General features: G+C 41.8%; 4 protein-coding genes across 10 annotated transcripts; 3 read left to right on the top strand and 1 right to left on the bottom strand.

Moving 5' to 3' along the window:
- Window positions 1–11,301: 11,301 nt before the first annotated feature.
- On the bottom strand, window positions 11,302–15,907 carry thumpd1 (THUMP domain containing 1). The gene is made up of 5 exons (XM_080462912.1): window positions 15,366–15,907; window positions 13,443–13,620; window positions 13,261–13,346; window positions 13,015–13,177; window positions 11,302–12,934 (listed from the first exon to the last, which is right to left on the bottom strand). The coding sequence occupies exons 1-5, from the start codon at window positions 15,567–15,569 to the stop codon at window positions 12,624–12,626; spliced, it is 942 nt and encodes a 313-aa protein (XP_080319038.1). The 5' UTR covers window positions 15,570–15,907; the 3' UTR covers window positions 11,302–12,623.
- A 2,038-nt stretch (window positions 15,908–17,945) lies between these two features.
- LOC308110470 (uncharacterized protein) lies at window positions 17,946–27,327 on the top strand. Of its 6 annotated transcripts, none has more exons than XM_080464771.1 (12): window positions 17,946–18,134; window positions 20,234–20,408; window positions 20,574–20,954; window positions 21,606–21,801; window positions 21,917–21,969; window positions 23,229–23,394; window positions 23,482–23,565; window positions 23,649–23,723; window positions 23,810–23,896; window positions 25,298–25,375; window positions 25,801–26,043; window positions 26,169–27,327. In XM_080464771.1, the coding sequence occupies exons 3-12, from the start codon at window positions 20,841–20,843 to the stop codon at window positions 26,951–26,953; spliced, it is 1,881 nt and encodes a 626-aa protein (XP_080320897.1). In that variant the 5' UTR covers window positions 17,946–18,134; window positions 20,234–20,408; window positions 20,574–20,840; the 3' UTR covers window positions 26,954–27,327. The 6 variants fall into 6 exon arrangements, with proteins under 6 accessions (XP_080320897.1, XP_080320894.1, XP_080320895.1 ...); XM_080464768.1 differs by having other exon boundaries at window positions 26,154–27,327; XM_080464769.1 differs by having other exon boundaries at window positions 18,097–18,244; window positions 26,154–27,327.
- Window positions 27,328–32,128: 4,801 nt separating this feature from the next.
- On the top strand, window positions 32,129–39,806 carry LOC308110518 (uncharacterized protein). 2 transcript variants are annotated; one of them, XM_080464859.1, is made up of 6 exons: window positions 32,129–32,325; window positions 34,182–34,322; window positions 35,491–36,443; window positions 36,517–36,706; window positions 36,796–36,924; window positions 37,775–39,806. In XM_080464859.1, the coding sequence occupies exons 2-6, from the start codon at window positions 34,205–34,207 to the stop codon at window positions 38,470–38,472; spliced, it is 2,088 nt and encodes a 695-aa protein (XP_080320985.1). In that variant the 5' UTR covers window positions 32,129–32,325; window positions 34,182–34,204; the 3' UTR covers window positions 38,473–39,806. The 2 variants fall into 2 exon arrangements, with proteins under 2 accessions (XP_080320985.1, XP_080320984.1); XM_080464858.1 differs by having other exon boundaries at window positions 36,793–36,924.
- Window positions 39,807–42,275: 2,469 nt separating this feature from the next.
- gaa2 (alpha glucosidase 2) lies at window positions 42,276–54,746 on the top strand. The gene is made up of 21 exons (XM_080462922.1): window positions 42,276–42,455; window positions 43,111–43,224; window positions 44,031–44,600; window positions 45,473–45,618; window positions 45,896–46,061; window positions 46,190–46,286; window positions 46,738–46,857; window positions 47,528–47,646; window positions 47,727–47,858; window positions 47,948–48,058; window positions 48,939–49,052; window positions 49,132–49,216; window positions 49,302–49,419; window positions 49,623–49,756; window positions 49,942–50,093; window positions 50,715–50,863; window positions 50,958–51,099; window positions 51,213–51,311; window positions 51,541–51,705; window positions 52,030–52,176; window positions 53,243–54,746. Exons 2-21 carry the CDS (start codon window positions 43,132–43,134, stop codon window positions 53,303–53,305), a joined length of 2,922 nt encoding a protein of 973 aa, XP_080319048.1. The 5' UTR covers window positions 42,276–42,455; window positions 43,111–43,131; the 3' UTR covers window positions 53,306–54,746.
- Window positions 54,747–69,655: the final 14,909 nt, after the last annotated feature.

The raw sequence follows: 69,655 nt of genomic DNA, 5'->3' as shown, positions 1-69,655 counted from the left end.
TATTCAAATATTGTTTCACGTATTGTCATCATCGGGGCAGAGCTGTGGCCCTGTAGCCTGTGAGCTACCGAATATTCTCAAAGAAAAAAACAGGAAAGAAAAAAACGTTGCTGCTTCCATTTCTCATCCTCACAAAAGTATCCGATTTCATCTTTAAGCGAACAAGGAATTTGGACCTGCGAGGTTTTTTGGGGGGGATGGAATCATCGACGGACGTCCGAGAGCATCTGCATCCCCCAGAGCGGGGAGAAAAAAGGACCGATGGAAGATGATGGGAAGCAAAAACCCAACTCAGGCCAAAAACAAACATGAAAGCGAGCCTTGATCTTCGATACATGGCGTTCTTCTTTTTTTCTCCTCTCTCCCTTTCTCTCTTTCACCCTCACACATACACTTGGGAGTCAAGGCAATTGATGTGCTGCCTTTGATGGCAAAGAGAGGCCTATATTAACAGCCAAAAGACCATGATGAAAGAGCTGAGACTGAGAAAGAAAATGGGAAGAAAATGTGTTATTAGAAAGAATGGCAACTCGTGTAATAAATACTTGGGATGGCGTGATGGTAACCGCACATCGCGGTGTTGAGGGTTTTGATAGTTTAACGGCAGCGGAGGAGAGGCTAAGGTAGACGGAGAGCTTACCGTGTTAGCCCGGTGGTAGTGATGGCGGAGGTTTGCTTGCTGGTTCCAGTGTGTTATGCGAGTGGTCATCCTGTTAGAGCGAGGGTGGTAAACATGCCGGCTGCCTGGCCCGGGTTCCTCTTGGCGGTCCGGAGGTCTGGACGCCAGTTGACGTCCCATTGCAGAAGCAGTCGCCATCTTTGTCCCGTTGTTGTCTTGGATATCCTCTCCTGCGTCTTCATCCCTCCCTCTCTACTTTGATCTCGCCCCCCCTCCCTTGCTCCCCGCCGTATGACATCATCACGCAGCGGTATCGACAAGCATCAAAAGACCTCTGGGCTGGACTGTGTATCTGTCGGTCGGTGCATTTGAAAGGGGCGTAAATATGGAGCATAGAGAGTGCTGTAAGCCCCACCACCACCCCACCCTGCGCTCCCCACGACCACTGCTCGCCTCTCCCTGCAGATGGAAGGTTTATTAGGCCAATACAAAACTATACGCACACGCATGCACACACCCACACCACCCATCTCTCCGACGGGTGTATCCCAGGACCCCCTGCTGAGCCCGCAGCGTTTGATGATGTGTTTAACAGCTTCATTCACTCCCAGAGCTCGCTTCCTTTTCTTCCGCGTTTGTTTCATCCGTCCTCTCAACCTCGCTGAGCTGTTGCGGCAACCGCAAATGCTTTGTTGGTCAACTTTGTGGCTAAACAACAGTTAATTCCTCGCTCAGACTGGTCAGACGATTCTCCTTCCTTGTTGGGTTCACTGCCCCTCCTTCCCCCTACTTCGACTCTCATCCCTTTACCTCTTACAGCTGGTCGGGTACCATTTCCAATCCTGTTAAAAGTTGTATGTCCTCTTTGGGGAGCCCTTCTGTCTGACTGTCATCTGCCCGAGAATCACATATACATGTTTCACTGTCGCACCCTGAATCCTCTGTGGCAGCTGGTATCCAATCCACGATGATCCCCCACCAAAAAACACACATAATTAGCAAGAGAATGAGCCGTGTTCATCCGACACCAATGAACCAGCAACCAGAACCAAGCCAATCAGCTTTGTACAGCCACAAAATGCTTTTTCACATACAGTACTATATTTACATAACAGTCACTTTGCTGCTTTGCAAGAAGCAGTAGAAAATGGAGCCACGGAGACAGTGAAGTTTGGAAAAAGCACATTAGAAGGTTTGAAGTCCAGTGAGGTGAGTTGTTGCTTTTCCTGTATACTCACATCTAAAGAGAATAACTACCCAGGAGAAAGCAGCCTGGTTTCATCGACACACTGTAATGGGACACCCACAGGATGTTTCTGAGAAAACACACAGAGAAAAATCACACATTTTAAACTTGGGAGTGATTTTCTTATCAACTTATGAATGCTTAACATAAAATGCATCATATTAAAATGCATCCCTGTCAAAAACATTCTTAATAACATATTTAAATTAGTTTTAGAAACAAAAGACAACAGTTACTACTTATGAGGGCTTTATATAAATTTCAATCATTAGGACCTGATTCTGCATTTGTAACTAAACAGTGACATGAGAAACTTACTAAAAGAGGCATAATTAATAAAAATGTGATTATGTTTGATTTATTACATTAAGTGAAACAATACTTTAATTTGAACAATTTAGGGCACGCCATGGACAAATATACCTTCACTTTACAACTTACAAGACAATATGTTTTTAGTACAACCAATTTGTTGTGATCCACATAAGACTTCATCAGGAAGATTCTTTTACAAGAAACACCATTTTCTAATCACCTAAGTTGGATCATTTATTTAAATCTACTACTAATTATTTGTGAATATTCTGAATATATGTATCCCTTGGCTCATTTTCTACTTTCGGAGTGTCTTAAGCTGATTTGTGTTTTTGATACTTAATACCATCTGTGAATATGAATATTTTTAGTTGTCCATCCATCCATGATATATTTCAATGACAGTGATTACTCTCGTCTAATCTAATAAGGGTTTCAGGTGACTATCAGTTCAATCAGTTTGCCATTGCAGATGATTGGCTGTGTTTACTCTCCCCCTTTGGATTCATTATGTTCTTTGTAATGTTGTTTTTATAAAAACTATCCACTTCTCTGGAGTGCCGTCTTTAAGTGGAGGAGTCAGGTTTAGGACTCAAAACATTTTAATTTTTAACTTGAAACACACAAATTTGTTATTGATCTCTTTAGAAGGTTAGCGAAGCGGACTTGGAATTGGGAGCACTGTAATGTGGCTGCACCTCTGCATCCTATAAATGGGATGGGTCAGTGCAGAAGAAAAAGGATGGGGATTAATAAAATATGTTTAGTTTAAAAGGGACGAGCTGTGTAGCTTGTTGTGTGTGAATGAAATTTCTACAGTCTTTCTGTGACTGACTGAAGGCTAAATCAAATAAGACTCATTAATGAAACTGGCCTGATCTATGTCTTGTTGAGCACAGATTACTAAGAGAAGTAAATGTAATCAAATCTTTTCAAGTCACACCACTAATGTCCGGCTAATGCCTCCTGTTCTTTTTTTTTTTTTTTCCCTCTCGGCTTTCTATTCACATCTTCTCTCTGCCTGCTGCCCTGCTGCCTCTCTGCCCTCACACAGCCTCCGCTGTCGAACTAATTGTCAAGGTTCTTGTTAGCATTAGGCTCAAACGCGTCCCTCCACCGCGACAGCAACCCAATGATATGGAAAGCACCCACAGCAAGGATTATGCAACTGATGAGAACTGCAAGTGTGTGTGTGTGTGTGTGTGTGTGTGTGTGTGTGTGTGTGTGTGTGTGTGTGTGTGTGTGTGTGTGTGTGTGTGTGTGTGTGTGTGTGTGTGTGTGTGTGTGTGTGTGTGTGTGTGTGTGTGTGTGTGGGGAGGAGAGTAGCTGCTCCTAAATTTGTTGTTGTTCCGTCTCTCCTGTTTCTCAGCCTTCCTTCTCTTATCCACATACCAATCCCATAAGCACTCATTTACATTCAAACAACAACTCCATACCAGGTATTAAGAAAACTAATTTCCCAACATTAATAGATTCTATGAAAGCACCCCCCCCCCCCCCTGGGCCCAATCAGCTAAATCCGCCTGCTGATTGCTGCTCTTCTGCCGGGACGAATAGAAAATAGTTGGAATCATGAGGACTCTTGGTCTACCTGTAGGATTGGTGGAGTAGCGGCTAATGGCAACGAGCTGACAGGCTGTAGAAGGTTGATAAGCATTTCTCATTATTGAAATCCATTCACACAGCCGGCATCCACACGCGTATAACACACACTGCACAAACACAATCTCTCAGGGAAATAGATGTCCTCCAAAACACACCGCAGCCAGTGTGACAATGCGCATAAATAAATAAGCGAATTATTGGAGGCATCCATTGACAATACACAAGTATGACAAAAGGCAAGGCGTCTGGAAAAGCTATAAACTGACACATACCTACAGAGGATGGGCAGAACGGCGTCTTTATTATACAATAACTGTGTGGTAAAATATCACTTTGGCTGGGCTCGTAATTGCTTTCCCTTGCAGCAGCAATGCACATTGGTTCAACCCTGTGGTCACTTTCTCAGGCCACAGCTTCCTAATCTACTCTCTCAACCACGTGCCAATCACATAAACAGTCATTTAAATTTAAACAACTTTATCCCAGGTATTAGGGAAACTAATTTCACATTAACAGGAAGTATACTGTCACCTCCTCTGCAAATTGCTTAAGGAAAACTTGGAGAAGTGCCACGAGTATCTGTCCACTGTTTGGTGTGTACAGTAGGTCTTCTTCATTATCTCTCATCACTTCAGCCTGAATACAGTCTTGTGGAAGTCATAATTAACATGCGTGAAAAAAAAAAAGACACAAAAGAGCTCCAAGAGGTCTGACAGTCACAACAAACTGCAATTGTTTGGACACACTTCATCCAATCCCAACTAACAATGTGGAATGTGACAGTGTGCCAGCCGGAAACAATATAGAATTAAACTAACTCGCTTACAATACGCCGGTTCTCCCACAGTGGTGGGCACATTCACAAGACTGTGAGCACTGGAGCCCTTCAAGGCTGTGGACTAAGCCCAAAGCTATGCACCCTGCACACCCACGACTGCACATCGATCAACAACAACAGCATCCTTGTTGAATTTGCAGGTGATACCACAGTGGTGGGGCTGATTCCCCACAATGAAGAGTCGCCTACAAAGAGGAGATCTGAACCACACTACCTGGTGCTCCCTCAACAACCTGGCACTCAACTCTTCAAAAACTAAGGAGTTGGTGTTTGTTGTTTGCTGCCATGCTTATTGTTTTTGTTTTGTTTTTATACCACAATCCTTAATTATAGTTTTCATTGGCTCATATATATTTGTAGTTTTTATCTGTGTATTTATAGATTCTATCTGTCGTCTCACTCTAGTTTTACTGTGAACGACAAGAGTTGCATTTTAATTTTGTTGTACCTATGCAATGACAATTAACTATTCTATTCAATCTATTCTAATCTATAGTCTAAGTTTCTGGTTCAGATTTGTAAGATGACATGGCCTGACATCTATAAAACCCTATTTTTCTGATTATGATCTCAGCAGTGTCGGGAATCAGGAGGTGAAGGACAATAAAAACAAAGAAAAAGTATGTTTGAAAAGAAAAAAAGATTTGGCTGGATTTGGTTGGGTCTTGCGCTGCTTTCCGTTTGCCTCCATTGTTCAGACTCTCTAACATGGAATGATGGTAGTTCCTCTTAAAAAAACATTGCAAGTCCCACAACTGCATGCATGCATCCAGTAAAGCTGTTCCTTGTGAAAGATTTTAGTATGAATTACTGAAATATTTAAATAAAAAAGGTGAATTACACTGGATGTCCTCAAGAATTATCTAACCTCATAAAACCACTTTTTGAAAAATTGTATTTTGTCTAATTTGATATTCAACTTTCTTTCTATTAATGTGTGGAGCAATGCTTAAAAGAATTTCCTTCTGGGATGAATAAAGTATTTCTATTCTATTCTATTCTAGAATGGCAAAATTGTCTGAAAAATGCTGGAAAAGAGGAATGAAACCGAAACTGAATTCAGATACAATAACAGCTAAAAATGTAAAGAAATGTTTACCATCCTAAATTGTAATTTAAACGTCATAAATGCAACATAAGATACGTTTTTTTTGTATGTGTTTCAAAACTACTTTCTATATATAACTTTAGAAGCTGTGTTAAACGTCATAAATGCAACATAAGATACGTTTTTTTTGTATGTGTTTCAAAACTACTTTCTATATATAACTTTAGAAGCTGTGTTGGCCTCATTTTAAAGGTCACACAACTTTTTGCGGCCCCAGGTAAACATGATTTGATGGAAAATCACAAAAATAGCTATTTTAGCCATAAAGGTTGCAGACCTCTCGTCAAACACCAACAGACAACCGTGAAATGCAACTATTTTCTACCAAGCATATTTCGGAACCTTCCTATTCAACTTGCAGGTACATATCAAGTATTTTCATTGAAATGTCATTGATTTGTTCCTTTTTGTGTTCTTTCCTTTATGGACACTAACAAAATGTTTTAGTCTAAATATTGTGGAAGTGACGTCCTTATAGACGTTTGTATTGATTCTTCGATCGTTAATGTTCAATTTCAGTAAATGTGTGAATTTTTTTATACTCTTAATATAGTATTTGAAGATTAACAAATAAACACCCAATTTAAAAACTAGTCTGTTGTCTGTTATCATCAATAAAAAGCATCAGCCTTCAAAATTAGTGGCATTATGATCTATATTATAGGTGACCGAGATTGGAGTCAAATTTCCAGTCAAAATATTTGTCCAATTCTCTACCTGACTGAGGTTATTTGGTGACTCTAAAGCACAATTTTCTCAACATTTTCCACTGTAAGCAGACAACTTGTTGTGTTTTAGTTGTTTTGTTCACACAACACTGGCACCGGGAGTCACTAAAAACATTTTGAAAAATGTTTCTGAAACGAGCAGTCCTGCACATGCGTGATCAACAATAATAAGAATAAAGGATACCAGAGTACAGTTTGTGCTACTCACTGCTGTGAATTGAACATTTCTCCTCCAGCAAAGGGTACATTTACCACTCCATCATTCGGATCACATGAAAAGACAAATCTTTTACATACAATTGTTTTCAAAAACGTCTGAACGTGAAATTGTGAGATTATAGGACCGTTTCTCTATGTTTTCTCTATTTTTGCCCTGTGATGATCTGTTGACCTGTTCAGAGTGTGTATACTGCCTTTACATACGGTCAGCTGGGATCACTTTCAGCTCCCAAAACACAATGGAAGCTGCTTGGAAGAACAACCCTCGGACTGCTGAATCGATTTCTGTTGATTACGACATTGCATCTGGTAAAATGCCATGTTTAAGTATTAACACTTACATTTTGGAGCCTTTGCTTTCTTTTTGATGAAATTAAACCTGGAATGCTCAACACTTCAACCCTCACGCGTCTTCGCTCTGCAGTGAAAGCGAAAGAAAGCCGCAGTGGTGAGAGGGGGCTGAGGCCATTGTTCAGGTAAAGTGAGACAAATGAGACCCCGGAGAGCACTACTTAGGAACTCATAAAGGTCAGATATGGAGCCACAGCAATGGATGCTAATCCTGACCCGGGGGACTGTGTGCACATGCGCCTGTGGATGTGATTGTTTCACAGGCCCGTGACATTTAAACCTGAGTGAGTGCACAGTCCTGAGCGTGCTCTGTATGTCGTTGGCTGGAAACCGGTAGGATTTGGAGCCCACAGAGGGTTTAATTAAACATGACCTTGGGGGCAATTATAACATCAGAGGGGTTTTTTGTTTTTTTTTCCAATAGTGACAACATCACTTAATTCGGACTGTAAATGTTCTCTTGATTTAGATTTTTCTGTTCCTCACTCCGCACTCATTTTAATAACGTTTTTGTGCCACAACAAAAAAATCATGTTGCAATAAAAAAAAATCTGTATTTCTGCTGCAAAGGAGAATTTCCCCTGACGAGCCGTTATGCAGCCTGTTTGCACAGCCTAATTGGTATTGTACTAATAAAATACATACACACTGAAGACCTCCAGTCCTCCTCCTCCTCCTCCTCCTCCTCCTCCTCCTCCTCCTCCTCCTCCTCCTTCTCCTCTTCCTCCTCCTCCTCTTCTTCCTCCTCATCTCCCCCCTGGAGCTACAAGCCTGTCAGCAGGTCTCACCGACTGGGGCATCTGGGAGCCTGTGGCAACACAATTTGTGAGTTTTAGCAGAATGCGGCGGAGATAACGACCGATGGGTCACTGCAGCAGTTCAGCTCAAGTGTAATGAGCAGAGACAGAAATCACTTAATGCATATGTGTGTGTGTGTGTGTGTGTGTGTGTGTGTGTGTGTGTGTGTGTGTGTGTGTGTGTGTGTACGTGACAGAGATGGAGAACATGAACTGCAGCTCCTTATTATGATTAATTACCATCACTGCACTGTATCCAAACTCCTTGTTATACTGCAGCAGCTACAGCTCTGTTGTGTCTACCCACAAATCTATAAACAAGGCCAGATTCTCCCGGTAGTAACTTTGAAAGACACGCCATGAAACCATTCCTGAGCTTTAGAGGAAGACTTGAGAACAGACTTATGACTTATGTTCTCTTTTCACTACAGGAGTGGAGCCTTCTGGTGTCTTCTGAGATGAGACTGATGGCAGAATGTCAAAGCATGCACACCAGATTGATGCATTTACCTTGAAAATATATCCTGTAAATATGATATAATGAATATTATAAATAAAAGAAAATATGATAGAAGTAAAAGTGCATGTGAGTAAAACAAAGTATACATAAAACTAAAACAAGTTTTCAAGCTTATGCTTTATGGTTTTAAAAAGTCCTACTTTATTCATAGAATTCTTTATGTAGTATGAAGACAGCAGTACTCAATCGAGCATGGCTGAGCTTTTACATAACATTTAGGCAAATTAGAGAGGTTTCAAATGGAAAATTAACGCTGCGAAATATTGCACCAATTTATTGTTATGGCATCATCAACATGCACAATAGCAACATGCTTAATATTAACATTAGATATTGTGAAAGACTCAGGCAATTGCAATAAATACTTATGCACTGCAAAATCTGCAATTTTACATATGAAATGATATACAGTATAATTAATTGCAATTAATTGCCACAGATTGAGCGATTAACTAATTAAAATGTTTTAATCGATTGATAGCGGTCAAGAAAAAATTGTCATAAATACAAATTACTGCAAAAAAAAAACTCAACAAGGGGCTCTGCTGTGAAATGTGATGGGAACTGTGTAAGTTGGATGCAAGAGAAACAGCACTGTTATTTGGAGGACCAAATATCAACGCACTTATCATCTGTGTGAATGTTTGTTTTTATTGTAAATCACATTACTTTCACAATACTCAACATTACTGTTGCAGACCCACCTCACATCGTACAACTCTACTAGAACTGGTGAACGTTTGATTTTGAATCTGTCACGTTCAATCAACATATTTCATCATGTGTAAAATACACACTTTGTAGTATGTAAATGCTTTACTCCAGAAATCACAGTAGGAGGGGAAAAAACATTCAATACCTTTTCTACATGCGCTTCATTAATCAAATTTTAATGACTGCAAAAGATAAACAAGAAATGATATAGAAGTCAATAATTACAAACGTTCCAGAACTACAGAGGAATTGTTTCTAAACTTTTTTCCTGGAGACCCTCACATTACCTTTAAGAAAAGCTGCACACCTCTTCTATAAACTCTGATTAAACATTATAGCGTCAAACCAAACTGACACTCACGTATTAAAGATCATCGGACGTGCTGGTGCAAAGAAATGACGTGAGGTATTTCCTATTAATAGAAATATGCACCACATTAACCAATCAAGAATTATACAGCAATCCGTGGCTACGCTGGGTTGGGCAGAGGGGAAAGTTGTGTGACCACTGCCACCTGGTGGACAACATGAGGAATGACAAACCTGTCGCCTTCTCCCAAGAGATGCCAGTGGGGAAATCCAAGATGACGGTGATACGGTGTAGGTACCAGATCTGTCCGGGCTAAATAATAATAATAACTATATATATATATATATATCACCTGGCCAGTGACACAAGCTACTTCATCCCACAAACCTTGGTCCTCTGTTCTCCTTCCTTCTGACTCTTCAGCCTCGTCACTCAGGCCTCCAGCATGGACCCAGACTCCGCTCAGCCTTGATGGCTTTGAGTTTGAACTAACAACATATAACACATGAACCAGATGAGCATCTCATCAATCAAGTTTGAGAGTTTCTACGTAACATAAGCTTGATTTGTTTACTTTTATTTCTCTGTATTGCAGCAGACCTTCGAGACACTGAAAGAGATGGAGGAAGTCACAGGAATCAAGAAGGAGGACCTCAGACTCATCCATTACGTTTTGATGTTTTGCTCCCAGAAGTAAGATGATCAATCAAATGGAGGACAACATAGAAACAGAGTGGTCAATATTGTGTGTCTATGTCTATGGTGGCGGCGATCACAAGGGAGCAGCCATATTGTTGGCCATCTTGGATTCCCCACTGGCAGCCTCTCCCTTCTCTACGAAATCAAATACTCCTCATACAAAAGGATTTTTTTTTTAAAGAATGATCTCATATTCCTTGAGTCAAGAGTGAACTGCACCTCTGTTTAGAAAGATTAAACATTTGCCAATTTCATCTATTGATCCTCTGCAAATATGCATTTTTATGTATGGATTCATTAATAATGAACAAGACCTTCCAGACACATTTCACAACTTTTTCCTCTAATCCTCAGACATTCATTCCGAATCAACGAAGAACCTAAAAGACTTTCAGTTCTCACTTTGTTGAACCGCCAAGCATAAATGTTTTATCACATTTCTCCCAAACTCTGAATCTCTATGTACAAATTGTTTAAACTGCTTTGCTCCTTGGTCGTTTTCAAGGCAAATATTATTTAATTCTCACCTGTAAAAACAGTATTCCACAGATTCTGACTTGATGACCTTTTCAAAAGCAGCAAAAGAAGTAAGATGACTGGAGAGAAAAGTATTCATTTGTTTGTTAGTTAACCGAAAGGCTTCACTTAGACAATATAAGAAATTTAAAAAAAAACACCTGCGCCTACTGTTTGTAGTTTTGTGTCATTATAATACATAATTTGAAGTAATAGAAAACCTGTTGAGGAATAAGTATTTTTCTGTTCAACTGGAAAACTTAAGATGGCAGTGTAACCATGAGAGTAATTAAAGTCACACCAGCTGAAAATAACAACTTTATCCAAAGTGTCATAAATGTTAAGCAAATAAACAAGTTAATTGTCATCAGAGGCCATAATGCTCATATTATCAATGTAAAGTGACCAGTAATTACACATGCATATAATTTAAATAATTCCATCAACACCTTTCAGTTAAACAATTAGATGTTATCATTGGAATGGTTGAGCCAAAATGTCACTCTAACAGCACCACACCATGTTGTGCATTTATTTATCATAGATTTTCTGTTAATACATCTCCATCTTGTGGAGTTTAAAAAGAATTGCCAAATAAGCGACCACATTGGCTTGCGCTCGAGTTAACTCCGCTTGTTTAAGTAAACATGACAAGTCTTTTAACCTCTCCACTTGTGCCAATCATAACATTTTTTAAAACACAATCAAAGGAAGTTCTAACTGAATGAAACCAGTCAAACACAGGAGTTTTATTTTCTGACCGAGTTCAGGAAAGTGTTACAAAAATGAGAAACATACCCCAATATGACAAACCTGTTCACCTGAGCAAAACTGCACTGACTCTTTTAGGAAAAACATCAGTAAAATGAAAGGTGATTAAAATTCTAATTCCTCTAAAGAAATAAAAAAAACTCCACAATGCTGAAATGTAGTTCTTTTAAATCACAGCGAAAGGATATGGACGTAACAGTGTATGCACGGCACTGGTTTCAAAACAAATGATTAAACAGAATGCAATGATACATAAAGCTCAGCAACCCGAGAGTTTATTCCCAACATCATAGATGTTGAAAATGAGACATTTCACCATTTGCTGCAAAAGAACCTCATTTTGAATATTATGACCGCAGCCACTTGTTTTTTTTTTTTTTATACTGGAATGAAGAGCAGCATCAGATTAGGTGGGTAACTGGGTATCAAAGAAGTCTTTCAGAGGCACATCCTCTCAGATGTAAAGATGGGGAGAAGTTTACGAACATATTGTATTTAAATATCAGGTAACAAAATGAAACTCGGCATGAAAGTGTTGAGACTCTGAAGCTCCTTTGTGTACCAGGTCACATCATCAGGAATCTGTGTGCAGGACCAAAACTCAACTTTTCTCAAAAAGGAATTGAATGAGGAGAACTGGACTCGATCACGTGTCCAGGGGACCTCAAAGGGCTTTGGGATGCCTCCCACCTTGACAAAGACACTGTGTGCTTGTGATCTCCGGGCCCTCGGGCAGCACCGCATTAAAAACAGGCTCGGAACCATGCAGCAGAGGAGCCCCTGTGCTCAGCTGACCTGCCTGCATCCACGTCCTCGATCATTTGGAGGATTGTGAAACAAGAATGCCAGACAATGAACTCCAAAAAAAAGCTGTCTTCACCTCCTACATGATTACAGGATGGTGGATGCAACACAGGGAAAAATACTGAAAAATGCTTTTGAGACGTGTTGCCGTCATCAAACTCAAAATAAGTACCTGACATAATAAAATGCCTCAGTATCAAAATCAAACATGTTGTTCATGTTCCATTTGTGATAGAATATGGGTTTATGAGGTTTTGTATTCCATTGTTGATCAATGTAAAATGGCGTCTAAACTCGCTGGGTATTGTTGTTGGGTGTGTTTTTGAATACATATTTAAAAAAATAACTAGCTTACTGAATTCTAACAATTAAGTTATCAATTAATTTACAACAAAATCACCACAATAAAAAGCAACTTAAAATGACGTCTCACAAGCATTGTTTTTTTTTTAAACTTGTGCCCTTACTCCCCTCCACCCTCCCTCTGCTCCGCCTCCTTCTCCTCATGTGGGGCACCGTTGTCCTCGCCGCCGTCGTCCTTCCTCTTTTCATCGTTTCCAGCGTTGTCTTTTTGCTGCTGCTTTGTCGTGTCTGTGTCAGTCTTTGTTTGGGGGACGTCTTCCTTCACCACCTCCTGAACGTTGTACTTTCGGTACAGCGTATAGTCCTTCACCACGCTGAGGCAGCACACTGCCTTGATGACCTCCACAATGATCGTCAGCTCCGGGTTCGTCAAGTCCACCTTGTTTTTGGGATTCAGCTTCCCCACGAGCCCTGAAATCAGAAGGACGCGTCAGTTTCCTTCAGTGACGAGTTCAGACGTCACAGCATCCGGAAATGTTGCACAGATCTACCTGCGACGGATTTGATGATTTCGTCTCTCTTGTTGTGGCTGCTGTTGCGCGCCTTGAAGGCGATCTGGTAGGTAGCACAGTTTGGCACTTTGAACCAAGGCTCCAGGAACGTGGTCAGGTACTTCACAATGTCTTCCTGGAAGGCTTTACATGTTCCCGTTACCTAAATGAAGATGCACAATGTCAGCGTTGGCACCAAGAGATTTAAATAGGCACAAGTCGTGTTTTTCTGGGGGGGTTCCTCACGGGCAGCATTCGAAGGATCACACGGGACTTCTTCTTCTTGGTGGCATGGAGATCAGACAGGATGTGATGAACCAGTTTGTCCGATTCTAAGAAACAAAAAGGAAAAGAGTCTTTACCAACAACAACAAAGAGGACGACACACTAAAGCACAAATAACCAGGACTGCGGTGAAAAATCCTGACCCAGGTTCAGAGTTCTGATGAAGATGACGTTGTTGGCGCCGCTGTCCAGAGCCTGGAAGCGCCGCTCCTGTTTGGCTCCCGACGCTTGCAGCTGCGCCACCTCCTTCTTCAACGCAACATCAACGTCTTCTTCTTCAGCGTCCTCTTCTTCGCTGCTGCTCCCGGCATTATCCTGCAGCTGTGAGTTACACACGGTTACTACTAACCTGGACCGACAATAGACGGGTTGCACGAGGAAGGTCCAAACTCCGCTTGTTGAAAAGACTGAGGTTGTTCGGTGTCTGCAGAAATCCGCGAGAGACATTCTGAGACACGGTGGTGGCATCAGCAATCTTCTACGCACTGGTCTTCTCGGGGGACAAACAGGGATGAACAGACTGGTTAAAAAGGTCCTGGAGTTCCACCTGGAGTCCATCGAGGAGGTGGGCCAGAAGAGGATCTGAGCCAGGCTGAGCTCCATCATGGAAAACCACAACACGGGCGCTGTGACCACCTCCTTCATTGGCCGACTGTGCAGCCTCCACGCACGAGGAAACACAGGTCAATCATATCTGCTGCTAGAAACTTATACCAGCACCGGATCAGCAGTGATGCACTATTTCTACTAGAATTACTTTAAATTGTGTAAATCCGCTATATAACATTGAGTACTTTTTGTTTTAAATAAGAAGTTTTAAAAAAGTACTTTTACCCTCGTCTGTGTGTCCGTAGTTGGTTCCACTCTCCAGAGGAGCAGAGAAGAAGTTTTGATTGAATTAATGCAGTATAGCTACAAGGCATGAACATGTGGATACAATCACAAAGCAAAGTTGCTCCTCTGCGCTGCATTGTGTTCCGTGTTAATGCTGTATAGCAATACCAAAAGAAATATATCAAGATACCTATCCTGCAGAAACCTTTTCTTCTTTTGGCACTTTCCCGTGGTTGCCACTGTGGATCATCGTCTTCCAACACCTACTGTGTCCTCTTTCCTCAACGAAACTCTTCGCCGTCTTACCTCTTTTCTTGACTGGCAGTGCCATCCTGAGCATCCTTTTCTCTACATTGCTAGAATATCTCCTTCATAAATGACCAAACCATCTCATCTCTCTCACTTGGCCACCAATTACCTGTCCCACTAATGACAACTTCAGTAATTTAGACTTCTTGAGAAATCCAAACTTCAAGAACTTGTTAAGTTCAAACTCGGGAAGGCAAGTATGTGCATGAGCAACTTTGTCATTGGGAAACGGCTCAAATTCCAAATGATCGCGATACAATATTTGACCGTGACATTTTGCCATCCACTACTGCGTCACAGTACAATTTCATATAATGGTGTTTCAATTGCACTGTCCAAATTGTATTGATGAAATATTGCTGTACCATATAGGCACACGAGTGTCTTGTGATGCCATAGGTTACGATATGCATTTCATACATGTGCAGAATTGACGTTCAGAGGTTTGAATCCTACAGGGGCCAGTTCACGAGTGTGGGTTCCTGGGCATGACCCTTGACCCCATCAGCTCCCCAGAACACCATAGAAATAGGATGGGTAAATGTGGAAAAAGGATTTTCCCCAAGGGGATTAATAAAGTATGATTAGTTTAGTTTACGGAATACTTTGTACATTGTACTGTGTAAGAGCTAATACAGTAATACAGACTGATTCGATCATGTTTTTGCCAATATTTTAAACCATCGAAATATGAAAGTTCGGCGGAAATAATTCATTTTAAGGCTGCATAAGTTATGCGCCACAGTAACACTCACCATATCCAATTGAAATGAAAGAAAATAATCAAACTTGCACCTTCCCCTGGTGTGAACAAAAGCAGAGCAGTCTGCCCTTCAGTCATTTGCTTTGTGTCGTGCAGACACATCAGAATAGCTGCTGGGCTCTGACTGATTGAAACCATCAGGTACTGTGACTGTGCTCACCTTCTCGGGCCCGTATAACCCGTCTGCGTACTCATTGAGCAGATTGAAGGCCTCCGCGGTGCATTTCCTCTCGTTCATGTTGCACGTGATGAGGATTCCCTCCATGCCGACCTCCAGCTCCCGGGAGCCCTTCCACCGCTTGTGCTGGCCGGCCCCGAAGCGCTTCTTGCCCCGTTTCCTGGACTCGTTCTTCGCAGCTGACATGTTCTTGGCAGTCTTTGCAGCAGATGATGCAGCGGACCCGGGGGCTGAAGCTTCGCGGCGGCCGCCTGCTTGTTTTGGTCTCCTCCCACCTGCTCTCTGCGTGCTAGCCGTTAGCTAAACAGTCGCGGCTAACACGTGCTGCGGCTTTAAAGCTGCTGCAAACACTCCGCCGCAAAATTAACGAGCTCCACAGACTGAAGCACCCTCCCGCAACAACACGGGTCTGACGCTGTGCAGTCAGGGAGGAAAGGAGAACTTTAGAAGACACAACACAGCCGCTTAGAGATACTTTAAGTTGTCCGTGCGTGCGTTCTCGCGAGTTTGTGAAACGTCATCACGTACACATCTGGGCGCGTTCGCTCTGGAAACCTGGAAGTGAACACGCCCATTAATTTAGGTAACGCAAATACGACCAATTGCATAGAAATGCTTTCACCGTATGCAGAAACATGTTTTGTACGATTAAATATATTATTTCTCCAGCTTATTGCTCTGATGAATAGCTGTCACAGAGCGTGGGATAAACTAATGTGCAATACACTTTCACTCTTCACCGAACACACTGCACATATTTGCACAAATTTTCTGAACTCCAACAATCATTTGTATCATTTCTTTAGATGACTTTATTTTTTTTGTACATTGAGTGGTAAAGTGGAACCAGTGTCAAAACCCTTGCTTTTGTAAACAAACTGCAAATAAATCTGATTCTGATCATGATGGAAATAAACTAATCAACTTCAGTAACAGTCCGGATGTAGTGGTAATGATTACACATACCAATAGGTAACCCTAACCCTAAAGGTAAGTTCTAATATATATATGTGTGTGTGTGTGTGTGTGTGTGTGTGTGTGTGTGTGTGTGTGTGTGTGTGTGTGTGTGTGTGTGTGTGTGTGTGTGTGTGTGTGTGTGTGTGTGTGCATACGTACATAGTATGCAAAAGTATTCATACCCTTTAAACTTTTTCATATTTTGTCACTGTACAACCACAAATGTAAATGTATTTTATGGGGATATCATGTGAAGGACTAACACAACGTGCGACATATTTGTGAAGCAGAAGGAAAATGAGACATGTTTTCCAGGGCTTTTTTGCAATAAAAAAATGGGATGTTTTAAAGTTCAAGGAGCATGAATCCTTTTGCAAGCCAGTCTATGTTTTAGTGAACTTTGGCAGATACAATTCTCAAAGCATAATATCCACAGTTATGAAAACTATAAATATAGACCATCTTCAGTTCCAAATCATTATTTCTTGCACACATCATAAATAGTCTTTCCTCTTGTTACTCTTGTGGGAAATGTTTCTGGCTGTTCGGTATGAATGTGAGTGTGTGATTGTCGGTCCCTCTGTGTTTGAACTGTGATGGACTTGTGACCTGTCAAGGATGTACTCTGCCCAATTGTTTGGCTTTATCTGCATACAAGCAGTACAAGATGGATGGATGAGGGAAGGAAGAGGAAATTATGATCTAACATGTAATAAAAACTGTGTCCCCACCACTGGATACCCGAAACACAATATTAACACACAAAAATATTTTGAATTTTAATCAGGTCACCGTAACAATTTCCCTACATTTCAGGTTTCTCAGGTGCACATGAATCTGTTCTTCACTGGAGTCTATGGTTTTGCTATATAACTAAATAATTACCGTCTCTGATTGCTGTTCTTTCACCGATTATGTTCCAGACAGTGCTTCATTGCTACTACTTAAGTCCTTGTATGTTTCTGACACAACTACAGTACAAATCTGACAACAAATCTAACATTGGTGAACCACACCAACCCTCAACTGAAATACACCACATGAATAAAAACTATTTTTTATGTACCAAAGGACATATCAAAATTAATTATGGATCTTTAAGACCCTCTTCTTCTCACAGCAAGAAGGCCACTGGTCCCTTCTATGTGGAATTTGCATTCTCTCCCTGTGCATAGCTGGGTTTCTTCTGGGTTCTCTGGTTTCCTCCCACAGTCCAAAAACATGCAAGTGAGGTTAATTGGTGATGCAAAATTGCCTCGAAGTGTGTGTGTGTGTGTGCGTGTGTGTGTGTGTGTGTGTGTGTGTGTGTGTGTGTGTGTGTGTGTGTGCCCTGTGATGGGATCGATTTTACCACCCCTGCACAAGATAAAGATGGATGGATGGATGGATGGATGGATGGATGGATGGATGGATGGATGGATGGATGGATGGATGGATGGATGGATGGATGGGATCTTTGAGTAACCTTCAAATGTAATTTAGGTATCTCCAGGTTGAGTTATTTGTCCTCTTTGTTGGAAACCAAAATACAGTCACCCTAACATATTGCACTACATGCGAACCCCCCCCTCCCGTTGAGGATCTTGCCCATTGCCCCTCCTCTACTCTTGTACCGGGGTCTGTATACTAGATTGCTGCTCTGCTTCACCCTCCTGAACAGAGGTGAGCAGTAATGTACCAACATGCTGGGAAATAAAGAGGAGGAAGAAGATGAAGGAGGCGTAGCAGCTGAAGAGGAAATTAAAAAAAGAAAAACACAGCAGAAGAAGAAGTGGCGCAGCCACAGCCTGTGGGGTGAGTGGACGGCAGCTGCTGCTCACGTCCTGGCTTAGACTGCAGTTTATCATCGTTACTTGCAGTAATGTCTCCTCCACAGCGGGCGCACGCCTCGTATTACGTTCGAGGTAACGTAGTCCGAGCTGTCGCGCGCCGTCCGCCCGCTGCTTGATCCAGCTGCACGGCTCCGGTTAATTAGCACGGTAGATGCGGCTCGTTAGGTTGGTAAGCACACACAGTCCACTGCCTCAGTCGACGATCAGGACACTAGTTTCCACACAAGATAACACGCATAACCTTCTTCATGTTTGTGCATTTAGCCGCTGTTGTCATGTCTGTTTGCAGGCTAGCGCGCTAGCAGATGACGGCCGTCTGCACACTCGCGCACATTAGCTTGTTTATTTATTATTTCTGTCAGCGTCGCAGTCTGACGGGGAACTAAAGCAACTTATTATCTGGCGAACAGTTGTTTGTGGGCAAAATATCCCACTGACAGCACGTAAATTAATTGTAATATTAACAGAGGTGACGAGGCATGCTTAGTTATTTAGACAGGTTGTGACGTTACGGCTGCTGGTTGCGGGTTCGAGTCCGCTGTATCGGATAATTTAGTTTCCGTGTTAACTGGTGACCGACCTACTTTAGTGTCTATTGTTGCTGATAACAGCAGGTGTTAAAATCCGACAAAAACCCGTAGCTGTCCTGGCGAACGCCGTTTAACCGCACTCACAATAAAGTTTCAAGGTGGTGGACCTTCTGTGAATCTCTTATCACGTTACCAGTTACACCAGTTAGCAAGGGAACCACCTAATCCGAAACACCGGGCCCGTCCCTCCTGTGTGGAGTTTGCTTCTTTCCCTACGTGTATCATTTCTCATGTTAAAATATTGTACTATTTTTTGTGGGGGATCAACTCGAGATGTTTCTCACTTCGATTTAAAAGTATTTTGCCATTTATATGCGTTTAGCTGCTGGTGGGAATGATTACTTCTTGTACGTGATGTATGTGAATAGTGATGCTCATCCTTCCAGAGGCTCCGATGTGTTCAGATGATGTCTGACCGCTTTCATCACAGCCATGGAAGAAAAAGAAAGAATATAGTTTGGTTTCTTTTTTCCATCTTTTTAATCCATCTTTATCTATCACACATACATAGCGAGAACGTCTGCCTGTGTGTGGGTGTCCCTGTTTCTGGTTGTCTGGCTTGCCGTCCCAAAACATACAGTGAACAACAGTATATAACATTTTTGTTTTTGCTCCCATTTTTCATGAGCTGGACTCAAAGATGTAAGACTTTGTCTATGTTCACAAAAAGCCTATTCGTCTCAAATATTGTTGACAAGTTTGTGTAAATCTGTGTTAGTGAGCACTTCTCCTTTGCTGGGGTAATCCATTCATTCATCTTTCTATTTACTGTTGTTTTTAAAACAAAATTTTTGCTCTATAACAACTATAAGTTTCCCTCTGGGTTGCTTTTTAACAGAAGCAGCATCAGTACATTAAGACATTACAGCTCATTACATTACAGTACATTACACTCTATTACAGTCCTGCTCATCTCTTTATTTTTGTTAATAGTGTCCTTTTAAAAACGAAATAAAAACTGTACGTATTGCCCCTTCATGATTCAAACAAAAGCTTTTCAAGCAGTGCAACAACAATTCTTGTTACTGCGAATGTATAACACCTATGATAAATGCTTGTTTAATGCAATAACTTTTCACTTCTAATTTTTGACTTACTAAACAGCTTGTATGTGAGTGTCACTGTCAATTGGTCTTAGCAAAAAGAAATGTGCAATCCAATGGCAAATGGCACATTGCCATGTATTTGAGGTCTACAGATAAGCTTAGAAAAATTAATTTGCAATTCCCAAATATAGTATTTGCATTTATGGTGAATCAAACTCAAATCACACTGTCCTAGTCAAAGTAAAACAATGTTTTAGTCAGTGTGTTCTTTGTATTTTAGGATACAGTAATATTTGACTTAGCCAAAAACCATGTCACTAGATGAGTCATAAACAGAGTGGAGACTCCCATCTTGAAGAGTTCTACTGATATTCTGTATACCAGCCACCTAATTTGGCTCCTACATTCTGTTTCTGTCTTCGTAGAAACCTGAACTTCACAATCCGTTGTCACTGAGTCTTTGTGAGAATTGTGATGAGAAGACTTTGCCACATCTGGAGCCAAGAAAAGCACCAACGGCCCTGAAATACAACAGTGAGGCTCCAGACCTCTGGGTGACCATTAAAGAAGAAGACGAAGGCTGGACTGTGAGGGAAACTTGTGAGTGGAAAAATCTTCAATATCGGCCTCACTTCAAAAGGGCAATGTGTGTACTTGGTCTGATCTGTCCCGTTTTTGTATTACCCTGCAATGTTGAACACTGATGAGAGCTTCACCTCAGAGGGAGAAAAACAGGATCCTTATGCAGATGTTTGTCTTTCCCAGGCCAAAGCATGCAGGAAGCAGAACTCTGCTCCATAGTCAGTGAGGAGACATCAGGGACGGTGTTTTGAAGACTGTGGCGGCTCGCTTCCTTGTGGCCTTGACTCCACGACAAGACAGGAGCATCACAGACACACGCCAGGCACCTCTGATGAGAAACCTAAGATTTCCTGTATTTGTGGAAATGTGACTGTGCGGCTGTGCAATAACCCGGGAGAGAAAACCTCCTCCTGCCTGGAACATGACGCAAGCACCGAGTACAAAAGCAACATGAAATCCCACCAGAGCACTCCAGGAGAGGAGCGACACGCACAAGACCAGAGCACACCTTTACACCCAGAAGCAGATCTGTGTCACATTAAAAGAGCAGCACTTTGCCAAACAGTAGGTTCCACATTTCTAGAAATTTGCACGAACACTGAAGTGACATTAGAATGGGCCTCATGCATAAACTACTGGTACTGTGTTCATCATGTTGACTTCTGTTAGACATCTCTCTTCTGTTTTACACTCAAAGATGGGACAAAGAGTTTTAGGGAATTTGAAAGCTGATATAAATTTCAAATGCTATAAACTAAATGCTTTGTCAGGCTTTATCCTTTTCCTAAACACTGGGGAAAACATTTCTGCACCCAGTACTGTAATTAGTGCCATATTTGTGACTGGATTGTTTGTTTTGAGGGTTTATTTGTCTTTAAAAACAAAGCAAAAATGGCAAATGTTAGTTCACCACTGTTACATCTACTTTGATTGAATTGACCCTGCTTGAGAATCAAGAGGCAGTTTTTGGTTCCCTTATTGCTTCTCTGAACTATTATCAAAACAGAATCAGTAAAAAAATGAGTGCAGTAAGAAGTCATGAAACTCGTGAAGATGTCAAATCAGAATTCATTGTTGGTTTTTTTCATGAGCCCCATTGACTGTTGTATCATGATACCTGTGTCACCAAGTTCCTTCTTCACCTCCTCTTGTCAGGTTTGCTTTGTGAGTTAGGACACTCCAAAGACACCTCTCAGCTCTGTCTTATGTGTTTAGGACGCCACCGAACGGAAACGCCTGAGGTCACACAGACCCAAGGTGGCTTCTCCAAACTTAGACGATCAAACGCTCCATTTGACTGTCAGGCTGCAGGCAGGGGAGGAAGGAGAGGAGGAGGAGCAGGAGAATCAAGATGAAGAAGAAATTGGAGGTTTAATCAACTCAGATGGAGAAGTGGTTGAGTGGGATGCCAGTAAGTAATTGAGAAAACATTTTTCCTTTAACATTGCCATCTAATCTTTTTAAAAACTATGTTTTCAATATGTCATGCATCAAATATTTGTCTTATTGTCTGATTGTTTTAACAGGAAACAGTCCACATGGAAGCGTGGATTGCACAGAAGGTCCTCAGCTCTGTAAGGTAATATATCCTTAAATAAAGATAAATTGTCAACGATCCAGCATTAACTTTGTTCCATTTAGCTCAGCATTCTGCAAGCTGTATTGCAGAATAAACATCACAGCAACTTTATGTTTGTTAAAAATTCCACTGTGAGAGAGGAGCAAACCAGACAAAACTTTTTTTTCCCCTCAACTTTGTATGACTATAGATTTAATGGCTGTTATCAAAGCTGCAGGTTGTAGACTATATTTAACATAAGCGCTAAATAAAACACATAAAACAGCATGTTAGTTCACACATAAAACTTTTTCAACACAACTCAGAAACCACAAAGTTGACAAACTCAGAACCAAATGCAAAATTAAATACAATTGAAATACTTTGCTGCCATAATCAACTGGAGCCAAAGTCGTTTACTTTTTCTCTCCTGTTTCTCTTTATTGTGTCTGCATGTTTTTTTTTGTTTGTATTTTGCAAATCACTTGTCAATGTAAGATTTCCACTTTTACATGACATGGCAATATGAACATCCATCCGTCCGTACTGCTTATATCCAGTGCAGCATCGCAGAGCACCGGAGTCTATTCCAGCTCACTCCGGGCGAAAGATGGAATGTGAATATACAAAATTCTAAATAGAAATCAGTGTATTTCAAACCAAGAATAGGAGTCATTTACATTGTCCAGACAGGAGAGCTTCAATCTCAAGGTCAAGGTGACTTTATTGTTCCCGTAGGAAGATTTTTTTCTGCAGTAGCAGGAGACGGCATCCGACAATTCATTCAAACATTTAAAAACGAAAAAAATACAGGACAGTAAAAACAGCACAGACATGGATTGGTACTGGCAGGTTTGCTGACAGGATTAAAAGCAGCTGGAAAAAACAACAAATAAAAATGCCAATACATTAGAAAAATATAACTGTTAAACCAAATGTTATTGTCAAAACTGCCCAAATGCAACTGAGTTGGTTCTGGTGCAGAAAACCCACACATTTATCCAATCAAGAAAACACCGCTTTGCAAGTTACATGGTTATGTCATAACATCAGTATTTTATTTACAGCCTTTGTGAATATTCTCTTAATAGTTTTTAACTTTTGTCCAGTCAAAATGGCAACTCTACAACTGCGATTGCTTTCTAAAACTCTTTTGTCACAATGTTGTAAGTCGTCATTCTTGCTTTGCGGAGTGACAGAGCTTTTTGAGCAAAACCTCTACATCACTGGGACTCAGTGACGGGTGTGTTTGTGATGGTCATGTATGATTCCCGTCGCAGGCTGCCGTCCTGTCTGAGTCTCAGCTGCAAGGCCAAAGCCAGAGAGATGGTAGCAGCCCAACGCTCATCATGGAGGTGGTGCCGGTGGGGGAGGATGAAGAAAGAAAGGAGGGGGAGGAAAAAGAGGGAGATGGAAAGATTCCAGCTGTCTCATCTTTATACCGTGGTAAACATAATCGAAGAGGAAAAAATAAATGTAATCATTATGTGATAATAGCAGTCCAGTACTGAGGTTGTGTTTCTGTGTGAGCAGGAAAGAGACAGAGAAGAAAGAGAACAGTTCCAGTGGGTTCTTCAGTCAGCTCAGATGCAGAGAAAGACATTCCTGCAAATGCTGGTGAGTAAGTGGAAAGTCTAGATGTAAGAAGGAGTCATGCTGTTGCTTTCAAGATGATATTTTCTCTTTCTTTAATTCAAAAGCAAAAAAAAGAGGCCGGAGAAAGATATGTGAAGCCGCGCCGTTGTCAGACGAAGACTTGGATGCAGAACCGGGAAGTGAGTGTTTCTTTTATTATTTATTAAGATGTAGTGCATGGTTATTCACATAAACCTCGGGTAAAGCTTTATTCTGCATTTTGAAGTATCAAGGCGCACTCGAAGAAAGAGAACTTTACGGACCTTAGTCGAACCCGAGGAATTCACCTCCAAACCGGTGCGCCGTGCCGCTGGTAAGTTGATTTGTGCTCATTAGTTCTATTTCTTTACTTTTCATTTAAACAATAAAAGAAAGATGAAGTGAATAAATCCCTGGATGGTGAGTGTGTTCACTGTCCACGTAAACTGAGGCAACATTAGTTTTAGCTCTGATTTTGCTACGGATTTCACAAATAATGTACATCCACAAATTTCAGATTGTAATGAGAGACATAGAAACGTAGGAAAGCATTTTGTATTTACATTAGAAAAAAATGGGTATTTTAAATTTTTTTAACTACAGGGATTGACACAAAACAATAATTGAATGGTTTAGAAAACAAACTTACATTAATCTGACACTCTTGGTAGAATGTGTCTGGGTAATCTGTACTTAATTACCAATACATAGCATACATTCATAATAACATGTCACAATATAAGTTTAAGGTTTGAGTCTGTGTTGCAAAGGTCTCCGTCAGACATGAGCAACTTGCCACCCCGTCCCAATTCTTGGCGGCCAGTTTTTCAAAGATCAATACAATAGTTATCAAATTAATTGTAAGAAGAGGTAAGTCAGTTGATGACTTTAGTATCATGTTTCAAAACACTTTCAAAAAGAAATTTAGATATCATAAAAGTTGAAGCCATAACTTTTACATATCTCTGTATTGGAAATGTCGGGTCACATGTTTTTTTAAATGAGAGAATATGATAGAATGGAATTGAATATACTCTAAATCCTACAGGAAAATGCTTTGCAATGTTGCTCAACACAGAACAGAATAGAATAAATACAATAGAATGTTAAAATATCAAATAAGACAGAATAAATATTGAATATGAATATGTACAAGGTTTAACTGTGACTAATATAAGCATGTAAGCATATAAGTTTTAATTGTGAGAATTAAGTTTTAATGGCCCAAACTTGTAAAAATTGTAAAATTCATATAAAGATATTGTATTAAAAGAAAGTATTGTTTTAATCCTCCAGAAAAGAAGTAGAAGCAACAAATGACATAATAGGAAGTTTGGTTGAAATTCCCCTTATCTATATATTTAAATTATATTTTAGTATTAGATGGACAATGATTGCACAATGCAGTGTATCGTTGATGAGAGGATCAGGACGATCACAGCACCTTAGAAAAACATGTCAGCTTCCTTCATACACACATCAGCTTCTTGTTTGGACAGTTGTGTCCTCTGTAAGATTTGGATCAGTGTCAGACAATCACAATAATAATAATACTTCACCATGACTGAAATGAATCCAAAGACATCATCAGTCAAATTTGTAAGTATCCTCTTAACTTTTCTTCTTTAAAGTCAATAATCATTCGTAAAAGTGCTTTAGAATTAATTTAAAATGTCTCACCAACAGTCGTAGGACAGCTTGATCTTTCAATCAGTTTTATAACTTTGTTTAACAGCACAGCGACTCTCTAAAAGAAGAAAAGACACCACAGCATCTGCTGAAGGAAAAGGAGAAAACACAGGTCGTTCAGCTGGTGAGAGCAAAGAAGGCGTGTCTCTTGTTTACATGTTGTGTTCTAAAGATTTGTGTTTGGTGCCAATTGTAGGTTCCACACTTTTATATATTGAGGGCATCACACAGCATAAGCCACAGTGTTCATTTCAATCGGATCATTCTCTTATTTACACTAACTTTTCTGAGATTTGATAATGGAACATCTAACACATCTCTTCATCAAAGACCTATTACTTTACAAGTGCATGGACTGTTTCTGATGTTGGTGCTTCAGTATCTGTCATCTATCTGATGACCTGGAAAGATCAGAGTATGTGTAAACTCATTAGTAGAGTATTTGCACATAATCTCGTTGATTTACTGTTAGATTGTAAGTAGCTGGACCTACTCCTCACTGAACTGACCAAGCTAAATCTGAATTCACCTTCTTTTCTCTCACCTCAGGAAAGAAGCGTCCTGGCAGGAAGATGGTCTGTGTCCCGGTGGAAATACCTCCTGAGCTCCTGAAGAAGCCCAAAGAGAAGTTAGAATACCACTGTTCAGTGTGCGGCAAAGAATTCCCTCACGCCTACAAGCTGGAGAGACACGAGCTGATCCACACTGGAGAGAAACCGTACTGCTGCTCCATCTGTGGCCGCGGTTTCAACCAGAAGGGAAATCTCAAAACACACTACAAAGTTCACTTAGGTGAGTGCTGAGATTAGAGAATTAACCAGATGAATACCACGAAACTGAGGTTTCTGAATAAATTCTTACTTGGTTCTAGTTTCTAGTATTTACTCCTTAATATGTGAAAGATCATGCCTGTGCAGGTCGTAAAGGAGCTGTGGACTTTGACGATGAAGTGAATCCCATGGCGTCAGAACTCTCCGAATACTTGAAGTCGTTGCCTGGGGAGTCCAGGATTCGCTCGTCCCTCCGCTGCCTGGATTGTGGAAAGGAATGCGAGAGCCAGTCGGCGCTACAAGCACACCACCTTATGGCTCACCCTCAGTCGGCCGGAGACTCAGACGTGGCCGAGCACAGCGTGTCGGAGATTCTCTTCTGCCGCCGCTGCGGGGTCCAGTTCACCGAAAAAGACAAGCTGGAGGAACACATGAAAACCCACATCAAGGACAAGCCATATTCCTGTCCTGACTGCGGGAAGAGGTTCATCAACGAGAGCTACATCCAAATCCATCAGCGCATCCACACCGGGGAGAAGCCATTCCTCTGCTCGCAGTGCGGCAGAAGTTTCCACACGGCGTCCTCCCTCAAGCTGCACGAGATGCAGCACTCTGGCGAGAGGCCGTTCGCATGCACCATCTGTGGGAAGACGTTCCGCATCAACTCCTACCTAACGGCACATTACCAGACACACATCAAAGACAGACCCTTCGTCTGCAGTGTCTGTGGTAAAGGCTACTCCCGGGCCGAGGAGCTGAAGGTCCACCACAGGCTTCACACCGGTGAGAGGCCCTACGAGTGTGGAGAGTGTGGCAAGAGTTTCATCTACCGCCAGGGTCTGCGGCAGCATCAGCGCACACATGCCGGAAGACGCATCGGGCCTACCAGACAGCTCGGCCGACCCAAACAGCACATCAGGCTGGACATCTGACATCCGGAGTGACAGTCTACTGATGCATTCTCCTTGTTGCCCCTTGGACAAAGTACTCGCAGTAAATTGCGCTTCTTCCTTGTACTTCTTCCTCCCGTTTGACCCACACACAGCAGAGAACATTACTGTGTCTGAAAATATATTCTACAGATTCAGTGTGGGTAGCCAAGAGTAACAGACAAGCTTACTGTGTGGTCTTTCTTGCAATCTTGTTTTGTACTCATGTTTTCATGTTTACTCTTCTCTAGTAGCCCATCTGTACAATTTCAGTGCCTTTGTATCCTGCATGCCAAATACTGATACTAATTGTTAAAAGTATATGCACTATACCATTGTTATTTTAAATCCTTGTGGATGGAATACAGACATTTTTTAAAAAAAAACATTGGCTGTTGTTTTTAGATTTCTAAGGTTCTCCAAGATGATAGACAACAGTTTGGGTCAAAACTGTTCAAAAACGTCTTCTTTGTTTTTTCAATCCCCGTCCTTTTCAACAGCTAAGGTGTACGACATTATAGGATTAAGACCCTATTAGTGTTGGAACAGTTCAACAGAAAGAGATTGGAATTCTCCTCCTGTTGCTGCCTTAATTGGAGACTGACATGGCTGCCGGTGTAGGCCACGTCTGAGGGTGGAGGCATAGACATTATGAAGATCTTTATAATGTCTATGCCTACACCGGACACAACTGGGGTGGGAACACTCAGAGAGGGAGAATAAGAGAGAGAAACACAAGTACAATTCATAAAGCAACCAGGACAGATACATAAGTCGATAAGTTTTAGATTTTGGTGAATCGGAGCAAAGAACAGACAACAGCAGCAACACATGTCATTCTTGAAGCATGGATAAGCGTGTGTGTGCATGTGAGGTTTGGAATTTAGCGTGAAGAGGGCAACAGCAATGCCCCAGAGCGCCCAGCACTGAACCCGAGGAGTCCCCAGAGAATCAGCCCGGAAGAAAACAGTGAATGGACAACTCGTCTACAAAACTGCAAACCCGAACAACTCGTCCACTCTATTCTGGACAACTCGTCCACGACAATTTTTTTCAGCATTATTGATTTGAAGGCTTGGATTTCAAAGTATATTTGACACATTTGGAAGGATTATTAAGCTTATTTGACACAAAAACATAAGATATTAAGTATATTTGACACAAAAACATAAACATTGGCAGCTGCACAGAGCCCAAACTCAACAGGCACCGGCTCAGATGCGGTCTTCAGAAATACGGTTTTCAAAAATGTATTTCTGAAAACAAATAAGCCGTAAAGTTAAAAGGCCACCTCATAGATGACGGCTTTGAGTGATGTGTTCAGGTGCTCGTTAACATGTCGGAAGCCCACCTTCCAACATGTTAAGGAGCTGCGGGGCTCATACTGTAGCGACTACATGCTTTTTCTGCATTATTGATTGGATTGGATTTCAAAGTATCTTTATAACAGCGTAAAGACATTGTCGTGCCCCGATGTCGGAACGGGATAACGCTGCTTCATAGCTGACCGCTTTGAGTGATGCGTTCAGGTGCATCACGTAAGTGCGCCCTCCAACATGTTAACAAGCTGCGGGGCTCATACAGTAGCGACGTTACTTGATAAATATGATTAAAATATGACTGATATAGTCATTAGCATCATGATGTGTCATGTGCGCATAGAAGACCATTCTTTGCGAGAAACAAAGCCATATGATCCTATACTAAATATATATGGACATATACTAAATATATGAAATATACAGTGCAGACCAAAAGTTTGGACACACCAAAGAGTTTTCTTTATTTTCATGACTATGAAAATTGTAGATTCACACTGAAGGCATCAAAACTATGAACTAACACATGTGGAATTATATACTTAACAAAAAAGTGTGAAACAATTGAAAAAACGCCTTATATTCTAGGTTCTTCAAAGTAGCCACCTTTTGCTTTGATTACTGCTTCGCACACTCTTGGCATTCTCTTGATGAGCTTCAAGAGGTAGTCACCTGAAATGGTCTTCCAACAGTCTTGAAGGAGTTCCCAGAGATGCTTAGCACTTGTTGGCCCTTTTGCCTTCACTCTGCGGTCCAGCTCACCCCAAACCATCTTGATTGGGTTCAGGTCCGGTGACTGTGGAGGCCAGGTCATCTGGCGCAGCACCCCATCACTCTCCTTCTTGGTCAAATAGCCCTTACACAGCCTGGAGGTGTGTTTGGGGTCATTGTCCTGTTGAAAAATAAATGATGGTCCAACTAAACGCAAACCGGATGGAATAGCATGCCGCTGCAAGATGCTGTGGTAGCCATGCTGGTTCAGTATGCCTTCAATTTTGAATAAATTCCCAACAGTGTCACCAGCAAAGCACCATCACACCTCCTCCTCCATGCTTCACGGTGGGAACCAGGCATGTAGAGTCCATCCGTTCACTTTTTCTGCGTCGCACAAAGACACAGTGGTTGGAACCAAAGATCTCAAATTTGGACTCATCAGACCAAAGCACAGATTTCCACTGGTCTAATGTCCATTCCTTGTGTTCTTTAGCCCAAACAAGTCTCTTCTGCTTGTTGCCTGTCCTTAGCAGTGGTTTCCTAGCAGCTATTCTACCATGAAGGCCTGATTCACACAGTCTCCTCTTAACAGTTGTTCTGCTGCTAGAACTCTGTGTGGCATTGACCTGGTCTCTAATCTGAGCTGCTGTTAACCTGCGATTTCTGAGGCTGGTGACTCGGATGAACTTATCCTCCGCAGCAGAGGTGACTCTTGGTCTTCCTTTCCTGGGGCGGTCCTCATGTGAGCCAGTTTCTTTGTAGCGCTTGATGGTTTTTGCGACTGCACTTGGGGACACTTTCAAAGTTTTCCCAATTTTTCGGACTGACTGACCTTCATTTCTTAAAGTAATGATGGCCACTCGTTTTTCTTTACTTAGCTGCTTTTTTCTTGCCATAATACCAATTCTAACAGTCAATTCAGTAGGACTATCAGCTGTGTATCCACCTGACTTCTGCACAACACAACTGATGGTCCCAACCCCATTTATAAGGCAAGAAATCCCACTTATTAAACCTGACAGGGCACACCTGTGAAGTGAAAACCCTTTCAGGTGACTACCTCTTGAAGCTCATCAAGAGAATGCAGTGTGTCCATAGCAGTAATCAGAGCAAAAGGTGGCTACTTTGAAGAACCTAGAATATAAGGCGTGTTTACACGACACCGATGTGTGGATCCACTGCATCTGCAAAGTTTTTATAGCAGTTTCCAAGGTTGAACGATTCTTTCATGGCCATGATTCCCCCCTACAGAGACTGCCGGAGCTCTTACTCCGCATGCGCATCTCTCCCCGCCTCCCTCCTGTCGAAAATAGTCCCTTCTGCTCATGCGCCTTTAAAACATGGCGAACCCATAGTGGTATGACTCGCAGTCTATATTCTGGTTTTAGAGTTCATATTAGTACTTTTATAGTTTGGGTGTATTGTTCACTGCACATGTCTGTGTGTGGTTTCATTTTAAAAACCAGCAACAGCGCTCTCCCGTGGCCCGGCATACTAACTACATCGTTGTCAGTGTGTCCCCTGCTGCAGTGTAAACGCACCATTCTTTTTTCTTTTTTTTTGGATGGGTTAGATGTTGTCACGTGAAACATTGTCATGGAAATGGGGCCTGTGATCGGACAGGGCCCAGAGCTCTGGGGCCGAGCTACCCAAAGCCCCATTCACCCGGACGGGTGCGGTCCACACCTCCATGTCCTAGGAACAATCACACTGAGTTAGATTGAAAGACCGGAGTGTCATCTGCTGTTACAGTCAAACTTCATGCAGTTTTTACAGAAAATATATTTTTCTATGACATCAGTAGTTTATTCAGTAATGTGAAAATTTGTTTTTACTCAAAACTATTTGATAGAGCTAAAAAGGACATTTATCAACTATATTACACAGGTGTAAACATAACATTTTTAAATAGTATTTTCAAGATGATATAATTCATCTTAACAGATTGACAGAGTTTTAAAGTTGTGTCTGCTTAGATTGCTGATTTGTTTTATCGAATTAGCAATCTAAGCAGAACACAAAACACCAGATGTGAAAACAAAACACCAGATGTGGTGTTTTGTTTTGGAAGCTTAAACTTAGAAGATTTTCATATCTCCAGAACCGATTTTTTTCTCAATTAAAGCAAGAAGTGAAACATCTAAGTAACTTTCTGATGTTATCGGAGATATTGGAGGCTCTGATGAAGAAGCTTGTATCATGTTTATCCTTCTCCATGAGCAGAGGGAAATGCCCTCCTCCCACCTGAAGCACACTAGGCAGCCTGATCCTCACACAAAATATTTTTTTTACCCTCTGTTTGTCTCTGAATGTGTGTGTGTGTGTGTGTGTGTGTGTGTGTGTGTGTGTGTGTGTGTGTGTGTGTGTGTGTGTGTGTGTGTGTGTGTGTGTGTGTGTGTGTGTGTGTGTGTGTGTGTGTGTGTGTGTGTGAGTGAGTGTGTGTGTGTGTGTGTGTGTGTGTGTGTGTGTGTGAGAGAGAGAGGGTTTTTTGTTTTTTTATAAAATAATGGGGATATAGTTTTTTAAGACCCTTGTTTTTTCTTGTTGGGAATATATAGAGAAAACAGTTAAACATATAATATTGTCTCATTGGATGGGAAATTTACCAGAAATAAAAACTGCATTTATAGCTCGGAAAAGTAAAATTTTCATGTAAAAGTTTCACATTGTGTTTGTAGGGACGATGAAAAGATTTTATTTGAAACATTGTTTAATTTTAATGTGATCATTCAGTAAATTTTTGGTCGTATTTTTTACATGAACCTCCGAATGTTTACTTTTTATTTGCACATTGTTTCATTTATTTCTGTGTTTTGATTAAATCATCAGGGAACTCTACAAATAGGGTTTATTCTGGTGAAAGCTGATTAGTGTTTCGGATTGACTGGTTTTACTGTTCACTGGTGACTTCCTCTAGCGTCCGCCGTTATTGCTGGTTACAACACATCTTAAAAACCGCACAGAAATCCGTAGCTGTCCCGGCGGACCCCTGTTTAACCTATATTTACATTAGAATTTTCAAAGTGTCGTACCTTTTGTGAGTCTCATTTGGAGTCTCTAGCAGCAATGACAGCGGCTAAAGGAAGTCAGCCACCAGTTAACAGGGAAACTAGTTAATCCGTAACACCGGAAGTCCTCGCAGCCTAGTGCAATAATAGAAAGCTTGTCACCAGATCCAAACGCTTCTTTAACTTTGTTAGACGATATGACACTGGTGTGATACTTTGCCTTTAACGCACAGAGCAATGAGAGAGACGTAGAAGCCTCGTTTGGTGGTTTTTCTTTTATTAAACTTCAGCGGAGCGGCTACTTTGTTAACCTGAGGGGGGAATCTATGCTGAGGTTGGTTCAAATGTCTTTTGTCTGTTGTGTTAGCTTAGCCGAGTTAGCCTCTGTTACTATGACACTGACGGCTCGGTGGTCGTCATTAATCGGGGTTAAAACAGCAGCGAGACGGTGCTGCGGTTTGCAGCTGGAGGAGCGTGGCTGTAGCTCCTGCTGCTTAAGCTTCAGCGGGTAGTTAGCGCAGGCCAGCTGGCTAAGCGGGGTCCCGGTGGAGGAAGGTGGAGGTGGCCGCTGACCACAGCGCTGGTCACCGCCGCAGCGTCCCCACCGAGCCGAGCTGAGCCGAGCCGAGCCGCATCCTCCTCCAGAGGTCAAACTGTCCGAGCTGCAGCCTGCTGCTGCTCCCGGGCGCGGGGCTCATCGCAGGCTGCACCAACAGGTTCGTTAGTGCGCTCCCTGGATTAAAGGACGGTGTGTGTGTGGCTGAAGTGGATGGAGCTAAATGACTCCCACCCCCTCGAGCTAGTGCTACCAGGCGCTAGCCGGGCCACTCAGTGCAGACACTCCACCATTTTCCCCCTGAAGGCTTCTAAACTAAAGGCCCATAAATATGCACACAAGGTGATTTCGACTCTGTTGTGTGGCTTCATAAGTTTCGCCGTGTTCAGTTTGAATGAGAGCTGTCCTTCAGCTTTAAAAGGCCCAGTCAGGTCCACCGCCCCCTCACAACAAAGCATCCGCCTGCTGAAGTGTCCTTGAGCAGGACAGCGTTTGTCCTCCACACACACACACCAGCACTGGAGGCTAAACCTCCATCGAAAACTCTACCTGCATCCCTGGGGATTATCCGTGGAAGTGGGAAAAAGGAAATCGCGCATGTTGTCAGGTTCTTTATACACAAACAGCCTGAAACTGTTGTTTAGTCTACCACTAAAATATCATGACTCAAATACAGTAATTTGACTGTTTGCATTTATGTAAGTTCAAATTAATTCTTAATTTGAAACCAAAAGCCTGATCAGTTCCATCGTGCTTATGAAAAATAAAAGATTTATTATTAATAAAGAGCCACAAATGTTTTGATATTTTCATTGCTGACTGATTTGTGTGGTAATTAATCTCAAGACTGTCAGCTATTGTTTATAGACTATCACACTGTGTTCTTTAGAAAATGAATAATAAAACTGTATTATATATGTAGATTAACAACTAACTGATTAAAATGCAGAGTACATACATACACATACAGAGTTTTCACTATGATTTGCTTATTTTCCTCACTGTGCAAATCTAAAATGAACATTTTAAGAGAATAAGGAGAAACTTATTCTTATATGTTGTTTTAAGGCTGTGACACAAAAATGTATTAGGTCTTCAAAATAATATCCTGGATAAATACAGAGCCCGAACAGATGGCATTCATGCCTTTCAGTGTAATATTATCAATTATTCACAGTCAAATACGTCTGCCAGAATAGAAACTGGTTCCCTAGAAACTAGGGACAGTTGTGAAGCTGAACATAGACAGATTCATCTTCGAGAAATGACAATGAGACGAAAACGTTTTTCATGATTTAATGAATTGAAACTCAAAATTTTAGATATATTATGCGGAACTTGAAATGTTGCAAACCTGCTTGGTTTTGATCTTTAAAATTTTTGATCACAAGTCTTGGAATTTTTAAATAGATTATCTCAAAATACCAGAAAATCTCCTCAAATCTGTTGTTTTTAACCTGAGGAGAAAACCATCATAATAAAAAGCTTAAAAATGTCTGAATTTTGGGCGATTTATTTGTTGCAATAGTAAAAATAATGGGCAAAACTATTACCTTGTCTATAATTTTGCCCCTCGATAGTTGCTGATGATCTGAATGTCTGTTCAGTCACGCTCGTCTTCTCACATCTGCAAGGTTCCATATTTCATATTTGAGCGATGGGCTCTGAAAACCCAGAAGACTTTGGACCGGCTGTGATCGTCGTGGAAGAAGATCAGCAAGAAATCGGAGGTCTGATCAACTCTGACGGGGAGGAGGTTGACCTCTCTGATCTTAGTAAGTGAACATTATTCTTAGACTCATTCAAAGTTTAACAGTGACTCGTTCCTTCAGATCATGCACCTTAGAACAGCGAAGCGTCTCAAGGATCATGTCCTGATTTTTGTGTGACTGCATCACTGAATATTCAGGTTTACATGCAGTTTTAATTCCTGCAATAATTTCCAGGGCTGTATCGGAAGATCAAGTAAAATTGGCATTTTTCTTTTCTTTTTTTTTTTTAAAGCTGGAAAGTAATAACTTATCGTGTTATAACTCTGTTACTGCCTGTGGCAACAACCGTGGCTTCTCCATGTAGTTGTGGTTGTCATTTTACGTAGAAAGTTCAGTTTGCACACACAAAAAAGTTCAGGTGTTGGAAGTACAAACCTACGAAAACCTGACCTTTCTACATCAGTGCTTCACTTCTATGATATACTGAAAAAAAAGAAAAGAGGTTTTTTTGAAATACCTATGTGTCTTCTATGTGAGACATTTATGAATTCGTTTTCAGTCAACAAAGTGCAGGTGAATGTAAAAAAAAAAAAAAAAAGGTTTTAGAGTGCAACTTCATGATATCAAGCCTACAAACATGAAATTCCTCTAGTGGATCAGCCTCTTTAAAAAACGATTACGATATATCCTAGGCGCCCATTAAATAGAATTTTTTTGGTTTTGTTTGCTGGAGTTTTGGCATGTGACGACTCCTGCATCGTTTTGAGCACTCAGAAACCACGTGAAAATGTGCAGAATATTCGGGAATAGTGCGCAATGACATTTGTTAATGACTCGGCAAACCGTTTCTGCAAAAAGTCGCCAACAATTGGCCAGTCAGAGAGGATGGAATTTTGGTTAAAAAAAATAATGAAAATGGAGGGGATATTAGCTGGCAGCGAGCGGCAGGCACACACAAAATTTCATCTTAAATTTTCTAGTTACGAAATATCATAGATTATAGCCCTCATCTCTATTGCAGAAAAAGCTTTGAATAGCTGTTGGTAATGATTGTTAATCTGCATCAAGTGTCTTGTGATTCTGTAGATCTTTGAATGCATGTACTTTTTATATATTTTGAATGGCCACGTTTGTTGTTTTTATGGATTTACCATGTCATTTCCATCCATGTTGCTGAGGTGTTTGAAAGGACTCAGACTGACCCCCAGCCGTCTTGTGTTTGTTCCGACAGAAGTGGGCGCTATCCCCGGCCTGGTGCCTGCAGAAGCCCCCACAAAGACATTTGGTCACAGTGAAAACGACAAGCCGCCGTCCCTCCACAGCTGCTCCGTGTGTGGCAAAGACTTCCCCTACGCCTCCAAGCTCCAGCGCCACCTTCGCACTCACTCAGGAGAGAGGCCTTTCCCCTGCTCCATGTGTGAGAAGAGGTTTCCAGAGAAGGGGCTGCTCATGATCCACGAGAGGGTCCACACCGGGGAGAAACCCTTCCCTTGCACTTTCTGCGAGAAGAGGTTCGCCAGTCAGGGCGAGCTGCGGCTGCACCGGCGCACGCACACCGGCGAGAGGCCGTACCACTGCTCCATCTGCCTCAAGAGCTTTTCCCGCCACTGGCACCTGAAAACGCACTTGGAGGCGATGCACTGCGAGGTGGTGGCGGGCTTCACCAGGAAGAAGTTCCCCTGTTCAGATTGCGAGAAGAGCTGTAACTCGGCGGCCGAGTTGCGGGACCACCAGAGGACTCACACCGGGGAGAGACCCTTTCAGTGCTCCTTCTGCGACAAACGCTTCGCCCTCTCCGGCACGCTGGTCCGACACGAGCGTCTCCACACGGGCATCACTCCGTACCACTGCTCCGACTGCGGCAAGACGTTCGCCCAGCAGTGGACCCTGACCACGCACATGCGCACGCACACGGGGGAGAAACCGTACAGCTGCACACAGTGCAGCAAGTCCTTCGTGGCTCCCGGAGAGCTGCGGCGGCACACCAGGATCCACACAGGCGAGAAGCCGTACACCTGCGGCGACTGCGGGAGGCACTTCTCACTCGCAGGGACGCTCAGAAACCACAAGCGATCGTGCACACAGACCAAGTCTGAGCCGGTCTCAGACCCCGTCTCAGACCTCGTCCCAGAAGCAGATAGCGGATCATCCGAGCAGGAAGTGCTCACCGGCGTCGTGCCTGAGGTAGTACCCAAACTTCCCGGCGTGTTTTTATCTGCTTTAGCCGCTTCCCGTTCTGATGGACGTGTGTTTACAGGAGTCCGACAACCAGAGTCTGCCCAACGAAGCCGAGCCTCGGCCCTCCGAGAGCCTCAACTGTGTCAAAGCAGCTCCTGTGGAAATGGAAAACGCCCCAGAAGAAGCAGCCGAGCAGCCGGAGGACTCAGCGTGCAGTCCACATGTGAATGTGATCGTGAAGGAGGAGGAAGTGGAGGAGCCTCTGTTTGGTACAAAAAACAAGAATCTTATCATTTAGGGTTTTTTAATTTTAAACGAGGAGTGTAATTATTTCTGATGATGAGGTTTTTTTCAGCAGAAGAACCCTCACACCAAGTGTCTAGTGGTGATGATTACTCCACGCCACAGAAACCTGAAGAGCGGCTTCAGGAGAGCGCCACAGAGATCCGGATCACAGTGAAGGAGGAAGAAGAAGAGCCTGTCAAAAGTAAGAAAGGAAATCACACATTTCTTTTTTCTTTTTTCCTCCATCTTCAATTTGAGACACTTCGTTTCTGCATAGACATTTTATTTTTTTTAAATTACAATAACTAGAAATTAGATACAAATTGTCGTCAACTCTATATAAATGTTTAATTCTCCTTGTTTGGGAAATCCTGCTTAGCAACTTGCCTTCTGCTTCATCTCGGTGGTTACTGTTCTCCTTTATAGTCAAGTTACAGATGTGATGCTACTTTTTTTTTTTACCAATTAAACTAAACCTCAGCATTTGTTTTGTGTGTTATTTGTTTGTTTTTTCGTCAAACTGAAATTCCCAGAAAACTCCTGTTTATCTAATGGAGCCTCTTGAAACAATCAAACCTTTGAGAAAAGTTATGTTTAAGCTTCTCTCTACAAAATCCCACAAGTAAGGATCAATATTTTTACCCAAAACTATTTGTTGTTTGTATGTAACGTAATAATTTGTTTTATATAATTGGCACAATTTATATTGTAGAATAGAAAAGAAATAATTAATTCTTAACAGCGCTGCTCCAGTAGTAATTTATACTAAATGGAATAAATAAGCGAATGCAGTATATACATGTTAAGGCCTGACAGGAAGTAATTACAACCTATCTTATCTCCATCTTTGAACTTTTTTTGTTTTCTCATCATATGTTTTTGTTGTTATATATTTTTGATATAGGTTTTATGACAGGTTTGTTATCCAACATCCTAACTGGGGTCGTCTTTATTCTCGGCACTCTTGTTACTTTGACTAGTTTTTCCTGCTCTGACTTTAGGTAAACCTCTTTCTTAACCAATTGCTGTTGTTTTCTTTCATCTTTCTTCAGTCTCTGCAGAACATTCGGATCCCATGGAAGACGGTGAGAAGTGCAGCCCAGCGTCGCCCCCTGAGCCGGAGTCCGTCAAGAATAAAGTGAAAAAGCACTCTTACTGCTGTGGACTCTGCGGGAGAGACTGCCACAAGATGTCGGCTCTCCAGATCCACATGCGGATTCACTCGGGAGAGAAGCCGTACAAGTGCACGGTGTGCGGGAAGCAGTTCACCCAGAAAGGTCAGCTCAAAGGTCACCTCAAAGTCCACACGGGCGAGAAGCCCTTCTCCTGCCCCGACTGCGGGAAGAGCTTCGCCCACTCGGGAGCCATGAACAGACACCGGCTCACGCACACCGGAGAGCGGCCGTACCACTGCTCCGTGTGCGACCGCAGCTTCAACCAGTCCGGCCGGCTCAGAGAACACGAAAAAATCCACTTCGGGGAGAAGTTTGACTGTCCCGAGTGCGACAAGAGTTTCACTCGAGCGTCGAGCCTGAAGAACCACTTCAGGCTCCACACGGGGGAGCGGCCGTACGGCTGCAACATCTGCGGACGAGGCTTCAGCCGCTCACAGAGCCTGAGGCTCCACAAACGCAAACACGAGCAGGCTCAGACTGATGGCGAGTCGGCGTTCGACGCCAAGAACGACGACTTCTTCCAGAGCGACGACGACTCCCCCATCAACATGTGCATAGCAGACAAAAATGACTGATGTATTTATATATCTATTACTGTTCCAGTTGCAATGTTTCAACATTTTAGAGATTAAGACATGAAGTTAATAAAGGGGAAAGACAGAGACTACTCCTGTGGCTCCACCACCTTTTCTTCTCACTGAAACCTTCAACTTTCACATTAAGTATGAAACTCCCACAACAGTGCAGACAGGCGAGGAACAGACACACGTCAGGTTACGCTCGGCAGCTCAAGACCACACTAAATTATCGGACCAATATTTAACTAAACCTTTGTAAAAACTGCTAAATCGTGAATTTTAGAAGTCCCACTCTGATTTGTCACTGTTTGTTGGACGCATTGGAGTACCACACCCACATTTAGAGTATTAGGCTACAGTAGAACAAATGACTCTTTTCTCCATTTGTCATCAAGCTAATTGTGTATGTGGAAACTGGACTTGAAGATTAATTGTGATGCTCGTCGATCAGTTTATGAAATCAAGTGTAGCTGGAGTTTCTCATCTGATTAATGAATACAAAGTTTGCTAAACTCATCAAACCACAGGACGCGTGTCCACATAGCAGCTTTTTCCAAGCATCACAACCGATTTTTGAATTTTTCTCAATGTGACTTTTTTTTGGGGGGGGGGGAAGCTTGAGTTTTTGTGCATTACAGGTGCCTTTTTACATCCAACCAATGGCTTTAAACTAGAGTGAATAGGAATATAAGACTAACTGTTACTGTTGTGTCTGTCTGGAGAAGATTGAATGATTGTCGGTAGACATTGTTGTTTGCTTGTATCACATGAGGTATTGTTAGCTCACCACCTAGTAAAACATATATTGCTGTTGTTGGGCTTACTTGCGTAGCCTTGCCAGAGAAAAAAAACAACAACCCTGCTATGTGGACATGGACAGTGGTTGATACCTTTTAACACTGCTCGTCGGAGAAAGTGGATCCAATATGCTGCACAATTTATTCTGAAGCCCTTGTTCACAATATCCACAGCTACAAAACGTTCTATTTGTCTTTTCCTCGGCTCCCATGCAGCCTCCCCTGTGCTCGAGTTTGCACTTCTCAGTAATCACATGCAGGAAGTACTACTTCTGATTTAACACCAGTGTCCTTGAGTGCAGCAGTATAAGATTTCATTTAATTTCTCCAGCTGAAAATCCAGTGAAGCATTTTGGATCTACTTTTAAGAACCGCATCATGAGTTGGGTTCACTCCTGAAAGTCAAGTATGTTACAGAAGGCAATAAATTGACGCAAAGTAGATGGTAGTGTTTTCTTTCCCCAGTGCTGCTTCTGTCTAGTTGTATGGGACATGTTATATACTGAACAATAAAAGTGAAAGTGCTGAAGACTCATTTATTTGGAGTTTCATCAATATTATTGGGGTGTTCGTATCTGGCGAGTGATTTAATATAATTGATCTGCTGTGCTGCTGACTTCAACACAAAGTTAAACTTTATCTTCACAGAAGTCTCAGCTCAGTCACTGTTCTCTTCTTATTTGCCTTCAAACTTCTTTAATGTTATGAATGAGATAAAATTGAACAAAAAAAAAAAGCAGACACCGAAGTGTCGCAAATTTCTGCCCTGTAAGAAACAAAAGGGACAAATGTAATTGTAACGAGACTCTGGTTCCTGGGATCTACTTGCTCACAGATCCCAGAGACAGCTTTGATTTTAAGGTTCTTTATTTTAACCACACCACAGGTATGTTGCCTCTTCAGGCTCCAGCCGGAGCTTCTCCCCCTTTTGAAGCCTTCCCAGCCACTACTGTCAAAGAGGAGGGACACAATTAGACATTGATGGGTATCAGGTGTGTTGGCTCCCCCCTCAGCGCCTCCCTCAAGCTGCCTCCCACTCTCTCCGCTGCATCCCCGCTCGACCACAAGCTACCACGGTGATGTACAACACATAGACTCTTAATATTGACATTTTCTTTGACTAGATTAACACCGGTCTTTTGTAAATGTATCTGCTGGTGTAAATAGTTTAGAATAAATGTCTAATGCAAATCAGAATGTTTGGGTTTTGGGACTGTAGTTTAGTTTATTGAGGTTTATAAGGGTTTGTATTTGCATCCAGATGGCAAAGAGTTCATTTAACATACAGTTCATACATACCTTTTTTATTCTCACTCTGTAAATATCTCAAAGGGAGGTCAGTGGTTTATTTATACACCCTGCCACTCTCACCACCAGCTGCAGGTCCTAATGGCTAGAGATCCACACAATGCAGCAATAAATCCGGAGGCTCTTTGTCTATCAACAAAGAAGCTAAATCCAAGCATAAAATTCAGTTTGTGTCTAACACAATCACATTCCCAAAAGCAGCATCAATAAAAGGAAACGAGCTCCTGAACTTTTTACGAACCAGTTTATTTTGACTGACCTTAATGATCAATCATGTTTTCTTATAGGGTGAACACAAGTTGAAATTCTTTGAATCAGACTCTTTCAACTGTTGTTTTTTCCAAAGGTTTCAGTGAAATCTCCGGAGCTCCGGAGTGGCCATCTCTCTGTGGCCACACCAGGGCTCCGTACATTCCTTTATGGTAAGCTTGAATTAATAACTTGAGGAAACGGATTACTATCTCATGGCCACGGATTAGATTATCTCTTTCCCTTGCATTATTAACTTGAGGGAATGACTTATTATCTCTTTGTCACGCATTATTATTACTTTTTTTCTTTATGGACACTCATGGGCTCTGTATCAAGATGACTTTTGCATGTCTGTAATTTACATGGTTTAAATAGAAAACACCAATATCTAATGTGGTCAGCATCATTTGATTTCAAAGCGTCCATAAGAGCAAATATGACGGGGATGGCGGTGACATTGGTGAAAAAGAATAATGCGAGGGAATGAAATAATAAGTTAATAACTTGAGGGAACGAATTACTATCTAGTGGCCACGGATTAAATTATCTCGTTCCCTCGCATTATTAACTTGAGGGAACGAATTATCAACTAGGTCCCACACATTTTTTTTTTCTCTCCGGCAACTCCTGGGCTCTGTAAGTAAGACTTAACATGAGTGGGATTATTTAGTTGCTTTATTTAAATTTGTATGCAGAAAAAATAATCTATTTCATTGAGGAACCACATGGTGAGGCAATGGTTCGTGAGTTAGTGTTTTTGTGAGAAGGTCTGAGTTTAAAAACCAGCCAGGGATTTGGAGTTTGCATGTTCTCCCTGTGTGTGTGTTTCCTCTGGGTACTCTGGTTTCCTTCCACAGTCCAAAAATATGTACAGTATGTGAGGTTAATTGGTCACCACAAATTACTCCTAGGTGTGAATGTGAGTGTGTGTGGTTGCCGATCTCTGTTTGTCCTGTGATGAACTGGTGAGCTGTCCAGAGTGAATCCTGCCCTCGCTCACAGCTTGGATTGGCTCGAGGGACAAATCTCAGTTTGGACACACAGATTGAGATACAGACAGACAACTCCCCATTATCGACATTGACAAATAGTTTTGGTGCAATAATGCTCCCATAACTGGCTCCTGCACAGGAGTAAGTATAGTCGATGGATAGTAGAAGGTGGATTATTTCAGTCAAGTGTTTTTGCTATTTTTGCATCATTTATTATTGAAGAGGGCTTATTTGAGGCATGATAAAGCATGTTGAGTAACATCTGAGAAACCTAATTTAATTTGTATCTTTGGTAATAGATATTACTTTATGATACCATCCATACAGAGTGGGCATACTCCGAATACGTTGAAATTGGGTAAAGCTCCAGTATCATCATTATATGTACTGAGTATATTTTGTATTGGAAATTAACAAGTTCACATTCACACGTGACACGCAAAGCGCGAATGAGACGTCAGGCGGCAGTTGTATAAGTTCCGAGGCGTCATGAACGCAGCGCGGAGGTAAACAGAGACTGTTTGAGGTCGCCTCCGTCGTGCAACACGCAGCTCTCTGGACTTTGCTTCAGGGTTTCACTTTACTCCCGTGCTGTGTAGCGTGTGTGTATGAAGCTAGTAGGATACGGAAGGTAAGTGCTGCAGACCCTCGCACTGCTTTCTGTTGATGTTGGCTCATATTAGCTGAAGGTGCGCTGGTGCTAAAGTTAGCCTATTTCACAGCGCATTTCCCCCCGTTTAATTTCCACTTCAATGCTCCGTATCGGCTATTTACTGTGTTTATATTTCTATTTTGTAAACACTGTGTGAAAGGCCAGTTATTTAAACCCAGAATTGATCCAGGCACTAAACGTGTCCTTTTGTTGAACTTTGACATTTACGTTTTTTTTCTACGCTGGGCTAAATAAAGTTAGCGTCAACAGCTCGTGTTGACTTGAAGTAACGTCTCAGTAAGACATTGAATCATCCAGATTTTTAAGGGGAAGGGAGGACATGTGTGCTCATGTGAACTTTGTATGAAGGCTAGAGTTATAGCCAGCTACAGCAGCTCCACAGAGGATCGTGAACTGTGCACAGCTGTTTCTCATCTCACTGTGTCCTCATGTTACTCCTCTTTAATGCACGAGCTTCAGTTTAGCTTAATCTGCTGACAATTTGAAGGAAGCTTGAATTTTCTTTCTAATTTCTTCCACCAGCTGCAGGAAATGATTCCGTGTTAAACGTTGAACTCTCTTTGTGTGTGTGTGTGTCCCTCTTTGTCTGTCTATTTCTCTCTCTCACTGACAGACTCACTCCAATATAGTCACCATGGTGTCGTACAAGCGCCTGAACCCAGAAGACGTCCATTTTTCCACCTCAGTTTTGTCCGAGGAGCTTTGTCCAGCTCAGGAGGAACTTCCTGTGAGTCTATGTCTGCTCACACGGCTTCACTGCTGCTGATCTTCAGCGATAAAGATCACGCTCCCCCTCATTGGATGATCCACAATCTGATTGTTCTTTCCCCAGGATAATGCTCCTGTATCTAGGAAATCAGAGTACTTGTATAGAAAAGACAATCAAATAACACAAAATGGCCACATTTACAAAGACACTGATACAGCTGTAATGTTCTAATCCAGTCAGTGTAATGACACTGAATATGACCTGACAGAACATTGAATAATAAAACTTGCAATAAAGCAATTTAGTGCCAAGTTATGAAACTGCAGTGACGTGAATTAAAAGCACAGAACAGCTCAATAGTTGCTTGAACCTGGTGCTGTAAACACTAAATATTACAATTAAAGCAGTGTAAGTGGGTATGCTCCACTAAACTGGATTGTAACAGCATTTTTCACTTCGGTATTTGAGTGCAGTTCGCAAAAGTGAGAAGGAGGCAAGTCTTAAACTTTAGATGGTGCATAGGACGATGTCCTGGCAGAACTGCATCAAGGATATTTTTAGCTTTCCTTTCATCTGCACAGAAGATATTTATATAACAGGGCTTGTAGTTGTTGTGAGGACATTGTCGTAGATGGAAATTTAAATTGAGGGGGGTCTCTGAATTCCAGCCACAAGTACAAGACATTCATGTCTGGGTACTGATTGACTCTAATTTCACTTGTGATCTTTTGAAGTAACATGCATACTAATGTTATTTTCCTGACTGACGGGGGTGTAAAAATGTTGCTGGATGCTCATTATTTTTGATCTCCTGTTGTTTTCAGGTGCTAGAGCCAGAGGCCGCCGCGCTGCTGCCACCCCGGCCGCCATGCTCCATCACCACAGGCCTGCTGGTGATCGGCTGCCTGTTGCTGCTCCTGTGTGGGGGTTGGCTGCTGGGCACCATGTTCTGGCTGCATGGGCCCTCAAGCCAGAAGCCGCACAAGCCTCCGCCGCTGGCCCCCGGACAAACGGTGGACCCCAAAGTGCAAGAGTCTGTAAATGACTCTGCCGCTGCTTCCCGCCGGGAGGCCTGCAGCTTGACCCCCGAGGCGTGGAGGTTCGACTGCTACCCTGAACGCACGGTGGTCGTGACTCAAGAACTCTGTGAGGCGAGGAACTGCTGCTTCATCCCAGCAGCCACACCTCCTGCCCCCAAAAAACGCCACCAGAATGGGATCCCTTGGTGTTTCTATCCTGCGGACTTTCCCTCGTACTCACTGGTGTCTCTGGATGAAACGCTGCTGGGGCAGAAAGGAACTCTTGTAAAGGGAGTGAAGACCTATTACCCTGGAGACATCCTCACTGTGGAGGTGGAGACTCGTCATGAGACGGACTCACGGCTGCGTGTCAGGGTGAGTCGCATTCTCGCATCACGACTGAATTCCAAACATCAGCCATAACATGATGATGTGTAGATCCCACTTTAGCTTCTGAAACAGCCCCAACGCCTCAAAATATACACTTCACCACAACTCTGCAGGAATGTTGTACAGTTCGCCACCCTTTCTGGAGCCACTTTTCATTGATACTGACCACTGGGCACCAGGAATACCCTTTTGCCGGATAATATATCCAATCAGTAATATGTCTGAACTTCTGTCTGACGTATAATCTGTCTGACCTTTAGGACATTGCAAGAAAGATGTTTTTGGTTGTTTTTCAGGTCCTTATCTTATGTTATCTCAGAGTTTTTCGTGTCATAACAACCAGCTGACTTTACGTCTCTGTAACTCTTGTGACCAGACCTGTTACAAGATTTTTTTATACATAAAAGGGAGAAGATTTCAACACTTGATGACCCATTTTTAACAATTGAGGCACGACTGTTTTTATAATTATGTCACAACAGTGGAAAAAAAATTCAATTGTTTCTCCCAGCATTAGGATGATATGCCGTTCCTGGTAGTATTGAAGATGATCATAATAATGAAGCGAAGGGCTCAGGCTACAGGCGGCTGTGAAAAGCACACAATTCTTTGCTTGTTTCATACAAGCATGTTCTCCAGGCACGGCAAAGTAATGAGGCTGGTGTCAAATTGCAAGCATGTGATGTTTCACATCAGCTGTGCTGCGGAGTCTTAATGAATCTTAGTGACTTTTGAGGACGCTAATGTTGATACTGTGTAGTTTCTGTGCAGACAAACACTATTTACATCCGTTCTCTAAACCTTTTAGTGAAATTTCATTGCTCTGTAATTTAACTACATGCTGCTTTATGTTCTAGATAACCGACCCATCGTTTTCACGCTTTGAGGTTCCGATCCCGGTCCCCACCGCCACCAAGAAAGCTGAAAATCCCGACTATGTGGTGGAGTTCTCCAAGCAGCCGTTTGGCCTCATCGTGACTAGACGCTCCACAGGAACAGTGATGTGAGGCCAACTTGAATTGGACACAGTCTTGAGATCATGTTAAGAAATGGGGGAGGAAAACTTAAATCTTGGGGCTAATATAGGGGCAAAATATGTATTTTTCTATTCGATAAAAGCAACTGCTTATTTCCTTCTTGCATTTTTATCTTGCTACTCGAACTATTGAAGCAGCTCAATTTGTGATTTAAAAAAAAAAAGTCACAACTAGTCCAGCAACGTGTACCGAAAAGCCTCTATCGTCTACTTAAACTGATCATTGCTGGTCTCTCCTGTTAAGTTTGAACACCACCGTGGCTCCTCTCTTCTACGCCGACCAGTTCCTCCAGTTCTCCACCTCCCTGCCCTCTCGGTTCATTTACGGCCTGGGCGAGCACCGCTCCACCTTTCTCCACGACGTCCAGTGGAACACGCTCACCATGTGGGCTAGAGATGTGCCCCCCATGGTAATCACGCTCCTTAATTATATATAATATACTTCCTTTTTGTTCATGGTTTTACTCGCTGCCGTCTCTCCTCTGCACATAAAGACTAACTTAACTTTAATATCTGTGTCTTGCTTGTTAAAATGCAGGAACAGACAAACCTGTACGGGGCTCATCCGTTCTACCTGACTATGGAAGAAGGAGGAAGTGCACATGGCTTTTTCCTGCTCAACAGCAATGCAATGGGTCGGTCCACCACACATCCTCATGAAGTTTTGATATGTGTATTAATGACATGGGATCACAATAAAGAGCTGACGCTCACATTTTAGAAGATCTCATGAGTTCACATGACCTATAGCTGACATTTTAAAAGCAGAAGTCTAAAGTGGAATTCTTTTGTTTCAATCGCAACTACAGATTAACTTCCTGTTGTTTTAAAGAGTGAGATCAGTCATCATGTACATCCTAGTCATCACATGAAGCATTGCTGACCTAAACAGAAAATTTGTTCGAATTTGAAGCCTTTCTTGGTTTAATTCCGTCAGTGGTTGTAATCAGGGGTTTTTAATGTTCTTCCTCCTTCTGGCTGTGTGTATTGATCTCTCCACCAGTTTAAAGGAACATGAACAAAGTTGATAAGCCTCAAATATGAATATCTGATTTCTATACTAGTTCTGTCATTGCTTTCTTTCAGATGTGGCTCTCCAGCCCGCCCCGGCTCTCACCTGGCGCACCATCGGTGGGATTCTGGACTTTTACGTCTTCCTCGGTCCTGATCCTGGTTCAGTGATTGAACAGTACCTGCAGGTTATTGGTTAGTAGACAAGTACTATGTGATGTGCTATAAACCGGTGGGGTTGGATTCATTTTAATTCTGGGTGCACAAGCAGCCCAATGTGACCTCACCAGAGAACCAATAACATAAATACACACAACTACAAAACAAATGGCACTTTTTACAAAACCTATTGGGTACAACCTGAAGTTTTCCTTAAAGTCTTTCTTGCTGCCCACTTGTTTCTCTTTAGATTAATGTGGGTAAAAGCCTCAGCACTGTCTGTTTCTGCAGCCTTTAGTATCCATCTTTTCACAAACTCTCCTTCGCTTGATGCCAACAGTAGCTTGTTGAGAGGCCATTGGTTTCAGTGCTGCATCACTGATCTCTGGTGTGTTGAGCATCGCTGCCTTCTGCCTGGTTGTTTCTAAGTTTTTGTGAGTTTGACTTTTTCTGAAACAGTGCAACATCTGTATAAATCAGGAGTTACTTCAACAGCAGCTGATAAAAGAAAATGATTATAGACCTTTTTGGAAAAAGCTAAATAAACCAAATGAAAATTTAAGCCTCATATTCACCAGTGTCATTTAACAAATTGCCTTGAAGGTTCTTCATTTGCCTGCATTTTTATTTATTTATTTTTTTTCTGATGACACCTGCTGCATTCAGTCGCACTTCTCACGTCATTTCATCATTGTTGTTGCCACAGGACATCCAGCCATGCCCATCTACTGGGCTCTTGGCTACCACCTCTGTCGCTGGGGCTACAACACCAGTAACTCTACCTGGGAGGTTGTGAAGAGCTTGAGGAATTCTGGGATACCTCAGGTAGTGTTTGTGAGATTGTTTAGTGACCGACCCTCCAGCTGCTGCTCGCTCTGACTGTGTGTGTGTCTGTCTGTCGGCAGGATGCTCAGTGGAATGACATCGACTACATGGAGCATTTTATGGACTTTACATTTGATTCCACAAAGTTTGGCACGCTGCCCGACATGGTCCGGGACCTGCACGCTCATGACCAGCGCTACGTTATGATCCTGGTACGCACACTTAAGGAGAAGATGCCCTTAGGTTTGTCATGGAGTGTGTGAGCGTGTGTGTGCGTGTTTAACTATTGTGTATTTTACAGGATCCAGGCATCAGCAGCACACAGCCTGAAGGATCATATTGGCCGTTCGATGAAGGACTGAAACGAGGAGTTTTTATGAAAGACGCTGAGGGAAAAACACTTATTGGAAAGGTGGGACATGAGTCAAAGTAACCAAAAAAAATAAGAAAATCGTTTTACACCAAGTTTTGGATTGAATGGAGGTTTGTTTATGAACGGGGGTCATGAAATACACGGGTGATTAAAAATGAACGAAAACTCAAATATATCACAGTGCGTAGTACAATGACCACCCATCTTTCAAATCTGATTTGTACTGAGAGGCATATGTGATTACTGTTTTTCGTTTTTTTAATCCCCCCAGTGCACTTTATTTTGGCCCATTAGGGAGATTACAAATCTTATTGTTGCAGTTTAAGGCGGTTTCATGTTGTCTCATAGATATTAACCATGTCCATCCACATATTGTTCTGTTGCAAACTGTGTCTAACTGAAGGAGCTTCATCATGTTGTCATTGATGTGGACCAATGTCAGCTCTCGCCTGGGTCTCTCCAAACAGACCCACAATCCCCTCCATACATGAAGTGAAAGTCTAGAAGCAGATCACAGTCAACTGAATAGCTGAAAAAAACCAGACCGGTCTATTAATAACATGCAAACAATTAAACTAAAAGGGCCTCGTATGAAGTCAAACAGAACATTTTCTGTGTACTGAATATTGCACCACTGTAACACCGCCACAGTTAATCCAGGGACGGACTGGACAGTGGCCTCAAACAAGCGTCCTCCATGCATAAACCTGTCCAATGGCGTTACAGCCAAATCAGAAATCCTATAATTCACTGTACTGTCTGCTTATTTTGTCCATTTCCCTTTTCTTCATCACTGTGAGATCACAATGAACATCTGAGAAAATGAATGACCTTGCACTATTAACACACCAAACATCACTGGTACTTTAATTATGTTTATGTTTCTGTAACACAAGAAATTCTCTTCATCTTCCTCCAGGTGTGGCCCGGTCTGACGGCGTACCCGGATTTCTCTGATGAGGTGACGCATGAATGGTGGTACGACAACCTGCAGCGCTTCCACGACAAGGTTCCGTTCGATGGGTTGTGGATTGTAAGTGTGATAATGAAAAGAAAAAAATTATTTTGTAATTCTTGATTAAAATCTGTTTACTGAAGCTTTTTGGTTTCAGGACATGAATGAGCCGTCCAACTTCCTCGACGGGTCCACTAATGGCTGTCCATTAAACGACATTGAACATCCTCCTTATACTCCAGGTGAGGGACTTTTATTCAAAACCACACAGTGAGTGTAGTTTTAAAAGTCTCTGGTTGTTTAGATGTGTCCGCTTTTTCTTTTCAGGCGTTCTGGGAGATTTGCTGCGAGCCAAAACTGTTTGTGCCACTGCACAGCAGAAACTGTCCGTTCATTATAATCTGCATAGTCTCTACGGACTCATGGAAGCTCAAGCTTCTGCAAGGTTTGGATCTGTATTACACACACACACACACACACACACACACACACACACACACACACACACACACACACACACACACACACACACACACACACACACACACACACACACACATGAGAAAACCCTGGATATCTGCTAAGAAGTTTGACCATTTATTTATTTATTCATTCATTCATTCCCTCCTCCTCTGTCTTCTTGTGCAGTGCTCTGAAGCGGATTGTGGCCAAAAGACCTTTTGTGATCTCTCGCTCCACCTTTCCCAGTCAGGGGTTGTACTCTGGTCACTGGCTGGGAGATAACAGGAGCCAGTGGAAGGACCTTTACACCTCCATAGCAGGTTCAAAGTGCTGCACTGCAACAATATTGTGACGCACCGAGAGAAAAAAATTCTGTCTGGGAAAAAAAAGCAAATTAGACAAAATTCCAGTTTTTGAGATGTTTAGGCTTAAATTTGTGTTAAAAACCATTAATTTGATTGCTGGATGTCAGTTTTATCATTTCCAGTTGTCTCCTTGCGTCCAGGTATCCTGACCTTTAACCTTCTGGGCATACCGTTGGTGGGAGCCGATATCTGTGGCTTCAGCGAGGAGCCGCAGGAGGAAATGTGTGTCCGCTGGACCCAGCTGGGGGCTTTTTATCCCTTCACACGGAACCACAATGCCATCGACATGCAGGTAAGGCTGCAAATCAATCGTTGTATACGATACAGGAGACCTGCCACATATAGCCCACATGTCCTGTCCTGTCCTGTCCTGTCCTACACTTGAATATTACAAATGAACCACAGTCTGAGTGAATCTGAATCAGACCATCATGTGCCTGCTGATTTGATGGTTTACATTTTCCCCCCAGAAAATCCTTCTTTTGATTTAGAAAAAAAACAAACTAAAACCTATTTGTTTGAACTCTTTGGGATTTTATGTGTTTTTTTTAAGTAAAGTTTCACAAAGCCATTTGCCCCTACTGTTCAGAACAGACTTGATACACCATCTGGAATCCATCAGTGGTATGGCCAGATGAGATGATGTGGAGCGAACAAACGGTTCCCTTTCATAGCTCTTATGTTTTAGTTTTAGTTCAGTTTTTAAGCTTGACTTTGCAGCATATGAAATTTCCGATTATAAAATTAACTTTAGGTTAAATGAAATTCATCAATATTTCTAAAAGATGCAACAGAACATTTTTAATATACCATCACTGATTGATTAATAGTTGTAAGTGATTAGGTAATGTTTGAATTTAATAATATTACAGTCTGGAGTTTGGAACTGTTTGTTTTTAAAATGTTTGTCCAGCCTCAAGACCCGATGGCCTTCAGCCCGGTGGCTCAGACAGCCATGAAACAGGCTCTGCTGCTGCGCTATTCCCTCTTCCCCGTCCTCTACACGCTCTTTCATCACGCACACGTACACGGACACACTGTAGCACGGCCGCTAATGTTTGAGTAAGTAACGCTCTGAAACCACAAGCGTTTACTCTGCTTTTATTATTTTCTGTTGAGCATCAACGTCACTGTGTGTGATCTTTCTGTTTAAAAGGTTCCCCAAGGATGTCCAAACCTATGCAATCGACAAGCAGTTCCTCTGGGGGAAGAGTTTGCTGGTGACACCGGTTATGGATCCTGGAGTGGATCATGTGGTCGGTTACTTCCCAGAGGGTCTGTGGTATGACTACTACACGGTAAGACCTGCTCCTCCTGTACATCTCTGTTAATGTAGCGCCTTGAATTACCAAGCAGCTCTGTGAGTAAACGCTGAATGGTGGAAAGTATAACGTGTTCTTGTACGTCTCAGGGCGATTCAGTGAAGAGTAAAGGAGAGGAACTCCGACTTGACGCACCTCTGGATAAGATCAACCTGCATTTACGTGAGGGTTCAGTTATACCAACGCAGGTAAATTAAAATTGTTAGTTTATTCGTTTCTTTTTTGTGGCAAATGCTTTTTTTTCTCCCCTCCTACTTTTAAATGAGTGTTCTTTAGGTCAACACAGATCAGACGCCAATTTTTTGTAAAAAGTCGCATTTATTGATGTCAGTTTCTGATTTCTTAAATGTGAAGTCGGGATCCAGCTCCTCGAGATTCATTAACGGTGTAACTTTCCCTCCATGTGCGACTGAACAGGCCCCCAATCTGACTCTGTGGGTGAGCAGCGGTCAGCCCCTCCACCTCGTCTCGGCTCTGTCTGACGACGGCTCGGCCAGCGGAGACCTGTTCTGTGACGACGGAGAGAGCATCGACACGTACGAGACCGAGCAGTACGCCTACATCGTCTTCAACGTGGCTCAGGTGCTCGCACGCAGACGTTTTGACAGATGCATACAATTAACTACACAAGCTGTGGATCCCGTCAAATAAGGGAAAGTTTGGATTCTGTTTGAAAGCGGCTGAAGTCCCATCACAGTTTATAGTGAACGGTCAGCATTCGTGTTAATATGTTAAGTTGCATTATTTATCTTTTTACGTAAATTCTGTTCACGGTGAGTCACAAAACACGGCATATAACCATATAACATCGGCTCTTTTAACCCGTTGTTTCAGGTTCTTAAATTCCCCCCCGACACGTAAACTGGAGCTTAATGTCGATGTAACCAGATGATTCTGTCTCTGCAGAACGTGATGAGCTCTCAGGTGCTCCACAGCAACGTGGAGGCCACCTACATCACGGTGGAGTCCGCTTCCTTTTACGGTGTGAAGGAGAAGCCGAGCCAGGTGCTGGTGAACTCCCAGGATGCAACATTCGCCTACACGGAGAACCGGGTGAGTTCAGGAGGAAAGGAAGAACGGAGCAGAGTTGGTTCAGTCGTCTCTCAATGTCTAACAAAATACTTCATCTTGTCAGTCTATTGGTTCTAAACTTTTCAGACATGAAAATAAAAGCCTTGATTCTGTAATAACTATCAGATTTAAGCAGTTAAGTTGTATATTAAAGCTGCTCACTTACATTAACATTTTTTAAATATTTTCCATTTATGTTACAGCAACTCTTTGGTTGTTTTCATTTCCAGCAAAATTTTCCCCTCTAATCAACCCACTCTGACTTCATGATGTAGGTTTGGAAAGCATGAATAAAGGACGGCTCACATGGTGTCAACCAAATGTATATTTAGATTTAAATTCTACATTTTATGATGTTATCGGACTAAATCGTCTCAGCTGTCATTGTTGTATATAATTGGAAACTGTGCAATGATGATTAAAAATTGATTCTATTCTACACAAGTAAAAATATGTAGTATTGGCAGCAAAAAAATAAGCATTCATGTCCAACCCAGCAGCAATGAACCAGGGGAGAGCACTAACCACTGCACGAACATAAATCATCATATCAATAAAAGTAGCAAAACTAGAATAAATATTGAAGTCTTTAAGTAAAAAAAAAAAAATGTAAAATTGGTCATTGCGAAGGACAGTCCAGTGGTTTGTTTTACAAAAGGCAGATCTGAAAGGATGCATGTAACCTGACATACTTAATGAAATATCAAAGCGGAGCGCTTGAGTTGTGAAATAAATAGTTTGAGTTTCCTTTTAAAATGTATTGCAGTATCCAGTTTTTTAGAACAGAATTGGTCATTACCTTCTTTATGGTTTTCACTCAAGCTTATTTGTTGTTTGTTTTATCTCTATTACACTAACAACTGCTGCAGACTAAATACCAAGACTTAACAAGTATTTAGTTTTTATTGCTTTTCAGTCCTACAATTTGTAGAAAACATGAGGAGATTCGGTGAGAAGTGGAACAAAGTTGCGTGAGGTGCAGTGTGATTGGAGCTTTGTGAGAAGGATCGAGTAGATCCACTGATCATCTTTGTCCCTTTTTCTGCAGGTTTTGACTGTCGCAGATCTCGGTTTGAACCTCAGTCGGAACTTCACCATCAGCTGGAGCTAAAAAAAACAACCAAAACAAAAAACAAACAAACTCTCCATCTCGAGTTTTATTTCCTCATGAGGAGACAGCTGAGTGCAGGCTGTAAGTATCAGGATAGACATGGTTCTCATTGTTTGGACTCTCTGTTCCACAACGTGGGACGTCAGCGAGGAGGCTGAAGTGTCTTGTTTGACTTCCCGGAGGACTCCTGTCCGTCTCCACGCGGAGAGGAGGAGTTAAAACACTGAAGGGTCAGACATTTGGGATGCATGCTCGTATTTAAATTTCATACCTGCTGTGGAGATCAGAGCCAACACACACTTTGTGACAGATCAGTGTGTGAGCGCATGTAGGCCACACACACACCTTTTTTTTCATCCTCTGTTCAATCCATCCAGAAAGATGAGGTGCAATAAATAAATGTAATGTAGAATTGTTTAAAATGTGATGAGAATCTGGAGAAAGTTCATGTTTGTTTGTTTTTTTCGATGCTTGAAAGTTGTTTACAGCATATTTTGCACTTTTTCATCCTGCAGTTTGGTGGATGTAGACTGAGGTGCCTTACGATTTCTTTCTTGTGTGTTTGTGAGCAGATTTGACTTTTTTATTTTATTTTTTTCTCCCCCATTCTGATTCAGCTTTAAATCAAACATGCTTCCATTAATGGAGACCGCAGTACTGACTTGCATGAGGAGTGCTTAAACTGCAAAGCTAAATGTTGTGCAGTCCTTTTAATTGTGGCGTTTTTAAGTTTGAGCTGAAAGTAAAAGTTTAAAAAATCTTTGTGTTAGAATTTAACACAGATGCTGTAAAATGCTGGTCTGAATTTTTAAAGCCTTTTTTTCTTTTCTTTTTTTTGTTGTAACGGAATACAAGCTGAGACAAATCTGCACCTTAACCATGTTTGGAAAGTAGCTTGCTGTGAAGTAACGCCATAAAACAGATCCTAGGAAGTAAACCGTGAAACCAAAAATAGGCAGTATTTTATGACGCCTCATGTTTTAATTTTTTGTAAATTCTGAAATATACTAAAATCGAACTACTGGAAGTCTGTTCTTTCTTTCTTTCATCAAACTAAACATGTATTTTGTGAGGCACAAACATCAATGTGTTTTGGGTTTGTTTGAGAATGTACTGAAGTCCAATGACCACTAGAGGTCAGACTTTCTCAATCCTGTGATCATTCACAAACCTCATGTGTTGATTGAGAAATGAAACTTTTTTTTTTTTGTTTAAGAACATGATAGTGTGGTTCAGATTCAGGGAGGAAAATAACATTCTGTCCCTACATCTCCAATCAAAGCTTCTTCCAACATAACTTTTTTTCTTCAGGAAAGTCTGTACATGGGATATTTTGAAGACATTGTCATGCTTTCCACAAATACATTGAATTTGACTATTGTAGCTTGATGATTTAATAAGATTGACTTTTAATTTCCAAATAGATTGATTTAAGAAGAGTAAAGGTTTGAGTCTCCCATTGCATTTTTCCCAGCATGCTGCTGTGCACCTGTTTTCCTCAAGGAGAAATACTATCTATTTCAATGGCTGACCTATCAAATCTGTTAAATTGGTCTTTTACAAGTTGTCTGGTGGGCTATGCCACTGTAAATCACTTTTTTAAATTTATTTTATAGCTCTTTCCGAATTGAGTAGCAGTAGCAGCCACACACCACTGAAATGCTGCAGGTCACCCCAAATCCGAGCAGAGCTTCATGTGGCCCTTTCGCCCTGCTCCACCGGCCATCAGGGTGTCGCTGGAAAATCAAATGACAATTACTGTTATTGGCTTTTTTACATTTATGGTGACATTGTTCAGGTTATTGGTCATTATTGCATTACTGGTTGTCCTTGGCCATCACAGCTAGACAATGAAAAAAATAGTCTTTATTCACTCAATTTGAAATTTGGAAAAATACGAGTATGATGTATTGACAGATTGGCTAAAATGCTGAGCAACAGTAGCTCATAAGAATCCCATTAGAAACAATAATTGTTATTGAGCTCAACTTAGTCTCTGCGCCTCAACCATAGTGCTAAACGTGGCTCTTTGGGAAAACTCATTGTTCGTGCCTGAAAAATGGCCCGGGTCCTCCTAGCACCCTCAAACTTGCATGTGAACGCTTATCGGACAGAAATCTGCCCCCCACCGGGGCTCGGGTCTGGACCCATTAGTCCAGCTCATGCAGACGCCAAGTCCCGAACACCAAAACCCCTCCAGAAGAAACACTGCAGAGCAAAAGGGCCGCCACCCTCATGTTTTCCCCTCCGCAGCACATTATCACACAAAACTTTCTGTCCACCTCCTTCATCGCTCTTCACAATATTTTTTGTTACTCAAAGCAGCTCCACAATCTCCACCCAAACCCCGTAGTTAATGTAGATAGAGGAGGACTCTCAGGATGTCTGTCATTAAGATACGGCCCCGTCATCTGAGGGCTCTGATAAACGAGTTTTTAACTTTTAAAAAAACTGACAAGCTTTCCGAGCCGACCATGAAAGAAGCAGTGAGGCAGAACCCGATCTCATGAGTCACGACACCAAACATGTATTTCCCCGTCCTTCAGCACTGAAAGCGAAAGCCAACGAGCTGCCTACCCCTCTGATAGCAGGGTTACGTTTGATAAAGCAGACTTGCACTGGGCCTGTTTTCATTGGCCCCCGCGCAAATGTTCACAGGCTAACTGTTTCCAGATGGGCGTTTGACGAGGGCGCATATATCATCCAGCAGAAGGGGAGGAGAGAGAGCCAGAGAAAGAGAGCAGCAGGGGTCTGTCAAAAGCATTCTGCTCTACTGACGAGGGCATTTCCTGTCTGGATTTGGGAGGATTAAGTATTTGTGTATGTGTGTGTGGGGGGGGGGGGGGGGTTGTATGGTTGGCATGTGGAGAGAGGGACACAGTGCAAGACATTTTGAGAAGGGGGGTGTTTGATGTGTACCACCATGCTTGTAATGGTTTAGGGAGCAGATTTTCACAAGCACAAAGTGATTTAGTGTCGCGGTTTATCTCCATTTCTGAAGGAAAACTTTGTGTTTCCAGATTCTGTTTCAGTTCAAGCTCTCTGCGTTTTTTCAGATCTGCTCACACAGAACATTTCTACAGTGTGCTCCGTAAAACAAACACAAACGACTGATTGCAGATTATATCGTCAAATGAAGCTTGGTTTTAAAATAAACTCTCGTTTAATCATGTTTGACTGGTGGCGGTTGTGGAGGAGGGTCCTGGGAGTTGTGAAAAGGCTAAAAGCTGCTTCATTGTTCACGTCCTTCTTTCTTTTTCTGCTTGGAGGTCTTTTTTTTTTTGGAAGGGGGGGGGGGTGTTGGATGTTAACAACAAAAAGCTCTTTTTTTCCCAGCTCTTTTGTGTGTGTGTCCTTCATGCCACTCGTTTCTTTTCAGTCAGTTCTTTTGAGACCGTCCTGCCAGCTCTCACGTTCAGCATCATTTAGCTGGGTGTGATAAGGACTGTGTGGAAAATGAGCCTCAGTGCTGTTTAACAATTCGGAAATGTGGTTTTCGATTTAAAAAAAAAAAAAAAAAAAAAAAAAGTGAAAACCTTCAAGTCGAGCCTTTAATTGCATGTTAGAATTGTATGTTTCTGCAGACTATACAGAATTGGTTAATGTGCATGTCTGTCCATCTTCTGTATCGCTTTATACAATACAATCCCAGCAGATAATGAGTGAAGGCAGGTTGACAACAACACGCACTCAGCGCCATTTACACTACAATGTTTCAGGTGAAAACACAATGTTCCCATGGAGCAAAGCCCGAGCAATTTCAAAAAGTTCCACCATGGAGTCTCCAAAGGTTGTGTTTTCGGTGGCTCTGAGCACCGTTGTCATGTAAACAGACACCCAAAATGCAGCACCAAAGTTTTTTGTTTCCACTTAAACGGCTTAGGGTCACCATTCAACCTCATACGCATGTTTTTGGACTTTTTGGTTAAGTCCATTTTATTTATTCAACCTCCCTAAATAGATTAATGTCACTCTTTATATTCTGTTTTCCCTCATTGTTCCAGTCATAATTACTCTGGCCACTAGGGGGCGTCTTGTGCTGGGATAACGTTATATGAAGTGGTGATCTGCCCATGCTCTACCCTGGTTTTCATGCAGAGTGCTGCTCCAGCCTCCCACGACTCTATGCTGAATAAAGTGGAGCAGATGATTGGGTGGTAATAGCCATTAATTGTGGTTTTCCACAACATACCGTTCCAACATTTCTGTTATGCTGACTGGGTGGCCATCCAGTTGTGAGCTTGGTGACGATATGAGCCAAATATACTGTAAGTCAATATACTCACCAGCAAAGGTCGTCATCTATTTCTGCATCTCTTCTCTGTATTTTTGACATTGCAAACACAAAACAGTTGGATTTTCATGTGGGAAATGTCGAGGTTTGTAAAAGAAAAAACGGATTAAAACTGTTAGGAGTCATGAATTTGGCTCTACGAGGGGCTGTAGTGTTATTGCTCACGTCTCACTGCAAAAAAGGTCCCTGGTTCGAGTCCGGCCTCGGGAACTTTCTGTGGGGCATTAACAGAAACAACAGACTAACGATCAGCATCTTGGCGTTTAATGGAGAGGATATGAGCGACAAGCCCTCGCAGGCACAGTCAGGAATCAAATACCAAAAACTTGTCCGAGGCACTCGTCTTCAGTGTTTCGGGGGCCCAATAACTCATGACAGTGAGCCAACAGGCGCATTAATTGGGACCTCCCGTCAGTGGAATGCAGGAATTATTAGAACTTATTATGGGAACTTATTAAGGAAAAAGTAAACATCACAGATTATTCACTTCATTCTGGAGGAGAGTTGATTCAGTCAGAATCCTTCAATACTACAAACATGAACAGACTTCATACAGAACCTGTTAAAGTAAATCGCTCATCAAATGCTTTTCCCACGTGTTTGTATGATTTGTATAGAAAAATCTTTAATTCTCCAATCCCTAACTGCAAGTTATTACGACTGACTTCCTCGCCGTATCAATGGGTGATCATATATAAAAAAGGTTTAACCACTAACTTCAACAGGAAACAGTTCAGTCAACACTTGTGGAGGAACTACTGACTAAAGATTCCCACAGTGCTTCGCTGTTAATTTCCTTACAGATTGTTCAAGGAAGAAGTATTCATCAACCCTTCATTCAAATAGAGGAATTCCCCAAAGACAACTCAAACACAAGTTTCTGATTCATTGTCAGGTTATTATTAGAAAACCTTGGCCAATTGTCTTTAACTGTATGATGACTCAGCTTGTCATCACGACAAAAATAAGACTGTGAAACAATTTTTTTCCGATGTAACTTTGGACAGTTGTGGAGTGTTTTTGTTGTCTATCTTCTTTCCTCTCTCCTTATCGACAGGAAACAAACCAAATGAGAGATTTAGTCTGACTTACTAAGACGCCAAATTCCATGCTCATGCCAACACATTGCACTTTCAGTTTGCACACATTATGCAGCGGAGTTACTCAGACAAAAACCAGATACTCTCACTGTGAGAGGAGAGTTCGAACCACTACAGCCCGGCTCCAAGGTGCTGAGCCTCAAGCAACATGAAATTTAAAAACGAAATCCTGAAAAACAAAAATGTTCAACATGACAGATTATGTTTGAGGAGCATTTAATACATGGCCACGTGGTAAAGCTATTAACCTTACACTTCATTTAAACCCTTGCAGATTAGCCTGAAAAGAACCAATTGAAAGAAACTGTAAATAAAGGTTATAATGCAGTCAAGAAGCTGAAATGAAGATTTTAGCCTGTTCAAAGCATGAAAAGGAGATCTTGTCCTCTGCTGCTTTCATAAACTGTGCAGGTATTTCAGGTGTCAGGTAACTTTAGTGAACATAAACCACCCGCCTTCTCCAACACACCCTGCCAGAGAAGAGACAGGACGGGACAGGCTGACTAACACCAGGAACAACCATGCCTGGTGAACTGGTTTTGTACTTTATCTCTGTGTGACTTCAATGGCTGTGTTTTAGTCATAATCATTAGACACACATTATGCATATGGATGAGGTATACCTGAGCTTATGTAACAGTGTTTTGAGTTCTAGAAAACCTCTAATGACTGTTTGTTTGCGGACTTATATTTCATGTTTAGACACTTGTATACACGATGTGGGTCTCACAGGGGGCTAATTGTAGTTTTCTGGAGCAGCATGTCACAACAAACAAGCTCCCGCGGGCCAGATTCTGGTTCAGTTTTAAGAGCGTGGGCAGGAGAAGCCTGCACACGTCCACCATGAAGCGAGGAAACTCACATGCTGCTCTGTTAAGTTCTCCATCTGAGGTCAGTTCTTTGGCTCCAGGCTGAATGTTGAGTTGACTCTAGTTACAGAACTCGGGCCTGCACTTTATCAGTTGCGTCTATTTTAATAGTTTGTTCCAATTGTCTCTCGACAAGTTGCTCACAATATTGCAGAATCATCAAACAATATGGCCGCCTCCAGGAGCGCTATTCCTGCCTTTAATAAAAACAAATTCTTCCTCTCTTATCGTAGAGCCACAACCACAGGCAACACTGTGGCAGAGCTGTATGAGTCAGTGAAATGTCAAAAAAGCATTATAAAACACAACAGTGGATCACTAACCGAGATTAAACAACAACTTTCATGTTGCTTTCCACTTGAATCAGGGTTCAGGATCCCTAACAGTGATTCTCGGAAACGCTGGGATGTTTCTGTTTCGATACAGATGTTACGAATACGGACGTGTCCAGTCAAGTGATTATTGCGTTCGCTCTGAGAACAAATCAAAACTTTACGCCACATGTCATTTACAAGAACAGCAAAGCTTCATTCTTCACAAAAAAACACAGTGGCAGAGGCGTTGAAAGCCTGAAGAACTTCGACTTGCTGTAAAAACAACATTATAAAACAGTTTCTTGTCATATTGCAGAAATCGTGTTGAAACCTGAACCTGGGTTCTTTGAAGATGCTTCTACTTTACCTCCTGGATATCACCCTAAAGGAGGCCAATCCTTTATCATTTCCATGCCACATCAGAGAAGACAGCTTAAAAGTTAAGAGGTTTGACCAGAAACCAGCCCAAGCTCTATGAACATCTTCCACACCGCTTTATCTTTGACTATAGGGGCGAAGGCAGGTTACATCCCGGACAGGTCAGTGGTTTATCACAGAGCAAACAGAGAAACACACAGTTACACAACCACACCTACGGACCATTTATAGCTTTTCAGTACAATCGAATTGGGTGGGCTCTGCTGGTAAAATAGTGTCATAATTATAATGTGTTAAATTTAAAATGTAAAGTTTTCATTTGATTTTACTTCAAATATACCTTTAGAAAACTCTATATTTTCACAAAATCAAACTAGTCCCGAATATTACTACAGTCTCAACATAAATTACATTTTTGATGCAACCCTCTGGTGCAAAATACAGTGAAATGTTCAGAAAACTTAAAGCTGTTGCTTTATGGGTGTTTTTACATACCCTCCCCGAGGAGGTAGGTCGCTTTCATTGCAGCATCACTGATATCTCAGCTCAGGTCTCAATGTGTCCTGTACTCTAAAGAAATGTGTTTGTATGTCAATACTTTCTATTTGCTTGGTGGTTTCATCTGCAGATTGGAGCCTCTCTCAGTCTGGTTTTTGCCGACAAGCCTTACGTTTGAAACACCTGATTTAGAGTCGCCAACTCACCTCAAATGTTTTGCCTGTAGGACGTCAACGAGATGAAACCCATGCAGGTACAGGGAGAATAGACTCCAGGGCAAAGGAAGTAGAGGATGTAAACAATAGAGCGAATTCTGACCACAGTGGACTCCAAAATAAATAAACATTTTCACTAAATGTTGCTAAAACAGCAGCATACACATGTGTAAGTATATACATTTATCAGATATGAAACCATAACCTCATTCATTTGATTCATCAGATCGTCCAACAGAAGTTGTGAGCAGCACCTGAAATGCTGAATCACTCAATGAAACTGATTCAGTACAAGGAATATGAGCCTATACTGACACACAGATGATGAAGTAATTGTTATTTAACACATTTGTATTAGATAAAAAACATTTGTATTCATAAAACATAATCATTGTATAAGTGTACTCACGCGCGTAAGGATGTAAATGTATAAATATCAAGTACAGCAAAGAAAAAAGAAAGAAAATCATGATTAGTCGTCCTGGTTATCTAAGACGTTTAGGCCCTTGGTATAAGTGATAGAACTAAACACAACTTAGTATTAAAACGGGACAGTGAAGGGGCTTGTCTGATGTGTCGCTATTCAAATGTCTTGAAACGTTTGCTGCTTGTCCTTCAGTGTGTAGGAGGTTCTTTCCAGTGGACAGTCTCATAAAGTTTGTCTCAGCCACTGAAAATATTATGTAAAATATAACTTTTTAATCAAAACATGTGTCTGTTTATAACTTTTGGCAAACGCAGACTTGAATATTGTGAACTTTTAATGGACTTATTGCAATATAGTTTACCTCTCAGGACTCGCACTCTTTCACTGGCTTTTTCTAGATTAATTCATGACTGGACGCTGGGGATCTAAAAAAAAAAGCAAAAAAAACCACTTTAGTGATCTGTGGGAAAGTGTGAGTGAAGTGTGAAAGAGTTAAAGAAACCTGCGCGCGGAGCTCCGCCCCCCGCGCTGCGTCACTGGCGACCTTTCACAGGTGTCTCATTCAAGATCTTTCCACTTTCTCACCAACACACACACACACCCACGTATATACTGCTGGAGGTCTTCCTGGCCCGGATCTTCTGTGGAAACTGGGAGTGTGGTCTCTGCGGGGAGGGGCAGAGGCATCTGCGGGTGCGGACAGCCCCGGGGAGCCGCCGACGCCGCCGCCGCCGCCGCGCGCTCACACGCACCGATCAGTCCGAGCTCCGGGATGTCGGCCGTGAAGGCTCTGCAGCAGTGGTGCCGGATCCAGTGTGACGGGTACCGGGACGTGTCCATCACCAACATGACCACGTCGTTCAGGGACGGCCTGGCGTTCTGCGCCCTCATCCACAAACACAGACCCGATCTGATGTGAGTAAACTCCGAGCAGGAACAAGTTGACTTCCAACACAACAGAAAAGTTTCCAAAAAAAAAACTGAAGGCGGAGCTCAGGGGCTTTCTTTTCCTGCTTTACAAGTTCCAACTTCACGGAGCGACGGGAAAAGAAAGTGGAGAAAAAAAGTTTAGTGTCTCCTCAGATGATCTGCAGATCTGTTAAAAACTTCCACTGATAGTTCAGCAGCACGTGAAAGCAGGTCATCCGCTGTAGCGCTGCACAATATACCGTATTTTTATTACGATCAACGATCTACGTATAGCTAAAGATAGACTGGCCATCGTTTTAATGATTTGGGCAAATCACAATGACAGTATTTCAAATAAATATACAGACAACAAGAACATTACACGTAATTAACAGTAATAAATGAATTAATATTGCTATTAAAGAGTATGTATGCATCTTAAAAGTATGAATGAAAAGTGTGATTAATCATGATGGATTCGCCAAAATTGTGTAATTATTAAAACATAATTGGGTTGATGAAAATATTAAAAGCCGCAACTTCGCTTTTAACACTGTTGTTTGGATGAACAGATCTCAAAGCCCAAAGAGACTAACAATCTACTTCAGTGTGTGTGTGTGTGTGTATATATATATATATATATATATATATATAGCCATACTCAACATTAAGATGCTTATATAAAATCATGCAGGACTTCTGTGCTTCTTTGGTACCTTAAGAAGTAAAAACGCATCGTTTTAGCATTTGGCGTAACATTTACATAGGAACGTTTTGAAAACAATGTCCGTTTACATGCAAACAGCAGAAATGCTACAAAACTATGTAGTTAGCGTTGCTGGCAGTGGCCAATGAAACCAGGCACACATGTATGTAGAGAAAAACATGTTATAAACATTAACGGGGAGAACATGGGAGAACACTGGCATTTGTATGGAGAGAAAACGAAGTTGGATTGTTATAAGAGGTGACGCTCGGCTCGAGAACTACCAAGTCCCAGGAGATTATGGACTGGGAGTCATGACACTCTGGGAGCCACCATTGTTGATATTGCCGTTCTACTCATGCATGTGCAGAAGAACTGTTTACTACGGCCGCGGCGCTAATAGGCAGCAGCAGTAGTTGCATTTTAGAAAAGTTGAGTTTTCCCTTGTTTCCAAAGAGACTGTCGGAGCATTTCGAAAAAATCCACCTTGGGAGCTGCTTTCAAAAAGTTGTGTTGTCAGTGGCTCCCAGCACTGTTGTCGTGGGAACGGACATACAACAAAAGTCTTCTGTTTTTACTTGTAAACGTTGCAGTGTAAACGTGGCCTTATAAATTACCATAGAAGAAGTTCGAACTCAATCCACTCATTCTTTCTTTTGTTAAAGCTGTCAGAAAGGTTGGACCTGTTAATGATGACGCCAATTCAGAACAAAACAATGGGAGTAAGCATGATATGAATGAACCTTTAGGCTCATTCCAGGTGCACTGACCCAAAACACTCTGCCTCGTTCAGGATAGTTTTGATTTCATGAAAGTGTAATTAACTTATTAAATTTTTTTTAGTTCTTGTAATGATTTGATGTTGCCACTATATTACCGTGGCCTTTTGGGAATAAGCCTGTCAGATTACCGTCAAGAGTCTTTCAGTCTAAGGAAAAACTGTCAATCATTTCTTGGCTCTTCAACCTGAATGGTGAATGAGTTTGGTGCCCAGCAGTTGCTTCGGCCCTCTTGTTAAAAGCTGTTACCCACTCCCCACGTGGCGAGGATGGTTTGTTCTCATAATGGCTAGCATCTGGCAGGCCAGATTAAACATCTCAGTCCAGGATTGTTCGGTTTACTACTACACAATCAGGGTAAATTAAATTTCCCACTGTCTGTCCACCAGAATAAAGCAGGTCCATTTTCAGCCCAAGGTTCGTTCGCCACACACGGTCCATATAGTCCAACTGCAGCTAAATTGCTGCATTATGCCACGAGATGGCTATTGCAACTGGTTTATTACAACTAAAACTGAATTGGTCCAAATCCTCACGCCCAGCCAGCACTGAGGTACCATTTGTTCAGTTTGGATATTTCCATGTCCTTCCCTTTGCTCTCTAAGTCTTTTAAACAGACCATTTGTAGACATAAATACTCTGCATCCTTCCTCATGCTGCAGAGCTGCAGCAGCCATGGTTTTTTTTTGTCTAGAAATGATGATGTCGACGTCAAAGAATCCTTTAGCAATCTCTGGAGGGAAACGTGAGCTTTTGACCAGGCGCTGTCACTATCTCCAAGTCAGAGGTCAAATGCATTTGTCCTGAAGCTGTGAAGGGGAAAGGGACACTTTCCTGGCTCTGTTCTGTCCTCCTTGGACAAAATGCTGGGAACTGTGGGTAATTTATTAGCCTTCCAGTGCTTTCAGGATACAGTTCAATGAGGCAAAGAGCAAAGGTCAGACCTTGGTTTGGTTGGCTCAAAATGTATGAACATCCTGGTTACTAAACAATCCTTCCAGAATGCCCTCGATCATAATTTGCTTCCTTAAAATCTGCTGGTGATGCATAGTCAATTAGGCTTGTTGCAGAAATGATTAAATTTTTTAACACAGTATATCAAACATTCATCTCTGTGTGTCAATAGGAAGCCAGTAGATGAGACCTTTTATATTTTTGATATCAAACCGGTAGTTTCCACCGCCGAACAATGGGTAAGCTGTAAAGTGCGTTGGCACAAGTTCCTCGTTCGGCCTTGGACCCGACCTTCATTTTTCAGATATTTCAAAGCCTCTGCTCATTATCTCCAACTGAACTGTGGCCAGTTTGACACAGACTGGTGTGGTTCTGTTCCAGAGAGGTCATTAGACAGACAGCGCTTTCATTTCAGGAGGAGCCGCAGCTGCTCTCCGTTCCAGCTTTTTCCCCCTCAGCCAGACCAGCATGGCAGCACACTTCATGTTTACACCGGCTCGGCCACTAAACACTGACTGCAAGCTTTTGCTCAGTGTGATGAGTGCGGGCCGAGCTTTTTCAATTAGAGAGCGTTGGATTGTTGCTCATGTGTCACTGCTGTCATTGTCACGATGTGTGCCGAAGTTGAGGAAGGTATGCATGACGAGGCAGCGTGCGTCCGGTCCATCCCGCTGGTAAACAGATGATGCTGGAGGGAATGTCGGATCACATGTGCTTTATCAATCATGTTTTTGTTTTTTTTTCTCTGTTCTGTTGCAGCAATTATGATTCTCTGAAGAAGGAAAATGTCTATGACAACAACAAACTGGTAAGACATGTTTCCAAACTGCATTTTAAATCTGTGAAGTTGGTTCTGCCCACTACTTTCATTGCAGGATAAAATACATGAACAGATGCAGATGGGATGTGCTCTAAGCCTGCGTATTTCAATGTGGAATTGCTTTCCCCTTCGCATTTTGGGATTTTTTTTGCTGGTCCGTTGGCGTCATCCCATAATCTAAACGCATGCTGTGAGGTCAACTGGTGACTGTAATGTGGTTGTTAGTGTGTGTTCAGGTTCTACTCTTCCTTCCTTGGGCTTTTAATTGGGATAGTTCTTCACCCTCACGGTTTAATTAGCATTCATCTTTAAAGCCTACGTGTAATGTGTCATGATGGAAAGTAATACAGACCCTAAAAGCTTATAACAAACACACACACACACACACACACACACACACACGATGAAAAAGCTTAAGGAAGAGGTTGTATTTCAATTACTGGTGTTTCGACCCTCACCTTGCCCTGTCCATATGTCAAAAGGTAACTGATCAACATAGCAAACCCCAAATTGTCCCTGGTGGTTAAATACCAGCTGGCACCATTGGTTTGTGACTATGTGTGGATGTGACACATTATTAAAATATTCATTATGAGTGAAATCCTTTTACCAATGGATATAATATGATATTTATGACAGTATATTAATTGGAGACAAAACGTGTGTAAATACCTGCAGATACTCTGTGAGGTGTACTCACTTCCCTATATGTATCAATGACAAGCTCCCTCTTCTCATCTGCAAGTCCAGTCTATTATATTATTTTCCGCCTGTTTATATTTGATGTATAACGTGATAAAATGCCATTAGCGCGCTGTATTTGACTTAACTCAAATGCTACCTGGTGTGGTTGAGCTGTCCTCCATCAGACATGGAAAGGTTGCCAGCTGTTCTTGGCTGGATGAACGGGGACAAGGGGGCAGGAAAGTTGTCTTCAGAAAAATTAACGTGTTTTTTACAGCATGACTTTGCGAATACTGATCAGGTGTTTCATTATTGAGTGATTTTCTATGTCCATCTTTACAATTTTGGGGTCATAAAGCTGATCTATGGATTGATCACTAAATATCTGGTTGGGACTCTACAAGAAGATATTTTGTACATGCTGCTGCTGGATATATCTGCTGTATTTGGCAGATTTGGTTAAAATTAAGGCCTTAAGTGTTTTCAAGAGACACCGCAAAACCTTTGTTGCATTGTGGATGTCCGTTTACACGGTAACAGTGCTTCGAGCAACTGAAAACGCAACTTTTTGAAAACGGCTTCGTCTCTGTATAAATGGGGGAAAACAAAACTTTTCTGACATGCTGCTACTGCTACTGCACACCACGGCCGTAGTAAATAGTTCTTCTCATGTGGGAGTCGATCTCCTCGTCCATATTCTCCTGGGACTCGGTAGTTTTATAGTTGAGAGTCACTTAAAGCAATCCAACATCCTCATCTGTCCATACGAATGTCCGTGTACCTCCATTGTTAATGTTTATAGTAGGTTGTTCTCTGCAGGCATGCATGTGTGTGGTTTGATTACAAACCACATTTTAATGAGTTCTTGTGCAGATCAAATATAATAACCGAACAAAGTTATATGAATGCACCAAACATGAGAGGAATTCCTGCCACTGTTTTTACATTTAAGTGTATGAATGAGTTTAGTGAGGATAACAGAAGATAAGTGGGACAGTTTCTGTTTCTCAACCTGAGAGCTGATAACTTTATCTTACTATTATTTCTCAGTTGCCTTCAAACATACAGGAGAAACCTTATCAGTGTAACATTGAGGGTTTCACTCGTCAGGTGATAGACCCATTTTTACCTTATTCGAAATCCTACGATTTTTATCTGCTGGCCAGATAAAGCTACTCTACCAAATACAATTGAATGCTGAGTAAACACTTCTCAAAGGACTGATAATACAGAGAATACCTTGAAGCCATACTTTGCTGACTTATTATGTGGCCTCGGAAAACCACCAAGATTTTCCAGAACCTGAAAACTCGGTGTTCGTCGTGGCAAAGAGGAAAAATAATCATAGGTCACTTTGATTTCCAGATACTTCGTTCTGTCCTCGTATTTCACTTCTCTTAATCTTCATCATTAATATTAAAGCACTGTGAGAAAAGCTCAAGCTCTTCATAATCCTGCAAGACAATAAAATGTTTATAATTATGTGCCGCTGCTTTGAATTTCAGCCTAAGCAAACGACAATAAACTGCAACGAAGCCAGTGGTTTTATGGGACAGCCGGTATGTTTTCATGAGCCATTGAATCAGCTGCTTAAGTACCGTCTGTGGTGCTTGATGGCCGCTTCTGCTAGTTGTGTAACAGAAGTTGTGAATGAGGGTTTAATACAGGGATTCCTCTCCAATCTAGCTCACGTGATATGTGCCATTAGTACATTTTAATCAATATATAATAATGCAAAACAGGGTGGCAACATCTTTATTTCAAAAATTAAATCCACACACAAATATGATATTTCCATACCTTAAACATCTTCATTCAGTGGATGAGAATGACAGTCCAGTCTAAAGTCCAAGGTGCAAGTTAAACGGGTGTGTCCCAGTCCACTCTTTATTTCTTGAACGACGTCTGCGCAGTCATTTTATGGTTCAAATTGATTGCTTGTTCTTTCTTGGTTATCCGTAGCCATGTTTCACATTTACTAAGCAGCAGTGAAAGTGAAAGCCGAAGTTCCGCTTGCAGATGTTTGTTGATAGTAACATGCTTGTAGATTATTATTATTTAAGTATCTACACAGACATTTTATTGTTGATGAAAACAATTGGGGAGTTGCTTTAGCATTAGCCACCGCTTCTTTTTTGCTCCCTTGTCAATTAGTACTTTCACAGCCTTTAATGAATATTAGCTTACCTTATCAACCATTTATGAAGCAAGGGACTGTAAATTGTAACTTCTTACCATTTCTTGGAACTTATTTGGAAGCAACTGTCGGCAAACCGTAGATGTGGTTAAAGAATAGCATAGCTGTCTCTTGGGAAATAATTCAGAATACATGCAATAAACCTGTACATTAACAAATATGAAAGAAACCTTGTACTTGTGTGCTATTCAAATTGTTTAAGAGGCAGTATGCACACATGTGTATATACAACCCCTTGTAGACAAATAAACACAAGAGAATATAACTAAATTTAAAACTAAGGCAATCGAAATTTACAAGGATTACACACACACACACACACACACACACACACACACACACACACACACACACACACACACACACACACACACACACACACACACACACACACACACACACACACACACACACACATTGAACATATCCATAAAAAAGCCATAATTGTGTGAATGTGGACAGTAGAGACTTGTGACATAGATCTGCTTGTGAATGAGCTCCACTGTACCTGTAACATGCTGAATAAAGTTTTTTCCCTAAAACAAATTACAGTGGTGTGACGACACTGCCACCTAATAACTGAATTCTCAGTGTTCAGCTTTGGAAGTACAAACAGCGTTGTTAAACAAAGTATTTCTTAACCATATAGAAAATACACCTATGAAGAAAAACAAAACAACAACTTCAGCTCTTTCTCATGGGGTAAAACTATTGTGGGTAAAGAGCGTATTCTTTATGAGCAGTCAGTCTATGTGGACATACTACAGTACAGTACAAAAAGCACAGTACAAAGGATTAAGATCTGGTTTTCGTGGTTGAATAGCACAGCAGATGTCTTTCTTAAGAATAACAAGGTACCACTAATGTTCCCGATCACGCCTCATTTTTTCAACAGACACACCCACGAGTGCTCGAATGCATATTTACTTTCAAGGCAGCAGAGTAGAAAAGAATGGTGTGATCTTAATAAAGTTATTTTCTGCACAGTGTGCTGTAGGATATGAAGACGGTCCTCACAGGCAATCTAAATATAAATCAGCTATTCTTTTTTAAACATCCCTTGTTACATTTATTTGCAGGCCTTTGGGGTTGCGGAGCAGGAACTGGGAATCCCCGCACTGTTGGACGCAGAAGATATGGTGGCTCTTCGGGTTCCTGACCGCCTCAGTATCCTGACATATGTCTCACAATATTACAACTATTTCC

This window comes from Lipophrys pholis (genome assembly GCF_963383615.2).
Source record: "Lipophrys pholis genome assembly, chromosome: 5".
NCBI lineage: Eukaryota > Metazoa > Chordata > Actinopteri > Blenniiformes > Blenniidae > Lipophrys > Lipophrys pholis.
The sequence above is the reverse complement of the archived record's forward strand: the minus strand, read 5'-3'. Positions and strand labels throughout refer to the sequence as shown.

What these genes read in the sequence shown, in the direction of transcription:
- gaa2 (XM_080462922.1), top strand. Translation starts at nt 43,132, where the DNA reads ATGGTGTCGTACAAGCGCCTGAACCCAGAAGACGTCCATTTTTCCACC. An exon ending in ACAGTACCTGCAGGTTATTG is followed by an intron (nt 46,858 to 47,527) that starts GTTAGTAGACAA and finishes TTGTTGCCACAG; the next exon opens with GACATCCAGCCATGCCCATC. An exon ending in CGTTCGATGGGTTGTGGATT is followed by an intron (nt 49,053 to 49,131) that starts GTAAGTGTGATA and finishes TTTTGGTTTCAG; the next exon opens with GACATGAATGAGCCGTCCAA.
- thumpd1 (XM_080462912.1), bottom strand. Translation starts at nt 15,569, where the DNA reads ATGTCAGCTGCGAAGAACGAGTCCAGGAAACGGGGCAAGAAGCGCTTC. An exon ending in CATCAGAACTCTGAACCTGG is followed by an intron (nt 13,347 to 13,442) that starts GTCAGGATTTTT and finishes TTTGTTTCTTAG; the next exon opens with AATCGGACAAACTGGTTCAT. An exon ending in TGATCCTTCGAATGCTGCCC is followed by an intron (nt 13,178 to 13,260) that starts GTGAGGAACCCC and finishes ATCTTCATTTAG; the next exon opens with GTAACGGGAACATGTAAAGC.
- LOC308110518 (XM_080464858.1), top strand. Translation starts at nt 34,205, where the DNA reads ATGGGCTCTGAAAACCCAGAAGACTTTGGACCGGCTGTGATCGTCGTG. An exon ending in AGTGGAGGAGCCTCTGTTTG is followed by an intron (nt 36,707 to 36,792) that starts GTACAAAAAACA and finishes GGTTTTTTTCAG; the next exon opens with CAGAAGAACCCTCACACCAA. An exon ending in AGAAGAAGAGCCTGTCAAAA is followed by an intron (nt 36,925 to 37,774) that starts GTAAGAAAGGAA and finishes ATCTTTCTTCAG; the next exon opens with TCTCTGCAGAACATTCGGAT.
- LOC308110470 (XM_080464768.1), top strand. Translation starts at nt 20,841, where the DNA reads ATGAAATCCCACCAGAGCACTCCAGGAGAGGAGCGACACGCACAAGAC. An exon ending in AGACATTCCTGCAAATGCTG is followed by an intron (nt 23,566 to 23,648) that starts GTGAGTAAGTGG and finishes TTAATTCAAAAG; the next exon opens with CAAAAAAAAGAGGCCGGAGA. An exon ending in CTTGGATGCAGAACCGGGAA is followed by an intron (nt 23,724 to 23,809) that starts GTGAGTGTTTCT and finishes TGCATTTTGAAG; the next exon opens with TATCAAGGCGCACTCGAAGA.